This window comes from Ictidomys tridecemlineatus, chromosome 11, assembly GCF_052094955.1.
Source record: "Ictidomys tridecemlineatus isolate mIctTri1 chromosome 11, mIctTri1.hap1, whole genome shotgun sequence".
NCBI lineage: Eukaryota > Metazoa > Chordata > Mammalia > Rodentia > Sciuridae > Ictidomys > Ictidomys tridecemlineatus.
Genome location: NC_135487.1, coordinates 94,682,842 through 94,754,930, shown reverse-complemented (window position 1 = coordinate 94,754,930; position 72,089 = coordinate 94,682,842). Strand labels below are relative to the sequence as shown.

The 72,089-nt window shown below is 39.5% G+C and overlaps 1 long non-coding RNA gene and 1 pseudogene across 1 annotated transcript; one reads left to right on the top strand and one right to left on the bottom strand.

The window, feature by feature from the left end:
* The first annotated feature begins 28,182 nt into the window (after positions 1 to 28,182).
* Positions 28,183 to 32,634, top strand: LOC144368611 (protein arginine N-methyltransferase 6-like; annotated as a pseudogene).
* A 17,455-nt stretch (positions 32,635 to 50,089) lies between these two features.
* Positions 50,090 to 53,035, bottom strand: LOC144368194 (uncharacterized). The gene is made up of 2 exons (XR_013427969.1): positions 52,852 to 53,035; positions 50,090 to 52,044 (listed from the first exon to the last, which is right to left on the bottom strand). It is a non-coding gene; the product is annotated as an uncharacterized LOC144368194 (long non-coding RNA).
* Positions 53,036 to 72,089: the final 19,054 nt, after the last annotated feature.

The window sequence follows — 72,089 nt, the reverse complement described above, 5'->3', positions numbered from 1 at the left end:
CAGCAGCCGTTTTTTTGCAAGCGGCGGTCACCCGGAGCGGCTTGGCCCGCCCCGCCCGAACCGGAATTCGGCTGCCGCCATTCAGGCTCCACCTGGGAGGCCCAGGGCTCGCTCTGGGAGCAGTCCCATCACCCACCTGGTTCCTAACCACGCGGCGACAGCTACTCGAATAGACAGGTGGCCCCGCGGCGGGTGCAGAAATCATCTTATGTAAACAGCAGCCATTTTTTGCAAGCGGTGATCACCCGGTGCGGCTTGGTCCGCCCCGCCCGAACCGGAATTCGGCCGCCGCCATTCGGGCTCCCCCTGGGAGGCCCAGGGCTTGCTCTGGGAGCAGTCCCATCACCCACCCGGTTCCTAACCACGCGGTCGAAGCTTCCTGGCGCTACAGGTGGCCCCTCCGGCGGGCCCAGAGGTCCAATCCCGCAACCACCAGCAGCTTCTGAAAGCGGCGGCGGCCCGGAGCGGAGTGGCAGCCCAAACCGGCAGACGCCTCCGCCATATCGGCTCTCCTGGGAGGCCCTGCTCTCGCTCGGCGAACAGCCAAACCACCTGCCCGGATCTTAACAACGCAGACACAGATACCCCGCTCTTCACGTGGCTCCCGGTGGCCCGACTCAGCTAGAAGGATCCCCGCATGGCCCCGTACATGGCCATGCCCTCCGGGCTCTGCTAATAGCCCCACACACCTGGCGAACAACCGGGAAACTTCAAAATCTTTCTGTGGGCGTGACCACAAGGACCAAAGGACTCTCGACACCCAGCTCCCCTTACTGCCAGAGTCAGGCAGACCTGAGACCCACCAACGGAACAGGCCTAGAGGCCTGTCAGCATGGTAGATACGCCACTCCATTTGGAGTAGGGGGGCAGAGCAGAGCAGCCGCCCGCATCCGGATCAGGCCCAACGACGCGAGGGGGTGATAGTCATATCGCCACAATTGGAGGGGGGACAGAGCAGAGCCGCCACCCGCTCCCGCAGGGTGGGCAGACCTGCGAACAAACGGCAGAGCAGGCCTAGCGACCTGCCAGCGCGGCATTGAGATCACCCCAACTAGAGAAGGAGCACAGCTACTACCCGCCCTACAAGGGAGATTTTTCAACTATACAGGAGCAATATAAATAATCAGGGGGAAAAACTCATAATCACAACAGCTTCACCAAGCAGAAAGAAACGTGAGCAGCATGAAAAGACAAGGAAAGAAAGGACCACAAGCAATGCAGGTCAACTCAACTTTCGAAGAGGTAATAGCTGCAACAGATGGAATGTCTGATAAAGAGCTCAGGATATATATGCTTCAGATGATCTGGAGTCTCAAGGAAGACATGAGACAGCAAAATCAGACAATGAAAGATCACATTGACAAACAAATCCAGGAAGTAAAGGATCAATTTCACAGGGAGATAGAGGTAATAAAAAACAAACAAATTGAAATCCTAGAAATGCAGGAATCATTAAACCAACTTAAAAACTCAATTGAGAATACTACCAGCAGATTAGATCACTTAGAAGAGAGAACATCAGACAATGAAGACAAAGTATTTCAACTGGAAAAGAACATAGACAGCTCAGCAAGACTGCTAAGAAACCATGAGCAGAACATCCAAGAATTATGGGACAATATCAAAAGACCAAATTTAAGAGTCATTGGGATACAGGAAGGCACAGAGCTCCAAACTAAAGGAATAAACAGACTATTCAGTGAGATTATACAAGAAAACTTCCCAGACTTGAAGAATGAGACAGAATCACAAATCCTAGAGGCCTACAGGACGCCGAATGTGCAAAATCATAAGAGATCCACACCTAGACACATTATAATAAAGATGCCCAATGTACAGAATAAGGAGAGAATTTTAAAAGCTGCAAGAGAAAGAAAGCAGATTACATTTAGGGGCAAACCAATCAGGATAACAGCTGATCTCTCAACACAGACCCTGAAAGCTAGAAGATCCTGGAATAACATATTTCAAACACTGAAAGAAAATGGGTTCCAACCAAGAATCGTGTATCCGGCGAAATTAAGCTTCAGGATAGAAGATGAAATTAAAACCTTCCATGATAAACAAAAGCTAAAAGAATTCGCAGCTAGAAAACCATCTCTTCAAAAAATCCTTGGCAAAACATTTCAGGAAGAGGAAATGGAAAATAACATTGAAAACCAACAATGGGAGATAGGACAGTAAAGGGGGGAAAATAGTCAAAGAGGACAACAAATCAGGTTTAGAAACATCAATAAACAAATATGGCTAGAAGAACAAATCATATCTCAATAATAACCCTAAATGTTAATGGCTTAAATTCACCAATTAAGAGACACAGGCTAGTAGAATGGATCACAAAAGAAGACCCAACAATATGCTGCCTACAGGAGACACATCTGATAGAAAAAGATATTCATAGACTGAAGGTGAAAGGTTGGGAAAAATCATACCACTCATATGGAATGCGGAAACAAGCAGGAGTGTCCATACTCATATCTAATAAAATAGATTTCAAGCCAAAGTTAATCAAAAGGGATAAAGAAGGACACTTCATACTGCTCAAGGGAACCATACACCAACAAGACATAACAATCATAAATATATATGCACCAAATAATGGTGCGGCTGTGTTCATCAAGCAAACTCTCCTCAAGTTCAAGAGTCTAATAGACCACCATACAATAATCATGGGAGACTTCAACACACCTCTCTCACCACTAGACAGATCTTACAAACAAAAGTTAAATAAAGAAAATATAGAACTCAATAACACAATTAACAACCTAGACTTAATTGACATATATAGACTATACCACCCAAAATCAAGTAGTTACACTTTTTTCTCAGCAGCACATGGAACCTTCTCAAAAATAGACCATATATTATGTCACAGGGCAACTCTTAGACAATATAAAGGGGTAGAGATAATACCATGCATCTTATCTGATCATAATGGAATAAAACTGAAAATCAATGACAAAAGAAGGAAGGAAAAATCAAGCATCACTTGGAGAATGAACAATAGGTTGCTGAATGATCAATGGGTTTTAGAAGACATCAAGGAGGAAATTAAAAAATTCCTAGAGTTAAATGAAAACACAGACACAACATATCGGAATCTATGGGACACATTGAAAGCAGTTCTAAGAGGAAAATTCATTGCTTGGAGTTCATTCCTCAAAAAAAGAAAAAACCAACAAATAAATGATCTCATACTTCATCTCAAAATCCTAGAAAAAGAAGAGCAAAACAACAGCAAAAGAAGTAGAAGGCAAGAAATAATTAAAATCAGAGCTGAAATAAATGAAATTGAAACTAAAGAAACAATTGAAAAAATTGACAAGACTAAAAGTTGGTTCTTTGAAAAAATAAATAAAATTGACAGACCCTTAGCCATGCTAACGAAGAGAAGAAGAGAGAGAACTCAAATTACTAACATACCGGATGAAAAAGGTAATATCACAACAGACACTTCAGAAATACAGAAGATAATCAGAAATTATTTTGAATCCTTATACTCCAATAAAATAGAAGATAGTGAAGGCATAGATAAATTCCTTAAGTCTTATGACCTGCCCAGATTGAGTCAGGAGGATATAGACAACCTAAACAGACCAATAACAATAGAGGAAATAGAAGAAACCATCAAAAGATTACCAACTAAGAAAAGCCCAGGACCGGATGGGTATACAGCAGAGTTTTACAAAACTTTTAAAGAGGAACTAATACCAATACTTTTCAAGCTATTTCAGGAAATAGAAAAAGAGGGAGAACTTCCAAATTCATTCTACGAGGCCAACATCACCCTGATTCCGAAACCAGACAAAGACACTTCAAAGAAAGAAAACTACAGACCAATATCTCTAATGAACCTTGACGCAAAAATCCTCAATAAAATTCTGGCGAATCGGATTCAAATACATATCAAAAAAATTATACATCATGATCAAGTAGGATTCATCCCTGGGATGCAAGGCTGGTTCAATATACGGAAATCAATAAATGTTATTCACCACATCAATAGACTTAAAAATAAGAACCATATGATCATCTCGATAGATGCAGAAAAAGCATTCGACAAAGTACAGCATCCCTTTATGTTCAAAACTCTAGAAAAATTAGGGATAACTGGAACATACCTCAACATTGTAAAAGCAATCTACGATAAGCCACAGGCCAGCATCATTCTGAATGGAGAAAAATTGAAGGCATTCCCTCTAAGATCTGGTACAAGACAGGGATGCCCTCTCTCACCACTTCTGTTCAACATAGTCCTCGAAACACTGGCCAGAGCAATTAGACAGACGAAAGAAATTAAAGGCATAAAAATAGGAAAAGAAGAACTTAAATTATCACTATTTGCAGACGATATGATCCTATACCTAGCAGACCCAAAAGGGTCTACAAAGAAGCTATTAGAACTAATAAATGAATTCAGCAAAGTGGCAGGATATAAGATCAACACGCATAAATCAAAGGCATTCCTGTATATCAGTGACAAATCCTCTGAAACAGAAATGAGGACAACTACTCCATTCACAATATCCACCCAAAAAATAAAATACTTGGGAATCAACCTAACAAAAGAGGTGAAAGATTTATATAATGAAAATTATAGAACCCTAAAGAAAGATATAGAAGAAGACCTTAGAAGATGGAAAAATATACCCTGCTCATGGATAGGTAGAACTAACATCATCAAAATGGCGATATTACCAAAAGTTCTCTATAAGTTCAATGCAATGCCAATCAAAATCCCAATGGAATTTCTTGTAGAAATAGATAAAAGAATCATGAAATTCATATGGAATAATAAAAGACCCAGAATAGCAAAAACAATGCTAAGCAGGAAGTGTGAATCAGGTGGTATAGCGATACCAGACTTCAAACTATACTACAGAGCAATAGTAACAAAAACAGCATGGTACTGGTACCAAAACAGGCGGGTGGACCAATGGTACAGAATAGAGGACACAGAAACCAATCCACAAAACTACAACTATCTTATATTTGATAAAGGGGCTAAAAGCATGCAATGGAGGAAGGATAGCATCTTCAACAAATGGTGCTGGGAAAACTGGAAATCCATTTGCATCAAAATGAATCTGAATCCCTATCTCTCGCCATGCACAAAAGTTAACTCAAAATGGATCAAGGAGCTTGATATTAAATCAGAGACTCTACATCTGATAGAAGAAAAAGTTGGTTATGATCTACATACTGTGGGATCGGGCCCCAAATTCCTCAATAGGACACCCATAGCGCAAGAGTTAACAACTAGAATCAACAAATGGGACTTACTCAAACTAAAAAGTTTTTTCTCAGCAAAAGAAACAATAAGAGAGATAAACAGGGAGCCTACATCCTGGGAACAAATCTTTAATCCACACACTTCAGATAGAGCCCTAATAACCAGAATATACAGAGAACTCAAAAAATTAGACAATAAGATAACAAATAACCCAATCAATAAATGGGCCAAGGACCTGAACAGACAGTTCTCAGAGGAGGACATACAATCAATCAATAAGTACATGAAAAAATGCTCACCATCGCTAGCAGTTAGAGAAATGCAAATCAAAACTACCCTAAGATACCACCTCACTCCAGTAAGATTGGCAGCCATTAGGAAGTCAAACAACAATAAGTGCTGGAGAGGATGCGGGGAAAAGGGCACTCTTGTTCATTGCTGGTGGGACTGCAAATTGGTGCAGCCAATTTGGAAAGCAGTATGGAGATTTCTTGGAAAGCTGGGAATGGAACCACCATTCGACCCAGCTATTCCCCTTCTGGGTCTATTCCCTAAAGACCTAATAAGAGCATGTTACAGAGACACTGCTACATCGATGTTCATAGCAGCACAATTCACTATAGCAAGATTATGGAATCAACCTAGATGCCCTTCAATAGATGAATGGATAAAAAAAATGTGGCATTTATACACAATGGAGTATTACTCTGCATTAAGGAACGACAAAATCATAGAATTTGGAGGGAAATGGATGGCATTAGAGCAGATTATGCTAAGTGAAGCTAGTCAATCGTTAAAAAACAAATACCAAATGACCCCTTTGATATAAGGGGAGTTAATAAAGACAGGGTAAGGACGAAGAGCTTGAGAAGAAGATTTACATTAAACAGGGATGAGAAAAGGGAAGGGGAGGGGAGGGGAGGGGAGGGGAGGGGGGATAGTAGAGAATAGGACAGACAGCAGAATACATCAGACACTAGAAAGGCAATATGTCAATCAATGGAAGGGTAACTGATGTGATACAGCAATTTGTATACGGGGTAAAGTTGGGAGTTCATAACCCACTTGAATCAAACTGTGAAAGATGATGTATTAAGAACTGTGTAATGTTTTGAATGACCAACAATAAAGTAAAAAAAAAAAAAAAAAAGTGACTGGGCTGGGGATGTGGCTCAAGTGGTAGCGTGCTCACCTGGCATGCGCATGCAATGCTGGGTTCCATCCTCGCACCACATACAAATAAAGATGTTGTGTCTGCAGAAAACTAAAAAATAAATATTTCAAAACTCTCTCTCTCTCTCTCTCTCTCTCTCTCTCTCTCTCTCTCTGTCTCTCTGTCTCTCTCTAAAAAATGACTGAAAGGAAATTAGTATAAGAATATAAAGTTGTTGTTTTTTTTTTAATATCAGTGGCTCTCTGGCTAAGTGGTTTTGGCTTGCTAGAATTATAGTGGAAGGAGTAATGGTGTTAAATCGGTAAAGGGGAAGATAGCGGATCTGAGAAGAAAGTTAGTGAGAAAATTAGATCTTTGTTTGCTGTTTGATTTAATGTAAGGAGCACCATTAAGCTGATTATGGATCGAGGGGTTGATTCAAATTATTGAGGGGTTTGAGAATCATATAAGGGGGAGAGTAGAATTGTAGGTATAATAATTTTTAACATTGAAGGATATTTAGGTTCTGAACATAGTCTACTCCATATCTGATAGACACTATTACAAGGAGAGCTAGCCCTAAGGACACTTCACAGGCTGCCAACACTAGTAAGACAATAGGGATTAAAAATGATAAGGAAAAGTTAAAGTTAAGAATTAGGAGGCAGCATAAAACAAATATAGATAATATTATTCCTTCTAAGCATAGGAATGATGATATTAAATGAGACAAGTAAAGATGTTGTGTAAGCTAGAAGGATGTTAAGTATGATAATAGGCATTTTGATAATTATGGTAACCCATAATCTAGTGAGTTGAAAACACTTGTTTTATCTTGAACTAATTATCATATTCAATTCATTCTAAGCCTTTTTGTACTCATTCATAGGCTAACCAAAGGATGAGGATTAGAACTAGAAAAAAGTTATAGTTAGTATAAGATTGAGATTGTTTGAGAGGCTCAGGGAAGGGGGAGAAGTATAGAAATTTCTAAGTCAAATAAAAAGAATGTAATTGCAACAAGAAAAATTTTATTGAGAATGGTAAGTGGGTAGATCCTTTGGGATCAAAACACATTTATAGGTACTTACTTTTTAGGTGTATACATTTATCTGGGATAATCAAAATGTCACTGAGATTAGTAATTGTGCAATAGAAGAATTGATAAGTAGGGAGATTATAAGGTTTATTACCCTCTCCTGGGTTTTACCAAGGATTATTGATTGGACGTCAACTGTACTGATTAATACTAAGGGAGTATGAGCCTCATCAATAAATAGTTACATGAAGGAATAGTCATACAGCATCTATAAAATGTCAGTATCATGAGGCTGCTTCAAATCAAAAATGGTAATTAGATGTAAAGTGGAAATATAATTGACGAATAAGGCATACTAAGAGCAAGGTTGACCCAATAATAAGGTGGAGACCATGAAAGCCTGTAGCCATAAAAAATGTTGAGCCATATACACCATCTGAGATTGTGAAAGATGTTTCTAAATATTCTAAGGCTTGAAGTAAGGTTAAATATAATCCTAGTGCAATCATGATGGATAATGCTTAAACTATGTGTTTTCGGTCCCCTTCAGTTAGACTGTGATGGGCCCAGTAATTGAGACCTCTGAAGCTAAAAACATGGAGGTGTTGAGTAGTGGAACTTCTAGGGGATTAAGTGGGTTAATTCTCATTGGAGGTCATCAGCTTCCTAATTCTGGATTGGGATCTAGGCTGGAGTGATAAAATGCTCAGAAAAATTCAGCGAAGAAGAATACTTTTGAAATGATGAGTAGGACTATCCTATATCATAAACCTTTTTGAACAATTGTTATATAGTGGCCTTGGAATGTACCTTCATGTACAATATCTCATCATCATTAGTATATTGTAAGGATGATGGCTATTAGGCCTAACATGAGGAGAAAAGAGGAATTAAAGTGGAATCATTTTACTAGACCGGAAGTTAAGAGTAGGGGAGAAAGGGCTCATGTTAAAGATCGGGGGCTAATATTAACTATATGATAGGCATGGGTTTGGTGAGTCATTAAGTATTATCATGTAAATATAAACTTACTAGGAGGGTAAAGACATAGGCTTGAATTAGTGCTACAGCAAATTCAAGTATTGTTAATATACTAGAATGATAAAAGTTAGGATAGCTGTGGGATGGCTAATCGATGTTAATACTAGGGTGAATTCTCCAATTAAGTGTATAATAAAGTGGCCAGCTGTAATATTAGCTGTTAGTCGTTTGGCTAGTGCTATGAGTTGAATAAAAAGGCTGTTTTTTTTTAAGAGAGAATGAGAGAGAGAGGGAGAGAGAGAGAGAATTTTTTAATATTTATATTTTAGTTTTCGGCGGACACAACATCTTTGTATGTGGTGCTGAGGATCGAACCCGGGCCGCACGCATGCCAAGTGATCACGCTACTGCTTGAGCCACATCCCCAGCCCCAGGCTAATTGTTTTGATAATAATTAATATTGGGATAAGCGGAATAGGAGTTCCTTGAAAAAGAAGATGGGCGAGGTATTCTTTAGTCTTGTGGTGGAAACCAGTAATTACTGCACCTGCTCATAGGGGAATGGCCATTCCTAAGTTCATTGACAGCTGGGTTGTTGGTATAAAGTAGTGAGAGAGTAGACATAGTAGATTTGTAGAGCCCATGAATATAATCAGTGAAATTAGTATTAGGGATCAGGTTGATCATTTTGGGTTATGTATGGCCATTAATTGTTTTAGTACAAGTTGGATTAATCACTGTTGGAATGACACTAGGTGGTTGTTGATAAGTTGGTTTGGTGAGGGAAAGATGATGTTGGGGAACATAATAATAAAGATAACAATAGGAGTCCTATCATTGTAGGGATAATGAAAGAGGCAAGTAAATTTCTGTTCATCTTTCTTCTCATATGGTTTTCTGTTCAGTTAAACTAATGTCTTTGGGGGAACGGTTAGACAGGTACAGATGGTTTAAAATTTTAAGTTGAAATATGAAAAATAGGGCTAGGATCATTGACAAAATTGTAAAAAATCATGCTGATGTGTCTAATTAGGGCATCTCATTATGAGGAGATTTTGGCTCCTAATCTTCAACTTAAAAGGTTGATGCTGCTGTAGCTTCAGATGAAATTAGTATTCACACAGGTAACTCTATTGAAAGTACTACTCAGTTATCTAATTCCAGAAATTGAGGATCTCCTGCAGCCAGATCGGAGTTGGAGTCATATAGGAGTCAAAACTAAGATCTTCATAGTCTGTATATTCATAACGTCAATATCACTGATGGCCTATAGTTTTTACCATTAGAGATGGGTCGTTAATTTTGTCTATTATTTATAGAATACAGAGTGAGGGAAGGGCAATTAAGATGAGAATAATAGCAGGAAAAATATTTCAGATAGTTTCTACTTTTTGGGCATCTATGATACTTGTATGGGTTAGTTTTGTAGTTAATATCAATAAGATAATGTAGAGGACAAAAGAGCTAATTAAGAAGACAATTATAAGAGTGTGGTCATGGAAGTGTAGAAACTCTTTTATAATAGGTGATGTGGCATCTTGAAATCCTAATTCAAGGGAGTATCCCATAGAGATATAAAGGAGTTAAACCTATAAGTTAACTTTTACAAAGTTATGTAATTATTTTATTAATATCTCATGAAGAAAGTCACAATGGTAATGGGGCTGGCTTAAAACTAGTTTTAGGAAGTTCAATTCTTCTCTTTCTTGGTCCAGGCTTTAATAAAAGTCGGTTCTTCAAATGTGTGATAAGGTGGAGGGAACCCGTGTAGTCATTCTTAGTTACTGGGTGTTAACTCTATGGTAAGAACTTCTAGTTTTGATGCGAATACCTCTCAAATTATATAAATTATAATTATGATAGCTGTGAGAGAAATAAATGAGCCCATTAAAGATACAGTGTTTCATGCCGTGTATGCATCTGGGTAGTGGGAGTATCGACATGGTATTCCTGATAATCCCAAGAAGTGTTAGGGAAGAAAGTTAAATTTACCCCTACAAACATTACACTAAAGTAGATTTTAGCTCATATATTATTTAGCATATACCAGGGAAAAAAGGGGAAATCAGTGAATGAACCTCCTATTATGGCAAATATGGCTCGTATACATATGACATAGTGAAAGTGAGCTACAATATAATATGTAACATGTAAAACAATATCTAATGAAGAGTTAGCCAGAATGATTTCTGTTATCAGGAATCTGCTAACCTCCAATGGTGAATAAGAAAATGAAGCCGAGGGCTCATTGTAATGCTGGTGACCATTTAATATTACCTCCATGTAAGGTTGCTTAGTCAATTGAAAACTTTACCCCTCTTGGAATAGCAATAATTATCCTTGAAGATTTGAAGTAAGCTCGGGTATCATCAACATCTATCCCAACAGTGAACATGTGGTGCACTCATACAATGAATCCGAGAAAATCAATAGATATTATAGCTCATACTATTCCTATATAACCGAATGGTTTCTTTTACCTGACTATATTTTACAATATGAGAGATAATACCAACCGTTGGTAGAATAAGAATATAGATCTCAGGGTGCCCAAAGAATCAGAATAATTGTTGATAGAGAGTAGGATCTCCACCTCCCACAGGGTCAAAAATATAGTATTTAGATTTTGATATGTTAGAAGTGTTGTAATCCCTGCTGCAAAGACTGGAAGAGATAAAATAAGTAATACTGCTGTGATTAGTATGGATCATAGGAACAGAGGGGTTTGATATTGGAATATAGCAGTGGGTTTTATGTTAATAATTGTAGTAATAAAATTAATTGCTTTTAGAATTGATGATAATTCTGCTAAGTGAAGGCAGAAGATGGTTAATTCTACTGAGGCTCCTGCATGGGCAAGATTTCCAGCTAGTGGGGGATATACTGTTCAACCTTTTCCCGCACCTGCTTTGACTATAGAAGAAGCAAGCAAGAGGAGGAAGAAGGTGGAAAGGAGCCAGAAGCTCATGTTATTTATATGGGGAAATGGTATATCAGGGGCTCTGATTATAAGGGGTACTATTCAGTTCCCAAATCCATCAATCATAATTTCCATGACTATAAAGAAATTTATAACAAATGCGTGTGTATTTACAATAACATTATAGATCTGATCATCATCTAACAGGGCTCCAGGGGTTGGCCTAATTCAGCCCAAATTAATAGACTAAGTGCTGTTCCTTCAAGTGCCAAAAAGGAGGTAAAGTGTTCTGATATCTTTGTGATTAGTTGAGAAGAATCAATGGTTGATGAACATAGGTAGATGGTAAAATGGCCAAGTAAGTATTAGACTATTAATCTAAAGGTAGAGGTTGAGCTCTCTTTTTACCAAGCCCAGAGGTGAATAATCACATTGAATTGCAAATTCAAAGGAGCAGCTTCAACTCTGCCATGGCTTCTCTGGCCTTTTTACTTACCACAGGAGAAGTAGATTTAAGCCAGTTGAATTAGGCATTTAGCTGTTAACTTAAGTTTTATGGGTTTAAATCCCATGGAAAGGGCTTAGCTTAATTAATTGATTTGCATTCAGTTGATGTAGGGTAGAGTCTTGCATTTCTTAACTCAGGAATTAAGTGTTGGACACTTACTTAGGGCTTCAAAGGCCCTTGGTCTGGGTTAACCTAAACTCCTAGCTCAGAGATGATAGGAGAGGTGTGAGTGGTAGGGAGAGGGTAGAGATAATAATAAAATTTGGTAGAAGGGGAGTTAGTTTTGTATTTTTAAATTGTCACTTTATTTTAGTGTTGTTAAATGATAGAAATAGAGTTAGGGATGTAGAATAAATAAGTCATGTGTAGAAATATAAATTTAGGAGGGCTAGTATTGCTATTAGTATAGAGAAGATAATATTGTTGTTTGAAATAAGTTCTTTAATAATAATTAATTTGGGGGCAAATCCGGTTAGAGAAAACAATCCTCCTAGTGATATTAGTATGATTAGAATTGATGAAGTTAGTAGGAGGAATTTATTTTATAAATTTGATAAGGAGAAGGTAGAAGTTTTTTGTTGTATTGGAGAAGTATAAATATATTAATGGTAAGTGTAATATAAATGATTAAGTTAAATATTGTCAAAGTTGGATTATATGTAATAATTGCTATTATTCATCCTATATTCGTGATTGATAAATATGCTAAGATTTTTCATAGTTTAGTTTTGTTGAGTCCTTCTCATCCTCTTAACATAATAGACAGGATTCTCATAAGTAATATAAGGGTGTAGTTTATGGAAGATGCAATTTGATATGCATGGAGATTGGGGCAATTTTTTGTCATGTTAGTAAAATTAGTCCTGATTTAAGTGCAATTCCTTGAGTGACCTCTGGTACACAAAGGTGAAATGGAGCAAGTCTCATTTTTATTGAGTGTGCTATTGTGAATATAAATGATGAGGTGTGATTTTATGAATTGGATAGGGTCCATTGGCCTAAGTTTGTAAAATTCATAATTGTTCGTATTATTAAGATTATTGATGCAGTGGCTTGAATTAGGAAATATTTGCATGCAGCTTCTCTGGAATTATTCCATTAGCATGAGAATAATTGCCAGCATACTTATTTCTAAGCCTAATCAAATAAGTAGTCAGCAGAAGCTGAATAGTGTAATTATTGTTCCAGAAAATAAAGTAAAGTAGATTGTGAAGGAGTTTATGAAATTAGTTAATACAGGAAGGATATAAACCAACATTTTTGGGGTATGGGCCTGATAGCTTATTTAGCTGACCTTACTTTTTAGGACACAGTGTAAAGGTAGCATGAAGAATTTTGAATTATTAGGATTAGGTTCAAGTTTTATGGTTCTAAAAATAAAAGGATTTAAACCTCTATTATTTACTCAATCAAAGTAACTCTTTTACCAGAGATATTTTTTAGATTAGGGGTGGTATACATGCAGTGATAATGGGAAGGGAGATATGTCATATGCATAGGACCAGAGTGAGACGTAGGAAGCTTTTTCATAAAAGATGCATACGTTGATCATAACGAAATCGTGTATAGGATGCTAAAATTCATAGAAGTTAAAATGATGGTTTTTAGGGTGAAACTGAGTGTAAAAGTTTTGGGAAGGGAAGGGTTGAGTAATGTCCCTATAAAGAAGGTTGCTGTTGGGGCATTTATTATAATAATATTTGTGTATTCAGCTATAAAAAATAAGGTAAAAGTGCATATTCGACGTTGAAGCCTGATGCAAGTTCTGATTCTCCTTCTGTTAAGTCAAATGGAGTTTGGTTGGTCTCTGCTATTGTTGAGATGAATCACTTTATTGCTAGGGGTCATGTCAGTAGTAGTAGTCATGTGAACTGTTGAGTAGTAATAAGGGTAGATATAGTAAAGGAGCCATTTATTAGTAATACAGAGAGGAGAATAATGTCTAGGGTTACTTCATATGAGATTGTTTGTGTTATGACTCATAATGCTCCAATTAAAGCGTATTTAGAGTTGGAGGCTCAGCCTGACACAGGATTGCATATAGAGCTAGGCTTGAGGTAGGGAGAATGAATAGTACGTCTATATTTATGTTGGTCAGGGGTTGGGGTATGGGTAGGGGGATTCACATGGTAAATGCCAGGGTTAGGGCTAGGGTAGGAGCAACAATATATAGTATAATTGATGATGTCAAAGATTAACTATCAGTGTTAACTATCAGTGAATTATTCGGTCTGATATAAACTTATGCAGGTAGAACTATCTTCTTGTTACTCATTTTAACCTAATTTCTTCTATAAGAAAAATAGATTACTCCAGTGTTGGTTTAGGAGGTTATTGAGAGTTAGTTATTAAGTTTTTATGATAAGGTTAAGCTTTAATGCTTTTTCAATTGAAGACTGCTTTTAGGCCAACTATGGAAATTAGCAGATTTACTCCATAATTAAGGTTTTTCCTTGATTCTAAACAGCTGTCCCTCTTTAGATTGACATTTAAAATTACATTTGGCTTGCTTGTGCTTCAGGTAAGTTTAAAGTAGATCTAAATTTCTAATCTGGACATCCAATTATTACCAAGCTGCCTAGGCTTTTCACCTCTACTTATAAGTCATTTCCCTGTTTTGCAACATAGACAGATGAGCTCTTATTAGCTGCTCATAAGAGCTCATCTGGTTTTGGGGTGCTTGGCTTAAATTCTTCTTGTCAATGGTTTTCTGGTTAAATCATTATGCAAAAGGTAGAAGTTTTAGTCTTTGCTTTTTTACACTATAAATTTTTTTTTCATCTTTCCTTATGGTGCTTTCTCTATAGCTCCTGGTAATAATTTCTATCTCCTCTACTTTTATTTAAGATAAATGTTTTATTTATTAAAATTAATCACATTTTAGTGGTAAGTGATTGTGGGCTAGCATTAGTTCAAAATGTTCATAGAGGATGAAATCTCCCGGGTGCAGGCCAGGTGATTTAGTGAATAAGCTACATTTTGATTATTCCAAACACACTTTCCAGTATGTCTACCTTGTTATGATTTATCTCTTCTCATACAGTCTAATCAAGTGGATTATGTATCAGGTTTTGTGTAATTATATTTGAAGAGGGTGATGGGTGGTGTGTGCATACTTTATTGCCAAATTCAGCTAAGCTCTCTATTCTTAACTTACTACTAAATCTGACTTGGGCTTTTAAGTTTCATAAAAGCTGTCATGAAGATTTGTTCTAAGAAGTAGAAAATGTAGTTCATTACTTTCCACCTTATGGGCTACACCTTTACCTAACATATTAATGTAAAATTCTCTTGCTTACTATAAGAACTTGTTAGGATTTGCTGAAGATGTCAGTATATAGGCTGATAAATGCTAAATGTGGTGAGGTATATCAGGGTTTATTAATTATAGAACAGGCTCCTCTAGAGGGATGTAAAGCTCTGCCAAGTCCTTTGAGATTTAGGCCATTTCTAGTAGTACTCTGGAAGACATTCTTGTTTGTTGAATGTTTATATTTAGGGCTAAGCAGAGTGGGCTATCTAATCCCAGTTTGGATCTTAGCTATCATGAATTATGAGAAAGCAGGTTTGGTGATAACCTTGAACTCTATGCTATAGTCCATCCATTTGGTCACTAAATCACCATTTCATCCTTTATTTTTAGCAAACAAATAATATGCTCATTCCCTCACCAAGTAAGATAACGTAAAATCCCACCAAGCCACTGCATTAAATTCAAAATACAGGATTCCCAGGTAACGCACAGGATGATCCATCTGACCGTGATATCTCTTCATATTATCCTGTGGACCAATAATTCTAAACCAAAGGTGGTTTTTGTGGAATGTCTGGAAACGTTTTGACTGACACAATTGGGGGAGTGAGGTGGATACTATTAGCAACTAGTGTGCAGAGGCCAGGAAGGCTGCTGAACATTATAAAATACACAAGACAGCCCCCAAAAAATAACTTTCCTGTCTAACATATCAGTAGTGCTGAGGTGAGAAACTCTACTGCAACCCATGAACTGATATCTGTTGCAACCTGCACCCAGTATGAAACAATGCAGAAAATTTTCTGCAATCAACATGTCCAGGCAGGAAAGCAGGGAATGGAAGACACTGGCCTATGCAAGGATTAGATTCTGCTAGGAGGCACTGTGATGGACCTGAACGGGAAGTTCCTTCACTAGACCCTGGCACCACTCTCAGTAGGAAACCCTTTTGTGCTTGGTCCTCTGTAGTCACTGGGTCTGTGTTCTGGAAGTTCTTCCTCTAAGCCTGCATTTGAAATTGGTATTGAGAAGCATGACTTCTGTAGAAAGAGTACAGCTTTTAAAATAAGCTCTTAAGTGATTTTCTTAGCAGTACAATTTCTCAAACATTGAAAAGACTTTTGATCCATTTTCTTCTCTGTCAGTTCCATAAGCCAGTAAACATGAAAGTTTCCTAGAGATAATTCTTGATCCTTCTTCTTTACTTCTTCATTCCTATGCCTCTTTTCCTCTGAATTTGAGGGAGCTACCTAGAGACCTTCAATGTGAGGCCACACCCTAAATCTAATTTTTGCTGCATAACTGAAATTTGTTGCTCAAATGCCTTTTCAGATTTATGTCCTGATCTTTGAAGTATAGAATAGTCAGCTTTTTCAACCTCTCAAGGCTCCAAAGTTCTGAACTCTCTGTATTCCTTTATCATCATGTTTGAAAACCTTTTAATTATTCTAGGAGCTCATCTTATTTTTCCAATATCGTGTTAAGTACAGCCAGTGAATATAGCCTACCAGCAATTCATTTTCCAACCTCTTCTACAGCTATGGGATTTAGAGGCATCTAATTGTCCTTTTAATTTACTGCAGTCAATTCTTACCAAATGTCTTGTATTATTGTTTCAATACCCAAAACTTTTACTGAAACTAAATCCATATTGGACAGTAAGAGAAAGAACATTTAGCAGGTGTTTAGAGCTCTTCTCCCATGAATGGATTACCTCATTTATGTGATTGATAGATTAACACATTAATAGAATAATGGATTGAGAGTGGGTTTGCTACAAAAGGCAGTTCTCATGGTCCTTATCACCTGCCTTGTGATGCCTTGCACCACTTTAGGACTCTGCCAGCAAGAAGGCCATCACCAGATGCAGCTCTTTGACCATGAAGCATAAATATCAGCCAAAATAAACCACTCTTCATTGTAACCTATCCAAATTGTGGTGTTATGTTTTTAATAGGAGAAAAAATACAAGACATTTTGCCATGGATTTCCATTTTGCAGTCTCTGGTAAGTTTTCTTGCTGTCTACAGCCTGATAATTTTGAGATTTTTAAAATAGCATCTTGCTTCTTTAAAAATTTTTGTATGAAGTCAATGATAGTTGTTGTGGCAAATATACCTCAAAGGGTCACAATACATTTTTGTTTCTTGCTCACTTAACAGTTCAGTGTAAGCATTTCCTGGCCAAGGGGGGGGCGTGAGGGGAGTAACACTTTGATTCATAATCACCTAGGGATCCAGGTTAGTAGAGGCTCTGTCATCCAATATGTGATATACAATGTTTCCCTTGATGGCAAAAATCTGACCAGAAGATGCCAGAAATGAAGAGGATCACATAAGGGCAGTCTCTATGGACCAGGCCTCAATTGGTATCATCACTTCTGTTCACAGTCCACATTCATTTATATGAGATTTAAATAAAAGAGGAGTGTGCATCTACTAGGAAGTGTTCTTGAATTGAGGGAGCATACTTTTCTTCCTACCATCTCCTTGCTGACTGAAACTGAGAAATGGTGGCTGGAGCACAAGCAGCTATCATCAACCTTCTGGTAAGAACCACACATTATAGAGGATGGCATAACAGTGCATGAGTTCCTTAGGGTCAAGGAGCTCCCATGGCAGAGCTTCAGGTGGTTTACCCACTGTCTTTAAGGAAACAATGAGCTCCTATGACATTTAAGTCAATGCAGTTTTAAGTTTTATTTGCAGTTGAATCTAATGTAACTTACAAGGTATTATCTAATTGTTTGGTATTGCTATTTTCCCTTCTGCCCACCTCCACTCCTTTGTATTGATGACTTCTGCTATTTCCTTCTTATAGTCTAGGAGTACTTTCAGAACTCTCAAATCTTTAGCAGGGAGTAGTTTTAGCACTTATTTTACATCTCTATTATTTCACCTGAAAGATAAAAACTTAGTATTGGTCTATAAACTTAGATTATTTCAAGAAATATTTTTTGACAACCACTAATGTCATGTCCCAGACTGGATACAAAATATACAAAGATAATTAGCAAAACCACCCCTGCCTTTGAAAAACTTGCATTATGGGTACATTACTGGTACCCTTTCAAACTTCCACTCCACCCTCCTGTTTGAAGAAGTTGAAAAGCTAAAAATGACATTTCTCAGAATCCCTTCCCACTTGAGTTCTAGGTACAAATAAGGTCTGCCAAAGAGATATACTTAAAAAAAAATGTACAAGTAAATGAAGGTTACCTTCCTGCATTTGCAGGTCACTTGTGAGGTGTTATGACATGTATGTGACATTCACACTCCCCTTGTTGTCTTCATGGTGTGAGAGTCAGTGCTGACAGCAGCAATAGCAGTTTCTAATCCTAGGTACATTCTAGTCAGAATAAGCCAGGCTTATTTGTAACAAATGATTGGGGGGGGGCGGTTATGGCTCAGTGGTAGAGCACTCCTCTAGTACTTGCAAGGCCCTGGGTTCAATTCTCTGCACAACATAAAAATAAATAAATAAATATATAAAATAAAAGGTACTGTGTTTAATTATAATTAAATATTTAAAATAAATTAAAAAATGAAAAAAAAACCCAAATGATTCCCCAAATCTCAGTGGCCTAATGCAGTAAAAGTTTCTTTCTTACACCAAAATGTTTACTGCAGATGTGGACAGTTTCTCTCCATGTTCTTAGAATCTAGAATGCTTCAACTTTGTACCTACTATGTTACTCCAGGGTCACTTCAATGACTTTAGTGGCATGGAAGAGACAGTCTAGAGAGTGCTCACAAGTTTGTGATAGTGTCATTCTGGAAGTGACACATTACTTCCTCTCAGATATAATTGGCTAGAATTAGTCAATTGTCCTATCTACATGTGGACCTAGAAATGTAAGCTTCCATATTTGGAAGTACAGGAGTCACACAAAAGGAAGCAATAATGTGAAGAGAGAGCCTACAGAATGGGGGGAAAATCCTTATTACCTGGACCTCAGATAGAGCAGTAGTCTCCAGGATATGTAAAGAACTAAAAAAACTTAACACCAGCTGGATATGGTGCTGCATACCTATAATCCCATTAGTTTGGGAGGCTGAGACAGGAGAATTGTGAGTTCAAAGCCAGCCTCAGCAACTTTGAGGCACATAGCAACTCAGTGAGACCCTGCCTCAAAATAAAAAAACAAAATAGGGGTGGGGATGAGGCTAAGTGGTCAAGTTTTCTGAGTTCAATCACAGGACCCCCCCCCAAAAAAAATACTTAACACCCAAAACCAAATAAATAACCCAATCAATAAATGGGCAAAGAAATTGAATGTACACATTGCAGAAGAAATACAATTGGTTAATAAATATACAAAAAATGTTCAACATCTCTATCAATTAGAAAAATGCAAATTAAAAGTATATTGAGATTTCATCTCACTCTAGTCAGAATGCCAATTATCAAGAATACAAATAACAGTAAATGTGGTGTAAATGTGGTGAAAATATGGGAGAAAAGGTACACTCATACATTGCTGATGGGACTGCAAATTGGTGCAAGTACTAAGAAAAGCAATAAGGGATTCCTCAGAAAACTTGGAATGAAACCACCATTTTACCCAGTTATCCCATTCCTGGGCACATTCCCAAGAGACTTAAAATCAGCATATTATAGTGACAACAGCCACATCAATGTTTATAACAGCTCAATTCACAATAGCTAAACTATGGAACCAAACTATGTGCCTTTCAAAAGATGAATGGATAAAGAAAATGTGGTATACATAATAATGGACTCAGCCATAAAGAAGAATGAAATTATGGCATTTGCCAGTAAATGCATGGGAGTGTAGACAATCATGCTAAGTGAAACAAGTCAATCCCTCAAAATCAAAGTTCTGATATCCAGACGCTAACACACTATAAGGAGGGGGGTGAAGGGAAAAAAAGAGAAGTTCATTAGATTAGACAAAAGGGAATGAAGGGAGGGGAGGGAAAATGAGAATAGGAAAGACAATAGAATGAATCGGATATCATTTTCCTATGTTCATATATGAATATACAACCAGTGTAATACCACATCATATACAACCACAAGAATGGGAAGTTATACTCCATGCATGTATAATACCTCAAAATACACTCTACTGTCATGTATAGCTTAAAAGAATAAATATTTTTTTAAAAAGGAAGTGAAATAGGACTAGACTAGTAATGTTCATCTTAACTGATGTAACTTTGGACTCACTGGTCTGGGAATTTCTACTCCTCCATCTCTTCCAAGGACCTCAGAAGCACTAAAATGCCAGATAAAATTCCTTTGTGTTTTGAAATATCTAGAGTGGTTGTGGATTCCTACAGTAAATCCTGGATGAATCGGATTTGTACTGGTAGCTTTATATCATTTTACTACTACCTGTCATTATCATCTCTGCCTCCTAAGGCTGTCCTGTATGAACTGCATATTCCAGGCTCCTTTACCTTCTGGCTTTGGTTGGGGCAGATCATGGGAGACTCCAGTAGGAGATGAAAAAACAGGAGTTGAGACAGATCAGATATTTATCTCTGCCTCCTTTCAACTCCCCGCAAAACTGTGAGTTCTTAATCATGCCCCCAACTCTGTAGGATCCTTTCATTAAATTTCCCCCATCTAAACGTTTTGAGTATGATGTCTGTTTCGACCCTGACCCATAGTAGGTGTTTAATAAGCAAAGTTTTTTGACTATAAGTCTAAAAATGAGTAACAGACCATCTCTCATCTTCCAGTTTTACTACACCTAGAGATCTTTCTAAGATGCACTTCTTCTGCCTTAAAACATTAGTGGCTCCCATCTCTACCCATCACCACAGCCCCACTGTAAACTGCAGCCAGGCAGAATTAATTTCAGTTTCCTCTGAAATGTGTTCTCTTTCTCTGAGCCACTACACATGCAGAGTAGGCTAGAAACTGCTCCTCACCCCGACTCTCATCAAAAAGTCACTTACCCTCAGAAGCTTCCCTGAGATGGTACAAACTCTCCCTCTGCAGTCTTTATATACCATTATACAGAGAGAGTATTCACTATTACTTTGTACTAGGACTGCCTACTTACTTGTGTCCTCCAAGACTGTAAGATCTTGAACAATGTAGAGTCCTAGGACAAGAAATGAGTCTTTCCCGCTTTCTGCGTGTCTCTGTCTCTTTCTGTCTCTCATTGATCTGTTGATTTTCTGTTTTCTTCCATTCATTTGTAAGCCCCTGTGTGTCTTATTCCTTTGTATCTAGATCCCAGCATAATAGCCTGGCACACAGTAGGTCTTAGTAACTACAAATGTTGAATGGTTAAAACTCTCTCTTGGCTTCCAGATCATCTCTCTTTCTTGATTTTCCTCTTTCTCTGGCTCCTTGTTTGTGAAAGACTTCACAATTGACTCCTCCTCTGTCTACCCATTAATTATTCTTCAGAACAACTCATTTTTATCTGCCTTTTGAACTTCAGCCATCAGTAAATACCACAATCCTCAAAAGCATATGTTAAGTCTTAACCTTTCACATGATCTAAGGCTGGCCCTCTCTTCCTGCAAGCATTTCAGATAAAGTCTCATTATTTCTCCATTCCCAACCTGTCCTCCTCCTGCTTCCAGTACTCAGTTCACCCAGTTGTCCAAGTGAAAAACTTCAAAGTCCTCCAACTCTTCCCACTGATTTTTTTCCCCCTCTGTCCTGCTGGGCAACAAGTTTTACCCATTCTCACATTTTACACTCTGTTTCTGGGTCTTTATTTTTCCTATTTCTTTTACCAAGAACACTTTCCCCTCACTTTATCTCAAATCTTTTGCATTATTTGAAATTCAGAAAACTGGTCAATTTCAATTCATTGCTTCTTCCTTCAACTTCTACCTAAATCAATTCTATGTTTTTCTGCTTGTGGAATTTGTTTGTTTGTTTGTTTTTGCAGTTCAGGCGTTTGTACTCAGGACCTTGCACAAATGCTATTTATTCACTCTACCACTGAGCTATAAATCCCACACACTTGTTAAAATTTTGAGCCAGGGTTTTGGTTTCTCAGGCTGGGCTGCCACTAGTGATCCTCCTGCCTTAGCCTCAGAGCCGCTGGGCTTGATGGGTAGCTGAGCCAAGTAGACTCCTAGGCACCTAGCTTGATGCCATGTCTTTTAATGTTGGATCTAAACAGCTTTGCATCAGTAAAGGGTAAAATTCTTAGTTTTTTTCTTTTTTATTAAAATCATTGGGACTAGCTTGTGATTGACATTTTATGCAATTAAAATATTTTATATAAATGAATGAATAAATGAATTAACTGGAAAAGAGAATCTTTTCAATTACACCCTTTCAGAGGTTACTGAGAGAGAGTCCTTGAGATTAAAGGATAAAAATCTCAAGTTAAAAGACCTGAACTTTATGTAACCAAGAGAACATACACTTTAACAAGATATTGCATGTGCTTATACAAGACAGGTAATTGCTATGCATGTAGCAAGTTTTTCTTTTTTATTTTAAGCTTACCCTGCAGACTTTGATCTTAAGCATTTTCAGTTCCGAGTATGGGCAAATTTTAAAAGGGAAGGTGTGATTTTAACTCCTTCTATGCTCTTTTTTACCCTGGGTGACAGGCATTAGATAAAAGGGGGAAAAAATGCCTGTATCAGTACACGGCTGGGCACTTGGTAGACCCTCAACACATTTTAATCCCTTTCCTTTTTCCTCTTTTTTATTTCATATTTGGAGGTTCGCGAATATTGAGTATTTAAAAGAAGTTTTAGTTTTTGGATTTCGATTTGACTAAAACAACGTCATATTCTGACAGTCCCTATTAACTCTGAAACCCAAGGGAAAGAAATAGCTAGAAGGGGAGAGGGAGAAAAGAGGCGGTGCGAAAACTGAAACCAAAGGCGCCCAGACAGTTGTAGAAAGAAACTTTTTTTGCTGCTGCTGCTGTTGTTGTTGTTGTTGTTGATGTTGTTATTGTTGTTTTTAACCCCAGAGAGGCGTGATGGCGCTAACTGCCATTGAGGTTTAGTTTCCCCCGCGAGGCGTCAGCCCGCCATGAATCTCCCCGTCCTCCCCGTGCCTCCCGCTTCCGCCCAGTAGTGCGCTGCAGATCGCGGCCACTGGGGGCGCCCCAGCCCCAGTCCCACTGGGGGCGCCCCAGCCCCAGTCCCTGAGGTGGAGACAGCGACCATACTCTGAGCTCCCCTTCTCACAGATCTCTGAAGGATGGCGACAAGGGCGAGGTGCTCACCTAAAGGTGCCCTTCCCTGGGCCAGCTGCAGCACAACCGCTAGAGGAGGTCAGCCGAGGTTGGTGCCACAACCGCGCTGGGCCTGGGCTACCGCGAGAGAGAGCGGAGGCATTGCCGCCACAGCTCCTGGAGCCCCTGCCTCACCCCTGCGCTCAGCTGGAGGCCCCAGCCCTGGATCTGGGCGGATCTGGGGCTTAGCGGAGCTAAGGAGGCGCACCCGCCTGTACTGCCCGCTTGCTGGCGCCTGGCTCTCACAATGTTAAAGAACTGTAAGTTTAAGGTGGACTTTGAGCTGGAGAAGCTCTCTTCTGTACCCTACGTCAATGGGGTCCTCTTCTGCAAGATGGGGCTGCTGGACAGCAGCAGCTTCACCCCATAGTCCTCCAGGTAAGGCGCCCTCCGGGCTTCCTGCTCCTCCTGAGCTGTCACACCCCCTGTGCAGCCTTGGCTGGTTCCTGGACAGCATCCCTTCCCTTGGCCCCTTCATTCCAGCCAGGCAGCCAACCTCCTGAGCTCGCTGTCCTCCAGGGAATGGTCTGAAACCAGTCAGGAATGTATCCATCAGCACAAAGTGCTTCACAAATGGGTTTATCTAGGCTGGCCTTGGCTTCTGCATTCCTGGCTCAAAATGGTTCCTAGTGACAGCTCCTCCCAATTCTCTAGGAATGAGAGAGATGACCAAAGGGAGAGAGGATGCTTCTTGTTTTCCTTAAGAAGCATTAAGTGCTTCTTACAAAGTGGAATTGAAGCTGTTTTTTTTTTTTTTTAATTACTCCAGCTGCTGGAGTCCTAAAAATGTGCTCTGAACAGCCTGTGTTTGGTGTCACTCTTCTTTCTGGTGGGCTAGGCGGGATTTTGCATGCCCAGATTGAGGCTGAGGTAGGCAAGGTCAGCCTTAATTTAAGGCAAGTGTTCCTAGCAGATGAGGCAAGAGTCCATGAGACTGTAGATTGCACCTCCAGCTCCAAGCTAATGCTCATCGAATTACCTCTCTTGAAGTGACCCACTGTGAGTCTCAGTGTGGCAGGAGGGAAGCCCAAACTCTGTGCTCATTTTGAAATGAGCCTCTCCCTGTGTGCCCTGTGCACTCTCTAGGAGAGACATTAGTAGGTCCCAGAATGCAGCCAGGTGTGGCAATGTTCTTTGAGTAATTTCAGGGTTATTCACAGATTGATAGATTTGCCCTAGGGTGTTTTTTCTTTTCAATAAAATAGAAAAAAAAACAAACAAAATAGTTTATAACTGAGTTTTTGAGTTCTTGAGGTCAAGGAGAAAGGTTAATAATCTTGTTTTAACCCACATTTAGTTGTCACAAACTTTATTTTTACACTAAAACTATTGTACTTTCTTTTTTTATCTGTCAGCTCATTAAAATTGTAAAGGAAATAATGTCAATGGATTGTGGAATTGGAGCCAGAAAATTGTCCATTGTGTCAATGTTGAAGTCTATGGGAAACCGATAATGTCTGGTTTGATAAACCAAAGGATGTGTAAAGCACTATTGATTCTCAAAATTAATAAATAGTCCACTGAGGATAATTTTAAAAATTAAATTTTGGTAACAAATCTGAGGATATTTAGCTAATTAATTTTAGTACATAATGTTTAGCACACGTATAAGAGAATACTGAAATATTATAATACTTCAAATAATATGTGTGTGTGTGTGTGTGTGTGTGTGTGTGTGTGTGTGTTTGTGTAATACCAGCTTCCAAGGTAGGGAAAAGCCTATATCAATTCTGAATGTACTGTATGTAAAAGTGACAGTCTTGTTTTGTTGCTAGGTTCTACCCCCTGCTTGGAGCAGTTGGGTGAATACTCCTGCCCCAATGGTGACACCTGGTGGTTAGGACACTTTTGGGCTGCCTTCTCAAGTCAGTTATTTAGTCATTGCAGGCAAACTAGTCCACTAGGCATTTTGAATATAATTTTTTTTGTACCAGGGCTTGAACTCAAAAGTACTGGACCAGTGAGCCACATCCCCAGCCCTATTTTGTATTTTATATTTATAGACAGGGTCTGGCTGTATTGCTTAGCACCTCATCATTTCTGAGACTGGCTTTTAACTCACGATCCTTCTGAAATATACTATCCTATTTAATTCTCACAGAAAGCCTAGGGATCCACATTTTGTGAAAAAAATTATTCAAAGTCCCCACAGATGATATATGTAATGCCGAGATCCTGATACAGGTGTAACTTCAAACAGGGTGATGCCAGATAAAGGGGAAAGTGTGTTATGTGCTGAGGAGTTTCTAAATAGGCAGCTTCCTAATGGTATTAAGGTGCAGTGGGTATCATTTGATTTGTCCTCTGCAAGACTTGGAAATGAAAAACTATCCTGTGATGAGCTTCACCCTTTCTCTTGCAACTAACATCTGGCTTTAATCATGGTAAACACAGGTAAGCATATTGCTTGCTTTTTTTTTCTTTTTTTTCCTTTTAGGCTGAGCAGAGAATGAGAAAAGTCTGATTTTTTATTTATTCCCCCATTCTTCCTCAATTCTTTTAAAAATTTTTAATTTTTTTTCAGAATATTATGTAGTTGGAATTGAACAGTTTGGAGCCCTTTCAGACTGGTATCTTCTGCTTAGTAATGTGCATCTAAGCTTCCTCCATGTCTTTTCATGGCTTCCTAACTTTTTCTTAATGCTTAATAATATTCTGTTATTTAGAATTCAATTCATTTGTTTTCATCAGAACATCTTGATTGCTTCCAAGTTTGGGCAGTTATTAATAAAGAAGCTATAAACATGCATAGTTAGGGTTTTATATGGATATGTTTTCAATTCACTGGATTAAATACCAGAGAACATGACTGCTGGACCACATGGTGAAAATGCCATGCTGTATAAAGGTGAATGGTTCACTGGAGGCCAATAATTAACATTCTGCTTTGTAAACATGTAACTTAAGGTCAAAAAAAGTTAAATGACTTACTCAAGTATTACACTAGCAATAAATGATAGAGCAAGTCTAAACTTTGGGTTTTCCCCCTACTGGTCCAAGAGTTTTTACTGTCTTATGTGACTTACTCATTACATGACAGAGAAAAAGTTTAGATTTCTTATCCAGAGGTCTAAGTCTAAAATTACCACAAAGCTCAAAAAAGACTGCAGTAATGTCATACCTAGAACTGGGTGGGGAAAAGGTACAAGCTAGAAAAGTATAATATTTTAAGACCTTCAAGAGTGATATTGAAGTTTCAAATAAACCCAAGAGTTTTATTTATATTTAAAACTTGTTAAGTCGATAGTGAAATAGCAACTTATACGAGGGATGAAAATACTTACAAATCTCATATCCCATAGGGTTTAATATCCAGAGTCTGGCTGGATTTGTGGCTCAGTGGTAGGGCACTTGCCTAGCATGTGTGAGGCACTGGGTTCCATTTTCAGAACCACATAGAAAAATAAATAAAATAAAGTTATTATGTCCAATTATAACTAAAAATATTTTTGAAAAAATACCCAAAGTAAAGGGCTGGAATTGTAGCTTGGCAGTAGAGTGCTTGCCTAGCATGTGTGACCTTAAGTTACATGTTTACAAAGCAGAATGTTAATTATTGGCCTCCAGTGAACCATTCACCTTCATCATATAAAAATAAATAAGTAAAATTAAGGTATGTGTCAAACTACAACTAAAAAAATATTTTTTTAAAAAAAATCCAAAGTAAATAAAGAACTCCTTCAACTCAACAACAATAAAATTTGATTAAAAAATGGGCAAAGGATTTCTCCAAATAAGTTGCCCAAATGACCAATAAGCACAAGATGTACAGAATCATTTATCATTAGGGAAATGAAAATCAAAACTACAATTAGGAACTGCCTCACACCCATTATGATTGGCTACTATTCAAAAATAATAATAATAATAACAAGTGTTGACAAGGGAATGGAAAAATAGGAACCCTCTTGTGTTGTTGGTTGGGTAATCAAAAATAGTGCAGCTACTATGGAAAACAGTATGGCAGTTGCTGAAGAACTTAATAAGCAATTCCACTTTGGGATATAAGTCCCCAAAAGAATTGATAACAAAAACCAAACGGATATTTTGACACCCATGCTCATAGCATTATTTGCAGTAGCCAAAGGAGTAAGCATTTTAAATGTTCATCAAAGGTTAAATGGATAAACTAAATTTGGCATAGACATATAGAGTAGAATAGTATTCATCCTTAAAAAGGAAGGGAATTTTGATACATCATTAATGATATTTAAGGATATGATGCTATGTGAACTAAAAACAAATACTGTATAATTCTACTTAAAATTAGTTAATCTGACCCAGAGTAGTAAGATTCATAGAGAAAGAAAGTTAGATTGGTGATTTCCTGGGAACGAATAGTGGAATATGGAGTTGCTAAATGGAAATGGAGTTTTGGTTTTGTAAGATAAAGAGTTCTGAAGTTTGGGCACACAACCGTGTGAATGTAATTAAGCCACTGATCTGAAATGTACATTTAAAAATGGTTGTGATGGTAAGTGGTATGTGTAGTCTACCATTAATTTAATAAATATGTAAATATTTTGACCAAGCTCCATATTTTTATAAGGCTAAGCTAATTACTTATGTGTTATTATATTCAAGTAAAATAAACGAGTGTTAAAAATAATTTTCTTTAATACTCAATTTTTGATGAGTCCAGTCAGTCACTCTACTAACTAATATGATTTAGTAGACATGTAGCTTAGGATTATACAGTGATTAATTTTTATTTGACACTTTTGGAAATTTCCTCCATCATAGTATAACTGTTGAACTCTGAGGCATTGCCAAGTTGTTTTTCAAGAGGATGCACTAGGAAATGCTTTCTTGACAGAAAGCATCAGTGCAAGCAAGTGTGCTTCAGGTTAGCTGTGTTCTGGGGACTCAGGGTTCTACAACATTTAGATTTCAAGGTCATGGTAAAACATGTAAAGTTCAATGCCAGGACTGTGATGGTACAAGAGGGGAACATTGAAGTGCCTATAGGACCCTCAGCAGAATCCTCACCATGGATGGACCCTGAGGACATGAAGGTATAGTGGGGCTGTGATGTGCCTAGCCTCCTGTGAAGGCAGGGAAATTGGGAAAGTGTGAAACTGCTGGTGAATCTGCAAAGTGAAAATGGCTTCAAAAATCCGGGGACTGGAAACCAGGAGCATTCTACCTCTGAACTGCATCCCCTGCGCATTTTACAAACTTTATTTTGAGACAGGGTCTTGCTAAGCTTCCCAGGTTGCCCTCAAATTTGCAATCCTCATGCCTCAGCTTCCTGAGTAGTTGGGATTATAGGAAGGTCAAAGCAAAGGTCAATTTCTTTTTTTTTTCTTTTTATGTTTTTTGTTTTGTTTTGTTTTGTTTTTTTTAGTACTCGGGATTGAACTCAGGTATACTCAACCACAAAGTCTCATCCCCAGCCTTCTTTTTTTGTATCTTATTTAGAGAGAGTGTCTCACTGAGTTGCTTAGCCCCTTGCTTTTGCTAAGGCTGGATTTGAATTTGCAATCCTCCTGCCTCAGCCTCCCAGGCTGGTGGGATTACAGGTATGCACCACAGCACCAGATGGAAGGTCAATTTCTTGATGTAAAATAATCAGGCAGATCTGTGGCAGGGCTGCTTAAGCCTGTGGATAGAGATCCATATGTTTAGTTTTTGTCTCCACCTTTTTTTTTTCCTATTTTCTGTTACTTGTCCTTACAATACACTCAATCATGTTTGTGCAGCAAGGCCTGTAAATATAGTCAGTGGTGGACCTCTCTTACTAAGTGAAAAAGAAACAGTCCAAAAGTACTCTAGGAGTAAAGTGGAGGTTGCCAGGGACTGGGAGTTATCTTTATTAAGGGTGAAAATTTGCAATTTGCCAAGATGGAAATGTTTTGAAGATGGATGTTGGTGATGGTTGTACAAATGTGAATGTACTCAATGCCATGAAACTGTAGAGTTCTAGTTAAATATTAAATTTTGTGAGTATTATACTAATATATATATATATATATATATATATATATATATATATATATTAAATAAGTCTGATTCAGAAAGTCAAGGTTGAATGTTTTCTCTCATAGAAAAAAGCTTGACCAAAGAAAGGGGAAAAAGTGGGGGAGGAATCCTGTGAAAATAGAAGGGAGATCAGTGGAGCAATGGATGGAGAGGGAGGAGGAATGGGAAAGGAGAGGAATAATGGATTAAAATTGACCAAATTATGCTATGTACATGTGAATGCACCACAGTGAATTTGACCTTTATTTTTATATATAAAGAACTAAATTTTAAAATTATAAATAAATAGAAGGAAGACCATTAGAGTAGAAATGAAATAGGAGAAGGGGGAAGGAGATGAAAAGAGGAAGTACTGGGGACTGAAGTGGAGAAAATTTTATTCCATGATATATAATTATGTCAAAATGAGCCCCACTATTATGTGTAGCTATAATATACTAATAAAACATTCAGAAGTAAAAACATATGCTTTGTTGATGAAGATTTACTGCTGATATACCACTCCTTAAAATGCCATTTTTTAATTGATTTTTTTATATGACAGCGGAATACATTACAATTCATATTACACTTACAAAGCACAGCTTTCATATCTCTTGTTGTATATAAAATATATTTACACCAATTTGTGTTTTCATACATGTACTGTGGATAATGATATGCAAACATAAGTCAAATGTTATTCAAGTCAAAATGTCTGACTTTCTGTCATCGCATTTTCCCTTTTCTGGTTGAATCCTATCACTCCTATTTCAATACTTAGCTCACATACCACTTTTACTAAGTAGTCTTTTCTAATTTCTCAGCCAGAATTAACAGTTCCATTTTTTTTGAACTTACACTTAACCAGTAATGGAAAAGAGCATATGCCCCAGTAAGTCCCAAAGGTATGTATGCTAGAGAATTGAAAATAAAATGTTCACATAGAAACTTGCACATGAATTTCATATGGCATTATTCATAAGAGCCAAAAATATGTAAATGACGCCATGATCTGTCAACTGAATAAAATGTGGTGCATCCATAAAAGGGAATATTTGGCAATAAAAATAAATGAAGTACTGATACATGCTGCACTGTAGGTGAAACCTGAAAACATCATGTTAAGAAGCCAATCACAAAAGACAAAATATTGTATGATTCCATTTGTATGAAATATCTGGAGAGTCGTAGGGGGGCGGCAGCAAAGGAGGGGAGAGAACTGAAGAAGAAGAGGACGGGGAGCAGGAGGTGGACTTGCCATGATCCAGACCCCAGAGGACTAAGAGCAAGCAAGCAGGACCACCTGTACTAGGAGTGCTACAGGGACATGTCGGGAAGGAGAGAATCTCCAACTTCGTCCTCACCAATGCCTACCGCCTTGGCATCCTGCGGAACTGGGCAGGTCTGCAAGGCAAGACCTTGTTGGAGGTGGGCGCAGGCACTGGCATTTTGAGCATATTCTGTGCCTAGGCTGATAGTGCCATTTGGCAAGAGGCCCGAGAGGTAGGGCGGCTCAACAGGCTTGAGGACCAAGTGCATGTCCTGCAGGGTCCGGTGGAGATGGTGGAGTTGCCAGAGCAAGTGGATGCCATCTTGAGCGAGTGAATGGGCTATGGATTTTTGCATGAGTCTATGCTGAGCTCTCTGCTGCACCTGCACACCCAGTGGCTGAGAGAGGTCAGTATTCTCCTACTAGTTTTCACTGAGTTCTTTGTAGCCCCCATCAGCAACCAGATGCTGGAGTGGCGCCTAGGCTCTTGGAGCAAGGTGAAGCAGCACTAAGGCATGGACATGAGTTGCCTAGAGTTTCACCACAAGCTGCCTTATGAGCCACTCAGAGATCTTGGTTCAGGGTCTGTCCAGCCAGGATGTGTTGGCCTGGCTGCAACACTTTGCTCAGCTCCAGCTGGCCTGCGCTGTCCTGGAGCTGGAGCTGGAGGCAAGGTGAGTGGGCGATTTCTCTACAGCTGTTATGAATGGGCGCCCATGCATGGTTTGGCCTTTTGGTTCCAGGGGACCTTCCCTGGGGAAGATTCGGAGAAACCGCTGGTGCTGTCTATCTCGCCTTTTCACCAGGCCACACGCTTGAAGCAGGCACTCCTCTACCTAAAGGAGACGGTACAAGTGGAGCAAGGCAGGAACATTTCAGCAGAGATCATGCTGCTTCGCTCCCAGGACAACCCTCTTCACCTGCTCTTTCTGCTGCGCTACAAAATGGGGGACCAGGAGGAAAAGACCAAAGACTTTGCCATGGGGGACTGAGCGTTTCTTTTTCTCCCAGCCACCTCCCAAGGCAGCTTGGCCTGTTTGGGAGAGGAATAGGGAGGTCGGAGGAGAAAGGGAGATTTCATGTGCAAGTAGGGGACTCTCTCTCTTTTCTCTCATGGCTCTTGGGGAGAGAGAGTGACTTCAGTCTCCATTAGAGGAGATTCTTCTGGCAATTTATAAAGTGATCTCCTCAATCACAGATACAACATGCTTACTGATAGGCTTTTAAGCCTTAAAAGCATGTGGTAACAAGCACTTGTATTTCCATTTCTTTTCTTTCATGGAGAAAAAAAATGGATAAAATGTCAGTTTATGGTGGGTCCCATGCAAAAACTAAACACCTCACACATTTATCTAAGTCTGCAGCTGGGAAAAGGGTATAAGAATTCAGCTCCACTCCAGAAGTTTCCACTATGACTTAACCTTTCCAGAGCCTTAATTTCTGTGTCTGAATTCCCTCCATTGCTAGATGCCTGTAGGTTATGGTACTTGTTCCTCATTGTTCCCTAAATGAAACTCATTACTGGTAATTAAGGGGTGGAGATGAGGAAGTAGTTTATATAGCCCAATTCCTAATACTTTTATTGGGTGCTAAAGTTTATGAACACATGGAAATGGACTTTATATAATTATATAGCATACCTAAGAATTTCAAAATCCACATTTAGGAGAAAAAACTCTGAAAAACTGCGAAGTAGCATGGATTTTAAAAATTCTTATTACTATTAAAACTGAACCAAGAAAACGTCTTATTGTGTTCCATAATATTGGAGTAATTATGAAACAGACGGATAGAGAAGGTTTCTGGACCTAAAGCCAGGCCTTATTCATTACCATGGGTACATTATTTAAGCTCACTAAAATAAGGAAAATACATTCCCAGCTAGAAAAGTGTAGTCAATTTAAACATGTGGAGACATTAAATGACTTGGCCTATTTACATCAAGTGAAAGTTTCTTTCCTTTCTTTTTTAACTGCTTTTTTTAAGATTACCAAATGTGAAAGTTGTGAATTTGGGAAAAGGGCTTGTAATGAAGAGTGAATCACGTTGTCCAATTCATTTCACTGATGTTTCCCTTTTTATCTCTATGGCGAATAAAACATTTGCATTTCTATTATTTTTAGAGATTAAGTAAGATTTTTGTGCTGTTTATGAGTTATAATGCTTTTTGCCTTTTTAATGCCAGTTCTTAAGTGTTACAAACCCTTCAGAACATAGCTTCAGGGCAATTCAAAGGACTAAAGTATGGTTTTTGCATATTAATAGCTTTTATATGCTAATAGAAAATGTGAGGGAAGTTGTGTTCTTAAGTACTCTAGCATTTTATTTATTGTAACTTGCATTCTCTTTTCTTCATTGCATATTAAAGTATTTAAGTCTAAAAATAAAAAAAGCAAAATTTTAGAAGCAAATGGTAGATAAATTGTTGTCACTTGAGTCTGAGGGGTGGGAGAGAGGGAGGTACAGAATGACTACTAATGAGTGCAAGCTTTCTTTTGGAGGTAACAAAAATGTTCTAAAATTGATTATGGTGATTTCACATACTGAGTATACTAAAAACCATTAAAAACATCTTTTAAATAGATAAATTGAATATTATGTGAATTATATTTAAAAACTTGTTTTAAAAAACAAGTGTTTACTGATTAATTCCCATCAGGCACAATCTAATTCCTTGGACAAGTACATTTTTTTATTTAACAAATACCTGTTCAATATCTACTAGATACTATTTCAGGAATTAAACTACTTGTTATTTTTTTGCTTTTTTTAATACTATGAAATTATTTTTCTTGGTGTTTATTCTCTTATCTGTACAATGTATAAATATTTTAGTATTCTGATTTATCTTGATTTCCATAATCTGTATAGTGGCTGTTATTTTTATTAAGTTTAGTTTTTTTAGGATTAGATTATGTATCTAAATTCTATTAGAAATTTTTAACTTGTATGGCAGTTTATACTGAAGAGCAAATTTTATCATGTGTCATGTTAGAATGTGAGTTTTATGTTTATTATTCCTACCAATATATCCATTATGAATTGAATAAAATAATTTCTTTTTTCTTAGGTGATTCTAAATATTTTCCTCCAGCCTCTGTCTTAGAGTTTAGGAAACAAAGTTCTTCAAGTTTGACATTTCCCACTTTTGGCAGATTTGCTAAGACATGGACAGAACCATGAAAGAATGTTGAAAACATAGTGTCCAGCAAGAGAGCAGAGAATGTTTTAGGATATAGTGAGGGACAAGAATGCAAAGTGTATTGAGTATTAGATTTTGTGTGGATGCCAACATAAAAATTGGGCTTACTTCTGTTAGGTGCAGGACAGGCTGAGTAAGCTGTCTGCAGGGCATGTCAAACAAAGTTAGCTGCAGGATGACCTGGCCTCTCAAACCCTCTGTCTGGTTCTTTATCACCTGTTTGCTTTAAGCCCAAATGCCCAAGCCCCAGCTCAAGGCTGAGCACTTTGCCCCCCTTCTCAAGGCTGAACACTCAGCCCACCACTCAAGGCCGAACACTTAACCCCCTTGTGCCAACAAGGCAGCTTGCAGACCCAGAGACCCCATTAGATTTGGGCTATAAAAACTCCCTCCTGCTGGGCCCCTCTCTGTCTCTTGCTATCTCTCTGTCTCTCTCTCTCTCTCTCTCTCTCTCTTCTCTCTCTCTCTCTCTCTCTCTCTCTCTCTCTCTCTCTCTCTCTCTCTCTCTTTCTTTTCTCCTCTGTTGTACTGCTGTAATAAAGAACTTTTGGTTGATCTGAGTGTTGTGGTCACTTTCCTTTCATTGGTGTTAAATCCCAGGAGAGAGTTAAAACCCACTTTTGGGTCCCTCTTCCTTCTGAAGTGCCACTCACTGGACAGCCTGAACCCATTTTCTCCAACACCAGAACTACATCCACCACCGGCCTTCGGAGCTCCTTCCCTTACATGCTGGGTGCAAAATTCTGAAACTACCTAAACTTGGAGTTTAGGGGATTACTTGATTACAGTAGAAGCTGTGCCCTCTGAATCTGGCTGCAACCAAATAAACCTGTTTTCCTATCTTTACTGCTATCTTAGGTGCCTTGCCTTGTTCATCCCTTGAACAATATAATTATATACATTTAAACATTGTTTATGTTTTCATGAAATGTTAAACAGATTTGATTAATTGTGTACTACAAATAACAAAATATCTCTTATTAAATTGGAATAATTTCCCCAAATTCAGAAATTTACAAGGATTATTTCAAAGTGTGAATAAAGAAATAGTTAACAGATGGGAAAGAGAAATTAAAAGGTTCTACGTATAAATTTAATAGAAGAAAAATGTGTTTCTGGATAAGAGAGTCTATTAGGTAAATAAGAGGGTTTAGGCAAATGATAAAGAAGGTCTGTGTACATTGGATATATAAGTTTAAGCAAGTGATAAAGAAGGTCTATGTACATTGGTTATGTATGTAAGTTTTTTGAGCAAGTAATCTTGAAGGAATTCAGGGTTATACAACTATGGTTAAACAACAACTGTTATTTTGCAATATTGTAATACATTATTGCTTTAAGAGCTAAACTTGATTAATATGAAAACATCAATGTAATTGTGGTAATATTACTCTTCTTTGTATATTAAATGTTTTCATATTTTCCAGGTATAAAAGTCTTTCAGATAGGAGCTTTAAAAAAATTATATCAAGCTGATGTTCTACAAAAGATTGAATGGTAATATTAGGCTTATAAAAATAACATATTGGAGATGTATTATAACTGGACCTATTATGAATAAGATTAATATAAAGTTCTATACACTGGGTGCAATTTAAATGTAATATCATATTGTGTTAGCTAATATTCATGTGACATCAAGCAACAATATATATAAACTTTATAAAATAGTATATTTAAAAAAAGATCAACTTCAATACTAGAACACTTTACCTAAGATTTTTAAAAAGCCCTGAATTACCTGAGTTAAGGCTATGCCTTCCATCTTACTACATGTCAGAATGACTCCCAAGTAGGCCAAACTTCAGCTAAAGCCCAATACTCTTAATTTAAGGTGAAACTAACATTGCTGGATGTTTATGATCAAGACTCAAACTTAAATTAAAATGGCCAAAAAAAACAATATTTGGCTCTTGCCCTCTGAGTCAGTCTGAAATCTAGGGAACAGGGAATTTTTCTAAAGTGCTTTGCAACTCTAGGTCACATAACCTCCTGATCAGAGAGACTATTGAGACCACTGGAGAATGAAAAGCCAATCAGTGCATTTGCTATGAAGAGGAGGTTCATTAGAGACAAGAGACATCCTTGATGCTTGCAAGGGAAGCCACATGGTCAAGCAAGACCTGGACCCATCCTCTCACAAATGGCACTAGCAGAACTAAAAAGCTGTTCTCAAGTTCCCCCATGAGTCACCCCTATGAGAACTCAGCTGACTCTTCACGATAAATAGAAATAAAGTCAATTTTGTCCAGCTTGCTTTTAAACACCTACCAAACAGTTAAGCCAAAACCCAGACATTCCTAGGAGTAAAGAAAGACAAGAACAGCTAGAAAAGAGGAGGCAGGAACCAGGTCAACAGTCTCCATGGGGAATGTTCAGTCAAATATTGCATTAGCTCCTCCCCCTCGCAGGACCCTATTAGTTCTCTTTATGTTTCTCCTAATAGCACCATGACTATTGAATTGTCTACAAAAGTTCCTGCAAGATCAGATACATAAATTCACCAACCAGTCAGTCAATCAACTACCAGCCCCTGATGCCCAAGACAGAGACCTGGGACTCATGACCAACTCCTCTAACTCCAGAGACTCTGTGCCTATCTAAAACTTTCTCTAACCCCTTTTTTCAGTTTTCACAACCCCTCTTTCACGTCCTAGGAATGAGAACTACTGTCCAGCAGGTCCACTCTGCTTGTTCAGTCTGCTCTACAGTATCCCCACAAGGAAGCAACAAAACTAAACTCCCCACACGTCAGTGAGGAGCCACTAGCCATGAAAAGACTGGTAGATCAACTTCACTCACATGCCTAGGCACAAATAGCTTCACTACCTACTTACTTTGGTTGATACTTTTTCAGGTTGGATAGATGCCTTCTCTACCTACATCCAGGGAAATTGCTGACACTTGCCTCCATTCTCATTAAGGAAATCATTTCCAGGTTAAGACTTCCCACCTCCATCCAGTCAGACAACAGTCCCGCCATCATTTCTTAGGTTTTTCAACTAGTCTCCAAAGGCCTCAACATTACTTAGAGGCTCCACATCCCCCACCAACCCCAGTCCTTGGGTAAGGTTGAGAGGCCTAACAGCATTCTCAAGGATCATCTCACTAAACTTGCTTGAACTCAGGCTCTTCTGGCCCAATTTCCTACTGTTAACCCTCACCTGAATTCAGATAGCCCCAAGAGCCCCCTCAGGCCTTAGCCCCTTTGAGCAACTATATGGGTGCCCTTTCTTAACCACTCAAAGCTTTCCAATCACTCCTCCTCCATTTGTGTCCTACATGTCCTATCTCACACTTCTATGAAAACTCCTAAGGGAAGATGCAGACCAGTGCCTTTCTGTGTCATTCATTGCCTCAATCCCAACACAACCACAAACTGAATTGGACCCTCTTCAACTGGGTGACTCAGTCTTACTTCAGGAACTGCATTCTCAATCATTGGAGCCTTAATGGATGGGACCCTATACAGTCACACTTACTACCCCAATGGTGACCAAGCTTTTGGGCCACTCCCCCTGGTACCATGTCTCCCACCTTAAAAGGCACCTGTTAAAAATGTCCAGTCCTGGACTTCCACCATACCCACCAAACTCAAAATTTCTCACCAACCCTCTTCTTCTTTTACTAATCATTATTCTCTCTCAAGTTTTTATCTCAAACCACAGATGCTGCTTCTACAACCAAGCCACCAGGATGACACAACCCACTCTCACTTTATGGGTCAAGGCAATTACTTTTCCACTAGCTGCAATCAGGCTGTCACCATTAACATTACTGAATTCAATCAAGCCACTTCAATACTTCCTAGAAACTCTACAACAAGACCAATGACTGATACCAAAGATCTCCTCCCATCAGAAATGGTTTGATGCCATTGACAACCTATGGCTTCAAAGAACTTTTATGGACTTTACCCCTACAAAGTAGTTGACTATAGCCACTGTTATTTTTTGTTGAGAGCCACAGCCAGTCAGAATGGCTCCTGGCATTTTGCCAGAATTATTGGTTGAGAGGCAAGCCATTAAGATGATGCTGGATTGAAACAGGTTGTGTATTCAATTGTATATAGACCCCTGCTGTCTGCCTGGGAAGCCTGCTACTTTGAAGTTCTCCAGAGGATTTCTGGGGAGTTCACCTTGGTTGGTAAAGTTCTGGTGGTGGGAATTCTGGTTGGTGTGTGATGTGCCTAGAATGGCCGCGTGGGTGGCATTCTGTTCTCAGGAGTTCGGAAAATAAATAAAGTTTGTTCCTGCTTGAGTACCTTGTGATTTGTGCCCAGCCAGACTCCAGCAATTTTTGGTTGTCCTGGTGTTCTCAGACCTGTCCCTGCCCCCAACATTCCTCCACTTTGCCTTCTAGGCCCAACTCCACCCACCATTAAACAGAAAATAGCCAGAGGACTTTACACCATTCCCCATGTAAGTTAGAAAAGCAAAAAGGGAGGAATTTTAAGTGCAGGACAGGCTGAGTAAGCTGTCTGCAGGGCATGCCAAACAAAGTTAGCTGCAGAATGACCTTGTCTCTCAAACCCTCTCTCTGGTTATTTTTCACCTGTTTGCTTCAAGCCCAAATGCCCAAGCCCCAGCTCAAGGCTGAGCACTTCGCCCCCCTGCACTTCGCCCCCTTGCGCAAGGATGAACACTCAGCCTGTCACTCAAGGCCAAACACTTAACCCCCTTGTGCCAACAAGGCAGATTGCAGACCCAGACACCTTATTAGATTCTGGCTATAAAAACTCCCTACTGCCGCCCCCCCCTCTCATGCTCTCTCTTTCTTTCTCTGTCTCTCTCTTGTGTTCTCTCTCTCTCTCTCTCTCTCTCTCTCTCTCTCTCTCTCTCTCTCTCTCTCACACACACACACACACACTCTCTCTCTCTCTCTTTCTCTCTCTCTCTTCTTCTTCTCTCTTTCCTCCTCTGTTGCACTGCTGTAATAAAGATCTCTTGGTTGCTCTGAGTGTTGTGGTCACTTTCCTTTCAACTTCTGTTGCCAGTATGAACTTTTAAATTTTTTTTAGATGTAGATGGACACAATACCTTAATTTAATTTATTTATTTATATGTTGTGCTGAGGATCCTAACCCAGTGCCTTACACATGCTAGGCAAGCACTCTAACCATTGAGCCATAATCCCATCCCAGCAATAAGATGTTGAACTCACTTTTTTACTGAGTCTAAAAGTATAACAAGATCAGTATAGAAAATTTGGAAAATGGATAAAATTACCAAGAAGGAAAAATGTTACCCATCAGTGGTTATCACTATTAACATTTCGGAGCATAGCTTTCTAGTTTCTTCTGATTCATTTCTTTACATAGTTGAAACTAAATTGCATACACATATTTTAACTTGTTTGGTTTAAAACTGACATTATAAAATAAGCATTTTCCATATTGTTAAGAACTTTAGCATATGTTATTTTAATAGTGCCATACATAATATTCTTTCAGGATTGCAGTGTAATTAAGGATTGTTCGTTTTAGATATCCCTATTGCCTACAATTTACTGCCTTTATTTTTATACATATTTCTTTTGGATCTCTGAATGTAAGGTGCAAGTAAGGTGTATGAAGGTATGTAGATGGTTGAGGGATAGCAAATAAAACAATACCCAAGGACCAGAGGATAGAATTTTGGTAGAAAGAGACCTGTTTAAGGAAAACGAGGGGCATGATACACGAATAAATATATGAAAAATAAAATGGCTCTGGCACTGTGTGGATACATGTGGTGGGGTTAGAGCTGCTGCCTTTATTTGACAATATATTATAGAGCTCTGAAGGAGACCTTTCACTGAGTCCTAGGAGCAAAAACCAGGTTTTCAGGACTAAGTGAGTGAGCAAGTGGTGAAGCTCAGAAGCATGGAGTGTAACTGTATTTTTGGGAGGTTTGTTGATAAAGAGAAGGAAAAAAATGGAATGAAGTAAAAGGGGGAAAAAAAGAACAAGTAGCATTTTTATTTAATGTTTTTATTTTTGAAGATAGAGACCGGAATATTTTTTGGGCCAAGGTATAGCATAAGAGAAAATAGGGGGTTGGGATTGTGTCTCAGTGGTAGCACACTTGCCTGGAATGTGTGAGGCACTGGGTTTGATTCTCAGTATCGCATATAAATAAATAAATAAAAGACTATTAATAACTAAAATAAAAGAGAGAGAAAATATGGATGCAAGTATTAAAAACAAACTAAAGTTTGGAAGTCCATCTGTTGTTTTACATTTTTTTTCTTTTTTGTCTTAATCCTGGTAGTTATTTTCAGAAGAAACTTTCAGACTCCTCATAATCATTTGGTATTTCCATGCATTGTGGCTTAGAATCTGACCAACACTCAAGACCTATTTTAGCCTAATGAAATGAGGAACTACACATAATGTTGATTTTAGACTTTGCATGTTTGTTTTTGTTTCATATGTGTCATAGTAGCATAGCATTAGAATAACCTCATTTAGTAACATCCTCTCTGAAATTTTATATATTTTTATATATTTAAATATATAAAAATATACAGAATTATATAAAATTTTATGTATTTCCTTGTCCACCGACTGCAACCACATTTCAATAGCAGTTTCTGGGAATTCTCTAGTGCTGATGTCTAAACAAATTATTAACATTTTATCTTCTATTGTTAATCTTTTTTGACCTGTTATGGTTCCCAGTATGTTTTCTATTTTTAAAATATCACCTTTATGTCTCCTCTGTGCATTTTGGTCATTCCTTATTGTTAATAAATGACTTCTAGCAAGTTCACCTGACTATCTTTCTTGGACTGTTCTTCTCAAATAAAGACAGCAGCTCTAACACCACCCAATGTATCCACAAAGTGCCAGAGCCATTTTATTTTCCATACAAAAGATTGTTCATAGAGCTTGAAAAAGAAGGTAATTGGTCCTGAAATTTTGCTTTAGACTAAATTAATATAGAATCTTTTATAAGCAACTGTAAATGAGCCACTATAAATGACACTTACAATTTCTACTAATTGAAAAATAATCATCAGGCTAATAATACAGATAATATGTATTTGCAATTAAATAAGTTAAGAATTGTAAATTCATTATAATAATAAAGTGCCAGGCTTCCTTCAGCAACCGGGAACTCATTAATAACTGCAACATTAGCACTTAGCATTTCCTCATTTGAGGAAACTAATATATCAGCTGATTACAAGTCAAAATGAATTTTTAAACTCTTTTTGGTACTCTAACTTGTATAAAACCTAGCTGCTATATAACTCTCTGCTGTATTATATTACCTTCAAAGAAACATATGTTTAGCATTCAAAATAATTAAGATGTTTTAATTTTTTTTTTTGCAGTTTCTCTAACTCAGCTACCTGTTCATTCTAGGTTTTCTAGATGTGAGAGGCGGTATCAGACAGGTAAAGTAATGCAATGTCATGCATAAATATGGAGCTTATCTGTACCAATTGTGATCATTATCAGCAGAAAATTCCACAGTAAAACTGTGCCATCATTGCACCAGAAACAATACAACACGAAGAAGAAAATATAGGATCAACATTCCAGCATACAAGTATAGAAAATGACTTTCTCAATAGGACCCCAAAAGCTCAAGAAATAATGCTAAAAGTTAATAAATGAAATGGCACCAAATTAAAAGGCTTCTGCACAGCAAAGGCAATAATTAAAAATGGAAAGAGAGAACCTAAAGAATGGGAGAAAATCTTTGCCTAGCTACTGTATTGAGAGAGGATTCATATCTATAATATATAAAGAACTCAAAAAAATCAAATGACCCAATTAATAAATATAAACATACTAATGTATTAAACAGACACTTCTTAAAAGAAAAAATACAAATGGCCACCAATATATGAAAAAATGTTCAACATCATTAGCAATTAGGGAAATGCAAATCTCACAACAGTCAAAATGGCAGTCATTAAGAATACTACTAATAATAAATGCTGAAGAGGATGTGGAGAGAAAGGGACACTTTTACACTGTTGGTTGGATTGTACATTAGTATAAGCACTACAGAAATCAGTATGGAGGTTCCTTAAATGGAACCACCATATGACTCAGCTATACCAATCCTCAGTGTTTATCCTAAAGAATTAAAGTCATCATATTATAAGGTTACATATATATACATGTTCATAGCAAAACAATTCACAATAACCAATCTATGAAAGTAGCCTCTGTGTCCATTGACAGATAAATGGATTTAAAAAATGTGGTCTACATACATGATGAAACTTTATTGAGCCATAAATAGAAATAAAATTATGTCATTTGAAAGAAAATGAATGGAAACAGAGACTATTATGTTAAGCAAAATAAACCAAAGTAAGAAGATCAAGTGTTGTTATGTTTTTCTCTGATATGTAGAGGCTAGAGAAAAAAAGGGAAACAAAAGTTGGGGTGGATCTCCTAAAGATCAGTGGGAGGTCAAAAAGAGGAAAGGGACAAGGGAGTGGGAGAAAGGGAATGAAGGAACAGTGCTAAAGAATGGTATTGGCCAAATTATATTCTTATAATGTGTGCATGTATTAATATGTAACAAAAATCCCATCAATGTGTATAACTATGATACACCAATAATAATATTGAAAATAAAATTCATGAAACAAAAAAGAAAAGAAAAACTATTTCACTAAAGAAATACCCCAGCATGTATGCTCAGTACAGGCCTTTTATATACAGCCTCCATGGAATCTCATCCTTTTACAGATGTGTAGATACAGCCCTTCCAGGTTCCTCCCCAGACCTTCCTTCAAAGTAAAGCTAGCTAGTAGTGTTGCTGTTTCTTTGATGGTAATTTACTTCAGCTGCAGGAGTTTGTATGTTTGTGATATCATTATTGTAAGGATAACCCAGACAGCCAGAATGGAGCTTCATACTAAAGTTTGCAGCATTTTTTGTTCTGTTTTTTCATGCTCCAACTGTTTCATATTTACTGTTTCATTTTAATCTCAATAATATAAACATTTTTCATTCTTCTTCTTAACTGTCTCTCCAAGAATGTCCTGGTTGCCTATACAGGCTTTTCTCACTCCACTGCTTAATATTCCTGTTACAGAAAACCCCCATACATTTTACCCCTCTAGAATTATGTATTTCTCTTTTGTAAGAACTTTTGTGGTAATACCAGCAAAATACTTTCATAATACATTTCAAAATTACATTAAACTCTTATCCCTTGCTCCTGTATCTTTTCTTTACACTGCAACTACTACAGAACTACATGTAGTAGACTCCAGGAGTTTAGCAGAACAAAAGAAATATGTTAAGAAGGGACATAAGAAAAGCTTTGGAGTGAAGTCTAAAATCATGACATTTTACATTTTGTGGTTTATGTAATGCTTTATGTGTATCTATAAAAACAGTAAATATTCCTTCTTATAGTTTTATTTTTAATAAGAAACTTCTCACATAGGTTTATGGGGTACCATGTGATCTTTCAGATAAATTAGCATATGCATCACCTCAGTATTTGTCATTTCTTTGTGATGAGAGCATTTAAAAATTCTTTCTTAGCTATTTTGAAAAACACATTATTGCCAATTATAGCCCTCCTTTTATGTAACTTAAACTCATGCCTGTTCACCAAACTCTCCCGTTTTCCCCAATTATCCTCCTGGCTGCCTCCTGTTTCACTGCCACACAAATGAGACTTGGTAAACACCATTGTACGCTCCACTTCTATGATTTTGACTCTTAGATTCCACGTGTTAAGTGAGAGCATAGGTTTTTTTCTCCCACTACTTGGCTTACTTCACTTAACATAATCTCCTCACTTAACATACTCTCATCCATATTGTTATAAATGGAGAATTTCCTGTTTCCATAGGGTGAATTGTATTTCATTGTGGATGTATACCACCATATCACTTTTTAAAGAATCCCTTCATCTGTGTGAGGACACAGGTTATTTCTGTATCATGGCTATTGCAAGCAATGCCTCAGTTAACACAGTGGTATATACACTAAGAGCCAAAAGTTTCTTGAGGAAACTGCCCATAAAATTATAAAATATGTGCCTATAGAAAGTGTTCACAGCTGTTATTTTCACCTTTGTTTTTAGAATTTTCACGAAGGGCAAAAAGACTTTTTGTTCAAATATACAGCACTTTTTAAATAAAAGATAACCTCAGTTTTTCTTAATTTTTAAGACATTTTTATTTGTTTTTTTCATCTTATTGTACATTTCTTTGTCTTATTCAGAAAGATGTTAGTTTTATGCATCTCAAAGAAACATTTTTACCTTCTTCTGAAAGGCATAGTTTGGACTAGGTATAGACACCACAGTTCACATCAACTTCTGCTTTCCTATTCCCTTGTTGCTTTCTCTATTTTTTTATAATTGCAAGACTGGGATTGAATCTCATGCTTAGATGTCCTTTATTCACAAAGCTGCATTCCCAACTCTTTTAACAAGTGTGATGAGATGTATCCATCTTACAGTACCATGCAGAATGTATTCACCATCCAGTACGACTATGTAGTGCCAGGTAGAATAGTTCCATTGCCCTAAAAATCCACTATGTACCATCTTGTCTTCCTTTCTCTACTCCAACCCCAGTTTCTTTCACTTTTTTTTTAGTTTTACCTTTTTCACTAGGTCACAGTTCATAAACTGATTTTAACTTCCTATGTCCTTGAAGGTGCTGAAGTCTGGCTGGGCACAAAATAACCGAGCCGCCACAAATAGCAACTCTTTATTTTGGAACTCTCACCAGCACTCTACACACACTTCCTAGGAACACACTCCCTCCACTGGGTTCCTTGTGCAAATTCTTCTGGAACCAAGAAAACTCCAGGGGAATTCCAAAGTAGAGGGCGCCAGAGGCAGCAGGATCTGCCCTTATCCCAGAGCCTTAGAGCAGCCCTATTTTCGGGGCAGGGTCACCTTTCAATCATTTCCTCTGGCAAAATACCAGAAGTCATTTGACTAAACTGTGGCTCTGGACACGCAGGATTTTTGATCTTATTGAAATTGGGGTGTTTTGTTTGGTTTTCTAGATTGGGTGTGTTTTCTCAAAATTTCATTATGAGGTCTTTCCTTGGATTAATCCTGCAATTTTTCTTTCATTTTTTTTATTGTGTCTTCTGCGTCTTTATTGTTCTTTCTAGAAAGTGTGGAATTGATGAATTTACTTTCTTCAATGAGTTTGACTTTTAGACCCTATATAAGTGAGACCAAGCAGTATGTGTCTGTATCTGGGTTATTTCACTTGGCATAATATCCTCCAGGTTTATCTACATTGTTGCAAATAGAAAAAAATTCTCCCCCTCAACCCAGTTCATGGGGCCTCCGCCTTCCTGCGGAGCCCTGGTGCCAGGGCTTCAGTAGCTTCTGGTAAAGTGGGGGTATGAGTGGAGGTGAGGGTGGGGTGTGACACTCTGCTAGCAAGGTCCTCGCTGGCCACTCCGACACCATCCAGTCTGCCTCCAGGCACCACATGACCCTGGGAATGTCCAGCAAATGTGAATCCACCACACCTAGCCACATTGCCTTGGCCCGCCATACCCAGGCCCCGAAGCCCCAGACAGGCCCCTCTCAGCACCTTGCCACGGAGCGTTATGCCAGCCCAAAGTGCTGGCATCCAAGGCACCCTTCCAGTCCTGGATTTGATGCTCCTGCAGCCGTGTGTTGTGCTCTGCCCAGTCTCATCCCCCTCTGGAGATGGGGGAAGGCCCCATCTTTCGGTTATCCTCTTGTCAGAGCTTTAGCACCCCAGCCTTAATGGGAGTTCCAGCTGTGACACTCTGGAGGTCCTCCATGGCCAAGGAGGTCATCTGAATAGTGCTGACTTTCCCGCTCTCCCCTGGCTCTTGCTGCATAAAAGTTCCCCCCCACACCCAGGTTATGGGGGTCTCCCACCTGGAGGGGTGAGTCCCCTCTACATGGCTGGGGGGGTATACAAGCTCCCCCTGACACTCAGGTGAGAGGGGTCTCCCGCCAGAAGGGGAAAGTACCCTCTACCTTGGCTGTGGTAGTGTAACAGCTCGCCCTGACACCAAGGTGGGAGTGGTCTAATGCCTGGAGGGGCGAGTCCCCACTACCTTGGCTTCAGGGGTTTTAGGAGCTCCACCCACCACACCCAGGTGGGAGGGATCTCCCGCCTGGAGGAGCAAATCCCCTCCCTGGCTGTGGTGGTATAGGATATCCAACACACACACTGGTAGGAGGGGTCTCCTGCCTGGAAGGAACAGTCCTCTTTACCCTGGCTGTGGTGATATATGAGATCCCACTGACACATAGGTAAGAAGTGTCTCCCGCATGAAGGGGCGAGTCCCCTCTAGACTGACTGTGGCTGTATATGAGCTCCCACTGACACCCTGGTAGGAGGGGTCTCTGGCCTAAAAGAGTTGATTTTTCCCTTCCCTTGCTGCAGGGGTTTACAAGCTTTCCCAAGACAAAGGTTCGAGGCGTCTTCTGCTTGGAGGGGCGAGTCCCCTCTATTCTTGGTGCTGTGGTTTAGGAGCTCTCCCCCATACCAATATGGGAGATATCTCCCACTGGAATGGGGGCGTCCCCTCCACCCTGGCTCTGGAGATACATGAGCTCCTTCTCAAATCCAGGGGAACGTGGTCTCTTGCCTTGAGGGGCAAGTTCCCTCTACAATGGCTGCAGCAGTATAAGAGCTCCCCCGACAACTATTGGAAAGGGGGTCTCCCACCTGAAGGGGCGAGTCCCCTCTACTCTTGTCAAGGAGGAATACAACCTTGCCCTGGCACCAAGATGGGAGGTGTCTTTTGCCTGAAGGAGCATGTTCACTTTACCCTGGGTGCAACAGTATATGAGTTTCCCCTAACACCCAGCTGGGAGCAGTCTTTCAACTGGAGGTGCGTGTCCACTCTACTCTGACTCTGGTGGTATAGGAGCTCCCCCTGATACCCAGGTTATGGTGTCTCCTGACTAGAGAGTCGAGTCCCCTCTACACTGGCTGAGAGGGTATAGGAGGCCCCCCCATAGCCAGGTGAGAGGGGTCTCCCTCCTGGAGCAATGAGTCCTTTCTACCCTGGCTGTGGATGTATAAAAGCTCTTCAAGACACACAGGTGGGAGTGGTCTTTTGTATGGACAGGAGAGTCCCCTCTACCCTGGCTTTTAAGGTATACAAGCTTCCCTGACACCCAGGTTGGAGAGGTATCTCAACTGGAAGTGCGAGTTCTCTCTACTTTACCTTTTGCCATATAAGAGCTCCTAGAACACACAGGTGGGAGGGGTCTTCTGCCTGCAGGGGCATGTTCCCTCTACCCTGCTGTCACAGTATTGGAGCTCCCACTGACAGCCAGCTGGGTGGGGATCCGGCCTGTAGGAGCGAGTCCCCTCTTCCCTGGATGCTGAAGTAATCAAGCTCCCCTGAACACCCAGGTGGGAGGGGTCTACCGATTGGAGGGGCCTGTCCTCTCTACCCTGGCTGCAGAGGTATAGGAGCTCACCCAGACACCCAGGTGGGAGAGGTCTCCCGTCTGGAAGGGCATGTCCTCTCTACCCTGCCTGCAGCAGCACAAGAACTCTCCCTGACACCCTGGTGGAACGGTCTTCCTCCTGGAGCTGCGAGTCCCCTCTACCCAGGACACCCAGATAGAAGGGGTCTCCCATCTGGAGGGGAGAGTTCCCTCTACCCCGCCAGCAGTGGTATATGAACTCCCCAGCCATCCAGGTGGAAGGGGTCACACACCTGAAGGAGAAAGTACCCTCTACCATGGCTACAGTGGTATAAGATCTCCCTCTGACACCCATGTGCGAGGGGCCTCCTTCCTGGAGGAGCAATTCCCCACTACTCTGTATTTACTGAATTAAAAAAAAATGCTAGAACTCTTGCTCAGTGGTTTAGTGTCCTTGAGTTCTACTCCTGGTACCAAAGGGGGGAAAAAGGAGGAGAAGAAGAAAAAGTGACTTGGGTACCTTGTTCTGTTGCTGAATAAAATTTTAGGGTGTGGAGTTTTAAAGGCTGTTATTCTGCCTATAAGAGGAATAGGTTGTTATATTTTTACTTGATTTTTTTTAAAGAGAGTACTGGTATCAGAACATACAGAGGTTCTGTTCAGCTTAAAACGCTCTTTGGAAACTGTAAAAATTTTCTAAATCCCAAAGGAAGCCCAGACAAAAAACAAAAATGACACCATGTTCACAAATGACAAAGAAGGAAATCCAAATTTATCCCAGAAGAAAACACCAACCCACAGAAACAGACTAGAGAGTAAGAGAGGAAAACAGAGAAAAAGATCTAAAGAGAAATCTGAAAAAGAAACTAAAAACAAATAAGACCAGTCTGAAATAATTATGCATCTTTCAATCAAAAACCTTGAATGTAAAGGAAATAAACTTCCCTCTTTTAAGATGTAAAGTGACTTAATAGATTTTCTTCTTTTAATGGACTCAGTCGCCTGCTATCTACAAGAAAGTCATTTCACCTCAGGACACACGCAGAGTACCAGAGAAGGAATGTAAAAGATATTCCACACGAAGAAAACCAACCTAAAGCAGGAATGGCTAGACTCCTGTCAGATAAAATACACTACAGATTAAAACACAATAAAAAGAGACAAGGTGATCACACTATGATAAAGGGGTCAATTCAGCAACATGAGACAGAAATTGTACACACACATGTGCCCGACACCCAAGCACCCACATGTGCAAAACAGATATTACTGGAATGTAAAAGAAGTTGACTACAACACACTAAGAACAGTGGGGGCTTCAAATCCCCCCCTTTTTTTGAGAGAGAGAGAGAGAGAGAGAGAGAGAGAGAGAGAGAGAGAGAGAGAGATTTATTATTTAGTTTTTTCTGTGGACACAATCTTTGTTTTTATGTGGTGCTGAGGATGGAATCCGGACCCCACACATGCCAGGCAAGCACACTACTGCTTGAGCCACATGCCCAGCCCAGTCAACTCCCCTTTTCAGCACTGGACAAATCATGTCTGCACAGGGTAGACATTTAAAGACCATCCCACCCAACTACTGCAGAGCAAACATCCTTCTCAACAGCACACAACATATTCTCCATGTATTCTCAATAAATCTCCATAAATTTAATAAGAATGGAATCCATAGCAGGGGAACACCTGGACAGTTACAAAGCATGGGAATTCTTCAGCATGTTCCCCAACAACCAATGGGTCATTGAAGAAATCAAAACATTGTCATCTATGTAATAAATAAGAAAAATAAATAAAAAAAAGAAAGTGTAAAATGCCTGCAGACCAATGAAAAGGGCCACACAAGATATTCAAACCTGGGGATACAGCAAAAGCAATTCTAACTGGGAAGTCCTCAGCAAGAAATAGCTTCATGAGGAAAATAGATCTCGAATAAATGGCCGAATATTGCATCTCAAGGTACTGAAAAAAAATAAGGATGTGTCATGCCCCAGTTAGTAAATTTGGGAGAAGGAATAAAATCATAAAGCTTCTAGAGTACCTGGGATGCCAGGCATGTGCCACTGCAACTGGCTTTTCATACTTAATTGTTATTGTTTTGGGGATCAGACAGTGAACCCAAGGATGCCACACCAGTGAGCCCCATCCCAAGGTAGGTTTTTAACACAGGGTCTCACAAACTTGCTTACATCCTCTCTAAGATGCTTAGGCTCCCTTTGAACTCACCATCCTCCTGCCTCACATTCTGAGCTGCTGGAACTGCAGCTGAGAACCACCAAGCCAGCTTTTCCAATTGTTTGTGGAAGAGAATCTTTAAGGACATCAATTTGACCCACCTATCCAGACCAATTAAAGAATGCATTCCATTGTTTTCATGTGGGTTGTGGTTTTTTCCTTTTGAATGTTTCTAACAGATAGACAGCTCTATTTCAATTAAACCTTCCCAATGTGGTCACATCATTTTTGGATTTATTTATTTGTTTACTTATCTCTGTGATGCCTTGGATGGAACCCAGGCCCTTCCACATGCTAGCAAGTGCTCCACCACAGAGAAATGTCCCCAGCTCTCTGAGTTAGCTTTGATGAAGTTAACTCATTTCTCTAGAATAGCATGTTTTCTGGGTTTTCTAAATTGTGGAGGTAAAATTGGCAAGTGTTCCAGAAGGGGCTGTAGAGTTTTTGGATACAGGTGTAGAAAGGACTGTGCATCTTTCAGTGGCCAAGGAGTGAAACCCAGTCCCCACTTCTTGACCCGGCCACCCTTACAAACCAGGTCGTGTTTGTTATGACATCCAACAGTTGTGTGCTTGCTCACAGCACAAATTAACCTAGAGTCAAAAGATGAGAAACTCAAAGAGAGGTGAGTGTTTTATCCCCAGACATCTGAGAAAACAAAGTGCCCTCACAATCCTTCCAGAGTTCAAGGGGTCTGGAGGAACCAGAGTATCTTCAAGTCCCTTTTTAGCCGTGATAACTCTTAAAAGAACACATGATGACAGATCTCATTATGCAGATATTCCTTGACTTTATTTGATCCTTGAATCCAACAAAATGAATGCCATTCAAAACCTTCCACCTGCCTCACATGTGCAAGCTAGACTTAGAGCTGGAGTAAAGTAAGTGCCACAAAGAGGGAGCAAGGCACAAAGATCCCTCTGTGGGTGACAGAGAGGCTGGCTGTGCTTCGCCCAGACTCTGCTACCAGTTCCAAGAGTGAGCTGCAGTCTGCTTACACATCAAAGTGTGTTCCAGTTCACTATGTGTGGAGAATTATTGAAGCCATAATTAAAACATGTCCACAGGCAGCTTTAGAATACCTCAAATGAAGACTGGGTGGACATTGTTCTCATTCTTGGATTAGAAACAAAGGCTAAGGTCACTGCACAACCCCATCAGCCCAGTTCTCAGTGGAGGGAATTGTTAGAGTAAGATCTCTCAGTTATGTGCTAAACGCGCCCCCCCACCAGAGCTTTTAATTGATTCAGTTTCATTTTGAAATATTTTCAAGTGTTATCTACATATATGATTCTACTATTTTGCTGAAAGCGAATTTGGGTACCTTCAACGGGCACCAAAGGTTTAACTGTGGACAGACTACCTAGGTGGATGACAGGTAAGGTTTAGTTAGGCACAGAGGCTCTGGTCAATGTGCAACATGGACACCTCCTGCAGCAGTGGGAGTGAGACAATGTGGCCTTTCTTATGCACAGATGCCCTTGCCCAGCACACCCAGAGAACAAGACCTGAGTTTTCCGGGTCTAAATGGAGACCCATGAGGAAGAACCAGCATTGAATGTCTGGGTGGCACTGAGGTCCACTGAGAAGAGGTTTTCTTTCAATGGCTCATGTTCAATGCCTACATAGAATGTTCCAATCCACCTGTGTGAACATGCATGTGTTAAGCCACAGAGTAGCCACACATCATAACCAGATTTCAGTTTGATACCTTTACTTCCTGGGGATGAACCTCATTGTTCACCAAGTACCCCATGCCTTCTTTCTCCATCAGCACCTGGAGAATCCAAAGGTTTCATTAGAAAGCCACGTAAATCCAGTGCAGAGGATGACAGAAGACTAACCTTGAGATTCTGTTCCTTTTATGATGATTTATGGACCAGCCATGAAAGAAAGTAGCATCTTTCTGTGCCCATCATGCCTGAATCCCATTCTAGAAATCCAGGTCCCTATGTATGTCTCTATAGAGAAAAATGTCCTGAAGGTCCTATCCTAGGGGGGCTTTTCTCCAATGGAGCCCCCTGCTGTACTTTCTTTTTCCCATCCACTCTTTAGGCAATGCCTGAAATGGCTTCTGTGTTCCCTCTAAGGTGACCTTACATCCTGGTTATATCTACAATTGCCTAGAAGTACACTTTTGAAACACACTCAACTTGGCAGCTGTTGGACAGGAGCAGTGAATGAGGCCCTTGTTATACAGGAACTTGGAGCAACAATGACGACAGAAGACAGTACAGAACACAAGGATGTTTGGCTGCCTAAAATCCCTCACTATTGCTGTCAGCTCAGCACAGAGTTGGGAACATCTCCCGGGGTGGATGGTACCCCAGGCATCATAGCTCTCCAGAGGGGCAGGGTAGAGCTCTATGCTCAACTGGCTCAGCCTGGCAGTGTGAAGCAGCAGGTCCCCCAGGGTTGACATAGAAAGGCGTATCCCATGGATGCTCAAGATCACAAGCTGGGAGCAGCGGCTCAGGGCAGGCAAGAGGGCTTGGAGCTGAGAATCAGTGATCCCACAAGCTGCCAAGTCCAGGATGTTCAGGGTGGTTGCAGTGCTGTCCAGCAGGATTTGGAGGGGCTCCAGACTGAAATCGGTCAGTTTGATGCCCCTCAGTTCCAGGTGTCTGAGCTGTCTGGCTTTGGATATCGAGAAAGGTAATTCCAGTCAGAATCTAACTGTGGGCAGTTGGTTATTGAGAGGGTCTCCTGGGGGGTCTTCAGGTGCCTAATGAAAAACCAGACAGTTAGTTGTGAGGAGCAATGTCAAGGAGGGAGAAGACAAATTGGCCCAAAACCAAAGTCACCCTGGTGATCCGACAATGGTCCACAATTATGATGCTGCCTTTTGCAAAATCTGGTCATTCACTTCACCCCATGTAAGGGTGAGCCTTTCAATACATCTCCTGTGAACAGATGAGTCCACATATCTGTGTCTTCTCCTAACTTACAGGTCTGACCACAGGAGGTCATGGGGAGTCATGTATGAAGGACAAATTTGGGCAGGATATATCAAAATCCACTGGGGTTAACCCTCTGAGAGGCACACACCCTATACCCTCAGCAAGATTTCTACCCCTGCTCCTGACCCTTACACCCAGGATCACTACCTGGAGTTCAGAACAGCCTTCCCCAGGTGGGTATAAAGGCAGGTCCTCTGCTCCCAGCTGGGGAGCACAGACCTACCCTGTTGACAGGTGTCAGGGTTGGGGCTTCCCTTCTTCCAAGCACTCTTCTCTACCTGCTTTCCACCACCTTTGCTGGACAGGCCTCCCATGGAGGGAACATCAATCCCATTTCTAGCTTTTGTCCCTCCCAACTGGATTCCCAGCAAGGTGGCACGTCCTAGACTCTGGACCCTCATTTAGAAGTCTGCTCCAACTCATGTTATGCAAACTAGCTTCAGGATCCAATAGGAACTAAAGGATGAGTTATTTACCTTCCAGTGCCTTATTAACCATGAGAGTGTCAGTGGCTAGTAGGTGCCAATTTCCTGTAACTGGTCTTCAGAGGATATTCACCCCCTCTTACTCACCTAAGCACCTGTTTCAGGTGGTCCTCAAGGAGGAAGACAGCATTGGCACAGAACTTCTGCAGGAAGTCCATCCTGAGTAACGGCGAGGTGAGCTGGGCAAGCAGCTGCTCCTGCTCCTCTTGGGAGGTGTAGGCAAGCACATAGACCTGGGAGACAAGCAGCTTACTCAGGTTCCTCATCTGGCTGAAAAATAGAGCACAAGCAGCCAAGGTGGAGGGCGCCCAGGCACAATGCACTTCCACCTTCTGGACAGAGTCCAGCTGCAGCAGTCTCAGGACCTTCCTGGTGTAGCTGGTGGGTTTCCCAAAGATCTTCAGCCTATTGCAACACAGTCAGCCTGTCCCTTCTCTGTCTTACCCACAGGAACAAGTGGGTCAGAAATTTATCCAGGGGTCTTTTTCTGAGGCTCAAGTCTATGACTACCTTGAAGGGTGGCTTAGCTGCCATTGCTGGACCAAGTTTCAATATTAAATTCTTCTTAATGTCAACTGGTGAGCAGGCATCAACCAGGACTCCAGACCACATCCTCCAGAAGTTCTGGGGAACATTCCACAAATCTAGCACCTGCAGTTTCCACCTCCTGCTGGAACAACAGTAGAGTCTCACAACTAAGGCCCCTTGTTCACCTCTTAGCTGCTGCTCCGACCTCCCCCTCTTGGTTCTGTCTCCCTTTTCTTTATCCACTTCCCTCCCATCCAGCCTGGTGCCCCTACTTGTACAGACTGAGGCAGGGTCAGGTACAGCCTCCTTCATGGGTCACTACAGCTGCCACAAGCACCTCAACATCTGGAAGCCTTTCCCAGATAGGCCTCAACATGGCCAAGGCCTCTTCTTTTTTTTTTTTTTTTTTTTTTTAGTTTTTTTTTTTTTTATTGATTGTTCAAAACATTACAGAGCTCAAGACATATCATCTTTCATACATTCGACTCAATTGAGATTTGAACTCCCCAAATACATAATACAGACTCACTTCTGTTACATACTCACGTTTTTACATAATGGCATATTAGTGACTGTTGTATTCTGCTACCTTTCCTATCCCCTACTATCCCCCCTCCCCTCCCCTCCCCTCCCATCTTCCCTCTCTACCTCCTCTGCTGTTGTTCAGTTCTCTCCCCTTTTTCCCCCCACCCCCTTTCCCCTCATAACCTCTTATAATTTTGTGTATCACTGAAGGTCTCCTACCATTTCCATATGTTTTCCCTTCTCTCTTCCTTTCTCTCCCCCCATTCGTCTTAGTTTACTGGTAGTCTTTTCCTCATGCTCTTCCTTCCTGTTCTATTCTTAGTGGCTCTCTTTATATCAAAGAAGACATTTGACATTTGTTTTTTAGGGCTTGGCTAGCTTCACTTAGCATAATCTGCTCTAATGCCATCCATTTCCCTGCAAATTCTATGATTTTGTCGTTTCTTAGTGCTGCATAATACTCCATTGTGTATAGCTGCCACAATTTTTTTATCCACTCGTCTATTGAAGGGCATCTAGGTTGGTTCCACAGTCTAGCTATTGTGAATTGTGCTGCTATAATCATTGATGTGGCCAAGGCCTCTTCTTGCTGGCAGCACAGGAAGCCTGTGGTGCACAATTCAGCACCCACTCCTCTCTGCCTATACCCATCCCTTCCCTTGCACCCAGGGTGCTCCCTTCCAGGCCACCTAGGTCCCCCTCACCTGGGGTGATCCTGCTGGGCAAACAGCATTTCCAGGCCATCTAGGGCCACTTAGATCATCTCAAACTGTGGCTTCCTATTCAGTGCCCCCAGGGAAAGGCGGGTGAAGGGCCAGGCCTGCACCATTTTTTTCAGGACATCAGTGTGTCCCCTGCTGAATGCCTCCACAAAGAGTGGTGGGAAAAGCTCTATGGGCAAGTCCTCCAGATCCAGCACAGCCCTGGACTTGTGGCTCAGGAGGCTGTGCCCTGCCAGCTCCAGCAGCGTGGGTGGGGAATGGATGTTCATCCTGGGGAGTCTGAATGAAGAAAAATCCTGGAAAATGGCCCAGGGAAAAGGTCACTATCCCATCCATTTCCAGCCTCTTGGAAGGGGGTACTGGGAAGTATAAAAGCACATCTCACCCTTATGGGGGAAAGCTCTGGATTATTAATTTGTTATTTTAAAAGGGGGAATTGGAGTGTCATGTGACCTAAACAGTAGGCTCCTAGATTAAACAACTATATAGGTAGAAATAGACTAGCCTTCATATGGATGACATTCCTTTTAATTTTTTTTTAAATGAGCATTTATAAACCATGTGCCTATATTATAAAACACTTGGAAATTACAACCGAGTCTCATGGATATCTGTTACATATGTGAGATTCTGCCATCTTAGGGGGATGTTGAAAAGAACAAACAGATCAGAACAGAGTCTGTGAACTGTTCCATTAGATTATTTGAAGCTTTTGTTTTAATTTTTTTTAAACAAATTATAAAAGTACAAAACCACCCAGGCCATACAGTATACTCTTTTAGGGGCCGATATTGGAGACTGAATTTAGGACACTCAACCATTGAGCCACTTCCCTAACTCTATTTTGTATTTGAGATGGAGACAAGGACTTATTGTTTTGTGTAGCATTTCGTGTTCTGAGGCTGGCATTGTACTCTAATAATCCTGCCTGCTCAACCTCTTGAGTCGGTGGGATTATTGGTGTGTGCCACCACACCCAGCAAAAGAGTATAATTTATAGGCACACAATATAAATATTTCCATCATCAGAAAATAGAATTGCAATCAATTAGAATTAAATAGGAATCCAATGTCCTTGGTGAAGGAAGTGGCTGGGGCCCGAACTGGGCTTGATCCTCAGCAGCACATAAAAATTAATAAATAGTGACCTGGGGATATACCTTTATTATTAGAGTGCTTGCCTCACAAGTACAAGGCCCTGGGTTCAATCACCATACCACAAAATAAATAAATGAATAAATAATTAAATTATATTGCTCATATATACCTTAAAAAACAAAAATTAAACAAATCAATAAAAGTTGGGCATGTGAGCCTAGACCTATAATCCCAGGGGCTCTGGAGACTGACACAGGAGGATCAAGGGATCAAATTCAGCCTCAGCAAGAGCAGGTGCTAAGCAACTCAGTGAGACCCTGTCTCTAAATAAAATACAAAACAGGGCTGGGGATGTGGCTCAGTGGTAGAGTGCTCCTGAGTTCAATACCCGGTACTTCTGAGTTCAATACCTGGTACAAAAAAAAAAATAAATTTGAAAGTGACATAAAACAAAATGGAAATCCTAATATTAAGCATAAAGGCAAAACCAAACTGAGAGGCAAAATCGAAGGCCTAAGTTGGTTCATGAGAAAAGACAGAAACAAAATTGTTCCGAAATCCACACAGGTGAGAAGGGAAGGCACCGTTTCTTAGGACAGTGAGGGACTTACAGGATCTGGCCAGGTTTACAGGTGCTCTGAACTTCAGCAGGTCAGGATGTGTCTCCTTAGGCTGCAAGACTCTTGTGCTTCACTTCTGGCTCTGCAGAAGCTTTTATGGACCTCTCTGGCCATGCCCCCACCTCCATCTGATTGATTAGCATCCAATCAGAAAGCAGTATGTGATCACCTTCCAAAATCTCCACCCACTTAATAATGCTGGGATTTTCTTCCTTGCATTAGTTCGTTGAATCTGATGGTCATGCAAGAGTGCAGAATCGAAAGATGTGAGAGTTAGAGATGACTTTGTTTATGCACTCCCCACCATGGACTCAATTTTGTCCATATGTGACTCTCCTGTTTCTACTGTGAGACTTAAAAGTATTTAATCCCTGATGTAAGAAAAACATTACTGAAAAATACCTTTCTACAGGGATCTTTGCCATATCAAAATTATTTGAAAAAAAAATAATTTTCAAAAATAGTTTGAAAATTCCAGAGAGAAAACATCTTTTTGAAGACAGTAGTGTCATCCACAATGATTATAGAATGGAAACCGTGTTTCCCACAGTCACACAAGTATCAGGTTAACTTGCAACAAATATGAGCACAATAAGTTAGGTAGAGCACAAAGGAAGATAGAATCAGTCTTCTAGACTTAGGGCAATATTTCTTCTGTCTCTTTGTACTTCGGATGAAACCCATTGGCTCTCTTCCAGTGAGCCACAGCCCCATCCCTTTTTATTTTTTTAATTCTATTTGGATGCAGAGTCTCACTAAATTGCTTAGGTCCTCCCTCAGTTGCTGAGGCTGGCCTCAAACTTGCCATGCCCCTTCCTCAAGTCTCCTGATTGCTTTGATTACAGGCACAGGCCACTATGCCCAATCAGACTTGGGAACCTCTTAAAGCCACTGAGGGTGGAAGTGGCAGGCAACTTGGGATATCTGAGAGAAAGACACAGGGTTGGACAACAGGTGTCCTTGACTTCAGGAAAGTCACCAATTACAGAGACTTCCTTCAGAATCAGGGACTGCCCCAGGGCACATCTCCCAGAAAACCTTTGCCCCAGGCACTTTCCAAGGCTTTTAGCCTGGGAGTAGAACAGAAGCAAAAGAAAATTTCAAGAGACTGAGTAAAATAAAATTCTAAAATTGAGGAAGGAGATACAGAAAGAGATGGAATGCTTGGATGAGCCATGTGAGGTGAGCACTACCAGGAAACATGTAGAAGGGATGGTTTGATGGGTGGTGGTCAGACAATTGAATTTCTGTTTTTTCATTCTGTCTTTGTTTTAGTTAGCTTTATGGTGTTGTAACAAAAAGACCCAAGGACAACAACTACAGAGGAGGAAATGTTTATTTAGGTGGCTTGGTTTTAGTGGCCTCAATCCAGAGACAGCACCTCCAAGTTGAGACTGAATCTCATGGCAGAAGTGTGTGGCAGAGGGAAGAAGCTCACATTACCAGAAAGCAGAGAGAGAGAGAGAGAGAGAGAGAGAGAGAGAGAGAGAGAGAGAAATGGACACTTGCAGATACAAACTCTACACCCATATTCACACCCCAGAGATCAGCTTTCTCAAGCCACAGCCCACCTGCCCCAATTATCACCCAGTTAATCCCACTAGGGATTAATTCACTGGCTAGTTTAAGACTGTAAACCAATCATTTCTCCTTCAAAAACATTGTCACATGTGAGCTGTTGGGAGACACAGCATCTAAACTCTGATGGTCTTTTGGGGTATCTTGTTGGAAAATATCCCTGCTCACATCACATAATCATATGTTAGTTGGATAATTACAATTGGCTAAGGTTATATTTGGTTCCTGTTTCACATAATACCTTGCCACAAATGAAACACATTTAATTTCATGTGTGTGTGCAGCTATATAGGATTAAGGCTACAACAAACACTGTCTCTGGTTTTTATGCTCTACAATATTTGAAATCTACTCTCTGATTTAATTTTAAGTTTCTTTGAAATTTGTCTGTGTGTCACCAGCTAAAAGGGTGACTTCATGCCACAGCCCTGACTTCTCTTATTACCCCTGACTTGGTGCACAATGCAGGTCAAAATGACAATCAACCTAAGTCGCAACAGACAGTGGCTCTCCAAAAGACAAATGTGGTCAAACATAATAGGGCAGGAATGCAGCACCCTCAAAGAAATATGAGTCAGATCCCCATCCTGGGGACAAAGAGAGACAGGGTGTCAAAAGCAGCTTTGAATCAATTATCAATGGCTCCACAGATTCAGTACCAAGGGTGACCTGAGTTCAAGGACGTTAGGTGGTGTCTGGCCAGGTGTCCTCTTAGAAGTCATGAGGGTTGAGGGTTTGGGTGGATTTTATGCACAGCTGAGGTTGGGGCTGACTGGTTTGTGATAGTTCCTGCCATCAGGTAGGGCGGCCCAGGAACCTTCCCTTCGCAGCACCCTGCTTGCCCTTCATCAGGATTTGACACTGTGACTTCCTTTTGATTTGAGCACCATTTATGTTTCCCCCATGGGATGAAGATTTTTTCTCTGGATGTATCACATAATGGTTAGGGTTTGATTCTATCTCAGTGCCAGGATACACTTTTTCTGGTTGGTCCAGTCCCCCATTGGTGGGAGTTAATAGATGACTAGGAATCAATGTTGAAACTCATTAAGCCACATTTGAACAACAAGGTGGGATTGGAGAAAGTGGTTCTCAGAGTCCCTCCACCAGGAAATCACTTTTAAATTCAATTTTGCCTATTCATTAGGCCTTGGGTATGTCATCTCCAAGCTCTGGCCTTTACAGTTCTATGAAGAGTTAGACTTTTGCAGAAATTTTATGAGTACAGGTGATCATTTTTAAAAAATATTTATGCCCTGAATTTATGTATTTTTATTTTTTATTTTTTGACACTGGGCATTAAACCCAGGAGAGCTTTACCACTGAGCTGCATCCTCAGATTTTTTTTAAATTTTTATTCATTAATTATTTAGTTAATTAAATTTTTCATAAATTCATTTTCAGTACCAAGGTTTGAACCCAGGGGATCTACACCACTGAGCCACATCCAGAGTCCATTTTTTAAAGTCTTTTTCTTTCTTTCTTTTTTTTTTTTTTTTTGAGACAGGTTCTCACAAAATTACTGAGACAGGCCTTGAATTTGAGATCCTTCTGTCTTAGCCTGCTGAATATATGGTGTTATGGGGGGGCCCTCCAGAAAGAACTCTAAGTCTGAATTTCAAATCAAAAGATAGCTTTACTTACCTGACTAGGGACTGTCACCCACCACAGAGTTTCAAGCTCTGTGAGAGGACAGCAGCTTCCTGATCTATCTAAAGACACTATAAGCCCAATATCCATAACTCAGTGACTTCCTTATCCTTATGTAAAGCTAGCTAATCATAGAAATTAAAATATTAATAAGTGGGGCCTCTGGGCTCTATGTGGGATCAAAATTTTCCAGTCAGTGAGCCAGCACATTAGCTTTGCATTTCAGTTGAGCAAGGTCCTGGTTTCAAGCAGGTGCTCGACAGTCACATTCTGAATTTGGGTGGGGGTCATAGGGATGAGAATCTACTTCAGTCATTTAGACCCACAATAGCATCAAATCCAGAATATAGCTCTCCATGTCCACCAGTACATCCTGAGTAGGGTACAATTTGTGGAGTACAAAGTACAGAAGTTTAATTTTTTAAAATAAGAAAACAGCTGCCATTTGAGTTTCTCAGAAACATTCTTATAACAGTCTTTCATAGGAGGTAGTAAAATGGAATCTCAGGCCTGCCTATGAGAGTTCTTGCTTTATAATTGTCTTATCTCACTCATCAAGTTTTTATATCTATCATCTGTATTTTTTACTAATCTGGAACACATAACTGACAAAGGTATGGATTTTATTTATCACTTCATAAAACAGCAGATGGGATTAAAAGTGTTCACCACTACACCCTGTTTTGAATTCCAATTAAGAAAAGATAGAGCATTTGCCTAGCATGCATGAGGCCCTGAGTTTGAACCCTAGTAACAATAAATAAAGAAATTAATAAATAAATACATAGATTGATAGATAGATGATAGATCTGTGTTCAAGTAAACTTGTTAGTGGTTTTTGTCTTCTTATTCAATTAATCTGATTTTAGTTATGTTCAGGGCAATAATCCCAAATGATAACTCCTTTTGTTGAGAGAGAGAGAGAGAGAGAGAGAGAGAGAGAGAGAGAGAGAGAGAGATTTAATATTTATTTATTTTTATTTTTTGGCGGACACAACATCTTTATATGTATGTGATGTTGAGGATTGAACCCAGGGCTGCGTGCATGCCAGGTGAGCATGCTACCACATGAGCCACATCCCCACCCAAATGATAACTCTTGATGCTAAACATTTAGAATTGTCATGGTTAAAAATCTGTTGGGAATTTATGATAGCAAGTTATTAACAAGGTGATTTGATTGGCATACATTTTAATATAGTGTCCAGAATTATGTCTAAAAACATGAGATTCTTTATGAATTTTTGCCATTTTAAATCCAATATTAATAAAATATATAAATAAATATAACGTGAATAAATTATGTTATATTTGTCAGGACTTCCCCTCATATCAAATTAGGCTAATTGCCTTAATGTCTCTCTTCTAGAAATCCCTTGAGCAAATAAGGAGTTCTCTAGAACATCCCAATGTTAGCTCAAGGTCAAATGACAATGTAGACTTTGATCATAGAAAGTTAGTCAATAATCTCAAAAGGTTTAAAGCACTTAATGAAACCTGGGGTCCCAAATCATTATAAAAGATAAGTCATTTAACCAAAGTGATGAAAGATATTTAAAGTCAATACAGAAAGTTACGTCCTATGAAATAATACTTCAACTTTTAACAGACATGATTTAGTTGTTACTTTTCCCATGTAATCAGAGAACTTGATAAAACCAACTTGAAGCCTAAAATCTTACTCTCCCCTCCTCCAGTGCTGAGCATTGTACCAGAAGCCAACTGCCCAGTTCTTTTTGGTTTATTTTGAAACAGGCTTGCCAAACGACCAAGTCTGGCCTGAATTTTGCCATCCTCCTTCCTCAGGCTCCTCAGAATCTGGAATTACAGGCATGGCCCACCTCACCTTGCTTAAAAGAGCAGCTTTTTGAGAGATGTTCAACTGGAACATTCCACGTGAAAGCCATTACTGTTTTTAATTTTCTTCGGAATCATTGCCCACCAGTTTCAAAATGTGCTTGAGAAGAAACCATAATAGAATCCTCTGAAGTGCAGAGGAAAGGCTCTCCTGGAGCTTCTTGAAAGTTGCAGGTCCCATTCTGTGTTTTATTAATCTCTTGAGAGCCAATGATAAAAATCCTGTGATCTTCTTTGGAAAGTTAGGAGTTTAGAAGCCATTTTTTGGTGACATGTTGTGGTTTTGGCAGAGTCCTCCTGAAAGTCTATTATCAAACTATCAAGCTCAAGGACCTTCTCCTGCATGGTCCCCTGCCATCCACTTTTGTGAGGATTTAGTACATAAATTTCATTTTCATTCTGCAATCTTTCACAGTAGCATCATCAGCTGGAACACTGTGACCACAGAATATTCTAAGCCACTACATGGTGAGTCTTGGCTCCCTTGAGTTGTCTGAATCTGATGGCAATCACTTGGCATGCATGAAGCTGCTGGGCATTTGTGTGTGTGTGTGTGTGTGTGTGTGTGTGTAGTACCGGGGACTATATACCTGGGGCAGTTTACTACTGAGCTACACCCCCAAACACTTTCTATATTTTTATTTGAGACAGGGTCTGACTATGTTTACCAGGCTGGCTTGGAATTTCTGATTCTCCTGCCGCAGCCTCCCAAGTTATTGGGACTGTAAGTGTGCACCTCAGTATCTGGCCATAGAGCATTTAAAACCCTCAAGAGATTACATTGCACCTGAGAGCAAGTGCCATAACTAAAAGGAGAATTATATCCTCAGACTGCAAAATTCCTCTAGATGAATGTTATATGGATACCGAGACCCTGAAATAACTCTCAGACCACACATTGCCATTTCAATTAAGCCTTTATTGCTGGCCAGCAGCAGACACTCTACTCTCTAAATACAAGATGTTCAGAGTAACATACCACCTTCAGTTATGCGTCATATTTAAGCCAAAAAACCCACAAAAGCGCGATTTGGGGGTAAAGCCAGGGTAAGCAAGCACACTTAATATGTAAAGAAGAGTAGTGTACTATAATTTTATTGATTTTTTTATTTCAAGCAAGTTTTAGACTCTGTAATGTGGAACAATACTCTAAAATAACATTTGCTATTTCACCAGAGGTATACAAACCTTCATTTGTCCAGTTAGTAGCTGTAGAGAATAAAACTTAACAGACACAATGTAACTAATATTTTAAGAAGTGTTTGTCATTTTAATAAGTAAATGAAACTTTGGTTTATATCAGTACATTAATATTTGCTCTTAGGGAATAACCTTGAATACTTTTATCTAGTTGTATTCCATTTATAAACAACATAGTTATAAAAAAAACATTTTAATATTTCTCCTTTATTTATAAATGTTTACATTACTTACTTAGAAACTCTTGTTTACTTAGATGTATTATAGTTATGTTTTACCACAAAAGACTTTTTTACCTGGAAACATGTTTTTTACTAAATATATTTTTATATTTAGAAGCTTTTAATAATTGTTGATCCAGGGATTCCTCTTTTGTTTATACCTTAAAATGAACATTATCAATTTCTGAATTTAGATAAATAATCCATTTTAATAAGAGGAAATATATTTATAGTACTCTAATTGAAATGCAGTTGAAACCACTCAAAAATTTGCATATAATGTAAAGTAAATTGAATTTTTTTAAATCTACCAAAATATGAAAACACCAAAAATGTTTAAATATTTAACCTTATGGAATTTAAAAAGTTTGATTATTTGGTATTACATTTAATAGTTAACATTTAAACTTTGTAAACAAATCAGATGTCTCCAACAAACACATCCATGATTAATTTTATATTGGTCAGATCAAATTTACATTTTTTTAAAAAGGTGTAAGACTAGTGCATTGAATAGCATTTATATTTTTTCCCATTGAAGACAAATCCTAGAGACAATGGATGTTAGACACTTTATAGACATTACAATTTTATTAAATGTTTGATCACCTAGAAACAAAACTCTGCATTAGTAACTTTAAAGACATTTTGACTTTTATGTATTAACCCAATTTCAATTGAACTTTTTACATCATATGAAGCAAAAGTGTTTGTGTCCATTTTTTGAATTTTAATTTCTGAGCTCATATATCAATTTTTAATACTAAATATATATAGACATGACAGTACATGTAGACAGAGAGTACCTTAGTGCCCCTACACAAAACAGCCAAACAAAAGCCTTTTAGGTTATTTGTTAAAAACCTATGTGTATCAGAACAAAATTATGAATTTAACAAATATAGACTTTCAAAACCCATCCTGTTCTTCTTCCTGAGGTGGTCCTGCTCATCAAAGGTGAAAATAATTAAGGGAACATAGACAAATGACAGGGCCTTATTCCTACCTGAAGGAACTTCCCAAAGAGGAACTCAATAGGTCTCCTCAGGAGAGTCACCCAGGTTGGGGTCCAGTTGTATGTTAAATATGAGAGTTCAGTATCCATAATCCACTGAGGTGGGAACTGTGAGTTCTTTGGGAAGTTGGGGAGCAGAAGATATGTGTCAAAGGCAAGTGTCTCTGATATGGTTTGGATATAAGTTGTCCTCCAAAAGCCTCTGTGTTAATGCAAAAGGTGAAATGATCAGATCATAAGAACTATAATACAATCAGTGGATTAATCCATCAAATGGATATATTTCTCTCTGTGTGTGTGTGTGTGTGTGTGTGTGTGTGTGTGTGTGTGTGTGTATATATATATATATATATATATATATATATATATTCTGTTAATTAGCATGTTTTGAAATCTTGATAGCTATTGCCAAAATGCATTTTCAGAGGCCCTCTCTGGTTGCTAAGGTCCTCTGACAATGACTGGTTTTAGCTGGGTTTCCAGGTAGGTGCCATTCCAACCAGAACACACTTCAACTTTCTTCCTCAGGGGTTTTCCTGAATCTTCTCCAAAGCTTTTGTTTGTCCAAGGCTTTTTCCAAATCCAAAGAGTCCTGTCCTTTCTGTCCTAAAGTCTTTCATTCTGGTACCTTGTCAGGACTCTCGAGATAATCCTATAACTCAAGCCACTGGAGTGAACAAAGGTGTGGGGGGATGAACAGAATGTTTGGCTGGGAGGTGCCCACAGAAGGCACATAGGAGACTACTCATAATGTGGATCTAGGGGAGAGCAAAAAGCTGGGGCTGGAGAGGTGGACCCAGGCAAGGCTTGCTTAGTGGCAATTGGCAGGCTTGGGCAGTGTTGGAACATGGCCTGAGGTCTGTTTCCATTTCCAGAAAGCTGTTGAGAGGATCATACTCCCTAGAGGGAATTAACAAGAAACAGAGAAATTATCAGAAGTTTCATTGCCACAAAGGTGAAAAAGACTTGCGTACACTTCAGTGACCATGAGCAGTTTGGCAGACCGTTGAGGTGGCCCTGGGCAACTTGACCTGAGGTTGCTTTTTTGCACCACAAAGAGGAGTAAAGCTTCTCCTAGGCAGGAAAGAAACCTACAGTGGCAACGGTAGTAAGACTTGCCTTTGGGGGAGTTGGGGAGTTGAGTCCCTCGGTTTCCAGAGGCCACATGCAGCCAGGCTCTGCTTGCACCAGGGGTCACAGGAGCTCTAGTCCAGGAAGAAAAAACACCCACCAGGAAAGCTAGATTCACCAACAAATAGGGTCTAGATTTCTAGTTTTGTCTCCCCATTGCCCTCCAAGTTGCCTCTACCCAGGTACACCACCAGCCCCTACACACCTTCCAATAACAAAAACAAACAGAAAATCACTTTTGGGAGTGGGGGTGATTGGTTTTGAATTAATTTTCATGGCTACTCTCCACAGTCAGTGCCAATCACAGAAAAGTGTAATCTGAAGCAAGAACCACCAAAACATCAGTGTCAAAAGAGCAAGTAGGGGGCAGGCTTGTCCCAGTGTGTCCTCTTTCTTATCAAGTGACTTTCTACTGCTGGGTTCTAGAGCCAGATGTCATTGTGCCCAGTAGAGGGAATGGGCAGCTTGTACATGGAGTCTGCCTTAGGTCAGGGTTGTCCATTTGCCTTTAGCTGTTGTTGTTTTCTTTCTCTTCTCCTCCTCCTTCTCCTTATTCTCTTTCTACCCCTCTTTCTCATCCCCATTCTTCATCTTCTTTTTTTTTTTTTTGGTACTGGTATTTGAACTCAGGGTACTTAAACACTGAGCCACATCCCAAGTTCTTTTCAATTTTTATTGAGGCAAGGTCTCACTAAGCTGATAATGGCCTTGTTAAGTTGCTAAGACTGGCTTTGAACTTGTGATCCTTTCTGCCTCAACCTCCTAAACAACTGGGATTACAATCATGGCCCACCACATCTGGTTCCCAGCCATGTCTTTGCTGAGACAGGATCTCACTTTGTTCTCCATACTAGTCTCAAACTCATCATCATCCTGCTCCAGCCTCTTGTATAGCTGGATTACAGACAGGTACCAACATGCTCAGTTTAAATGTAAGCAATGCTAAAAGCCACATAGAGTATTTGAGAACATTTGCAAGTAAGAGATATAAAATGCTAACTATGAGTTGAGGCTGGATTGTCATATGTACCTTGTACGTGTGACCGCGTGCCACTTTGGAGTGGAGTCCTGGGGAAGAAATAGATCTGAATAGAGTCCAGCGTATAAAAAATATTGTGTTGGCCACAGCAGAGAGGTGTGCACCTAAAGGGCACCTTTTCCCTGGGTCAGCTGCAGCACGACCACTTGCCAAATGCGGCCAGGGTCCAGACCACAGCCGCCGCTTCACTCCTGCCCTGGCTGCCAGGAGAAGGGGAGGCGGTGGTCCCAGAGAGGCAGAAGCAGTGGTCCCAGTCCCGACCTTGTCGGCTAGCACTGCCCCTACCCCAGCTCAGATAGAGGCCCTGGCCATAGGTCTGGGCGGATCTGGGGCTCAACAGAGCTAAGGGGGCCCTTGTCCTCGCAGCCCGTGCAGGCCGCTTGCCAGCGCCTGGCTTTCACAATGATGAAAATGTTTAAGGTGGACTTTGAGCTCCAGGAGCTCTCCTCAGTACCCTTCATCAATGGTGTCCTCTTCTGCAAGATGTGGCTGCTGTATGGCGGCAGCTTCACTGCAGAGTCCTCTAGGTAAGATGCCCTCCCTGCATCCGGGTCCGCCCGAGCCCCTGAACCCCACCTGCGCAACATCGGCTGGTTGGTGAAAAGCATCCCTTTCCTTAGCCCCTTCGTTCCAGCCAGGCAGTCAGCCTCCTGAGCTCCTTGTCCTTCACAGACCTGTCTGAAACCAGTCAGCAATGTATCCATCAGCACAAAGTGCTCCACAAATGGGTTTAACTAGGTTGGCCTTGACTTCTCCATTCCTGGCTCCAAATGGTTCCTGATGACAGCTCTTTCCTCCCAATTCACTAAGAATGGGAGCCATGGCCAAAGGGGGAGAGAAGATGCTTCTTGTTTCCCTTAAGACATTTCCATATTTGTAAAATACAAAGTGGAATTGGAGCTGTCGTTAAAAACAAAAAAGTTCCCACATGTTCTGAGTTCCAAGAACTACCACTATGAACAGCCTGTGCTTGATGTCACTCTTCTTTCTGGTGGGCTAGGAGGCGTTTTGCACAACCAGATTGAGGCTGAGGAAGGCCAGGTCGGCCTTAACTTAAGGCAAGTGCTCCTAGCACATGAGGCAACAGTTGATGAGACTGTAGATTGCACCTCCAACTCCAAGCTAATGCTCATCGAATTACTTGTCTTGAAGTGACCACTGTGAGTCTCAATGTGGGGAACTTAGAACCAGGAGGGAAGTCCAAACTCTGTGCTTATTTTGGAATGAGCCTCTCTCTGTGCACCCTGTGCACTCTCTGGGAGAGACATTAGTAGGTTACAGAATGCAGCCAGGTGTGGCAATGTTTCTTGAGTAATTTCAGGATTATTCAGACTGACAGATTTGCCCTAGGGTGTTTTTATTCTTTTCAAAAAAAATAGGAAAAAAAAGTTTATAACTGAATTTTGGAGTTCTTGAGGTCAAGGAGAAGGGTTAATAATCTTTGTTTAATCCACATATAGTGGTCACAAACTTTATTTTTACACTAAAATACTGTACTTTCATTTTATCTATCATCCCTTTAAAATTGTAAAGGAAATAATGTCATTGGATTGTGGAATTGGAGTCCAAAAATTGTCCACTGTGGCAATATTGAAGTCTATGGGATCCCAATAATGTCTGGTTGGCTAAACCAAAGGATATGTAAAGCACTATTGATTCTCAAAATTAATAAATAGTCCACTGAGGATGATTTTAAAAATTAACCTGCAAGAGAATAATGAATGTGCAAATTATATATATATATATATATATATATATATATATATATATGTGTGTGTGTGTGTGTGTGTGTGTGTGTCTGTGTGTGTGTGTGTGTCTGTGCGAGTATGTGAGTGTGTGTGTATAATACCAGCTTCCAAGGTGCAGAAAAGTGTATATCAATTTTGAATGTACTGTAGGTGAAAGTGGTAGTCTTGTTTTGCTCCTAGGTTCTACCCCTCTACCTGGAGCAGTTAGGTTAGTACTCCTGGCCCAATGGTGATACCTGGTGGTAAGGACATTTGCTGGCTACCATCTTAAGGCAGTTATTTAATCATTGCATGCAAACATGTCCACTAAGCCTTTTGAATATAATTTTTCTTTTTTGTTACCAGGGCTTGAACTCAGGAGTAGTGGACCACTGAGCCACATCCCCAGCCCTATTTTGTATTTTATATTTATAGCAGGGTCTGGCTGAGTTGCTTAGCACCTCATCATTGCTGAGGCTGGTTTTGAACACACGATCTTCACAAAATATACAATTCTATTTAATTCTCACAGAAAGCCTAGGGATCCACATTTTGTGAATAAATGATTTAAAATCCCCACAGATGATATGTGTAATGCCAAGATTCTGGTACAGGTATAACTTCAAACAGGGTGATGCCAAATAAAGGGGGAAAGTGTGTTCTGTGCTGAAGAGTTTCTAAATAGGCAGTTTCCTAATGACTTTTTTTGTGCAGTGGGTATCATTTGATTTGTCCTCTGCAAGACTTGGAAATGAAAAACTATCCTGTGATAACCTTCACTCTTTCCCTTCCAATTAAAATGTGGCTTTATTCAATGTAAACACAGTTAAGCATATTGCTTTTTTTTTCCTTTTTTTATCTTTTAGGCTGAGCAGAGAATGGGAAAACTCTGATTCTTGATTTATCCCCCCTCTTCATCATCAATTCTTTATTTTTTTTTATTTTTGTAGTTGTAGATGGACAGAATGCCTTTGTTTATTTTTATGCAGTGCTAAGGATTGAACTCAGTGCCTCACACAGGCTAGGTAAGTGCTCTGCCACTGAGCTACAGCCCCACCCCTCTTCCTCAGATCTTTTCATTACAAATTTGTTTTTATGGAAAAAAAGAATAGTGCTTGATACCGGCAAACAAACAAACAAAGGAACAAAGGTTTAGGAAAATGATTCAAAATAACATTTATGTGCCTTTGAAGTTAGGTAGAGAGAGTTAGCATAAAGCTAAGAACAAGAGTTTGAAATGAGATAGGTTTAAGTGTAATTCCAGTTTCACCATGGTAGACCTGGATGTGGTTACTTAGGCTCTCGAAGTTAAAAATCTGTAAAATTAAATCTGTTACTAACACTTGAGGCAATTTTGAGGATTTAGTAAGCTGATGTGCCTAAGATGTGCCCAACAGTTATTTGGCATTTGGTTGGCACTTAAAGAGTAGATGACAAACTTTTTCAAAAAGGTCTGCTTGCTTTAGATGTTATAGTTAATTCCTTTTTCCTGACAAGTACAAAAATGTTGATTTAAGAAATATTCCTCATTTTACAAGGGAAAAAAGAAATCCTGAAATACCAGTGTAAGTAAATTATTTCAAAATTTCATAACTCTTACCCAGTGGATGCCAGTCTAGGAATGCAACTACAATTAAATGCTAGGTTTTAATTTTTAAAAATCCATTTGTCTGACTCTTTTAAATCAGAAACATTAAGCACTGTAACATTTCTCCCATAAAAAATGTGTAATCAATAATATGTAAAAGATATAATAAAACACACTCAAGACTGCTCTCTTTAGAAAGGTTTACCAGGTTGTTCTTGGCTAGTGTCTGGGAATCTGAGATCTAAATATTTTGATACCTGATATAAAACTTCATCTAAATGATACAAGCTGCTTAATGTGCCTAGATTGCACAAAGTGTGATTCTTGATAAACACCTTCTGATAGTCATGCATTTGGGTCCAAATTAAGCAAAGAGTGCTAAAGTAACCAACCTAATAAAAACCTTCAGCACTGAGTCTCTAATAAGTTTTCCTAGTAGACAACACATGTGACAATTTGATGCTAAAAAAAATTGTGCCTGAGTCTGCTTTGTATCCTGTTGCTGTAATAAATCGTAGCTATAATACAACTATATGCTGAGTCCTATGAGTTTTCCTGAGGAATCACCAAACCTAGGGATGGTCTTGAAAACCCCCCTGCATGAACTAGTGTGAAATAGTATTTTTTTGTTGTTGTTAGAGAAAAGTCTTGGAGATACATAGAAAATTCTCTGTCTCTTACACACACATACACACACACCACACACTTGGCTTTGTATAAAACCTAAACATGAAGATACTTCATTTTTCACCAAATATTAATTGTGCATTTACAAGTTTCTAGCCATTAGAAACTGTGAGAAGTACAACAAATAAAGGGTCAACAAAAAATTACCTCGAGTTAAAAAAAATAATTATACTTATTTGTCAGTAGGAGACACTATGACTTGCTGCCATGTTCATGAGTCAGACAATATGTGAGCATGAAATTATAAAGGAAAAGAGTTCATTTACAGCTGTACTAGTTACTGAAAATTGTATTTGCATTTAAGCTGAGCATGCTGGGAGGATTAATTTGCATTGACAAGAAAGTGAGGTGGGAGGACAGCTTTAGCAAGACACTCATAGAATTGGTTCTAGATCATCCTGATTCCACAGAGTTCATATGGAGCAAAAGCAGAAGATTAGAAAAAGCCTTTGAATGCCATTATAGTTTGCTTTCCACTGCTCATAGGATAAAATTCAAGTTAGGATTCTTGAACTGAGTTGTAGTATGATTAAAGTGATATTTGAGCTTCCTGGGAGGCTGATGATTTTGAGTTCAAGTGATAGTAGATGAGATGAGGAGACAAATTAGGAGCCTATTAAAATAATGCAAGCAGGAGCTAATGAGATCCTGAACTCAAGTTTCTCATATGAGTGACTGATAAATGAAAATGCTGTGATAGATCCCTTGATGCCAGGAGAGAAATAACGAAGTCCAGAGAATTCTTTGTTTTGTTTAAGGAGAATATTGTATATGGTTATAGAAGATATGAAGACTTAAGTTTATAAAATGATAACATGATACATTTGGAGGTGACAGTGAGTCCGATAAACAGTTGAAGTCACATTTATCGTGATATATGTGTTTCTTAAATACTAGTCTATGAGAGCCATACAAACCTGCTTATTTCTCATTTAGGTCTTCCTTATACTGTTTTGGCCTTTTAGTGATTGTTAGTGAAAATTAATTTTAGAAGGATCCAGTTTCTCCAGGGAATGTTTGCTCAGTGAAGACTCTAAAAAGAAATAAGACTAAAAGGTATTTATTTGTAATGAATAATGTTGTTATTATGATTTTGGTACTGGGAATTAAACCCAGGGGTGATTAACCACTGAGCCTCATCCCCAGGCATTTTTATGTTTTATTTTGAAACAGGGTCTTTTTAAGTTTCTTAGAGCCTCACTAAATGCTGTGTCTGACTTTGGACTTGGGAACCTCCTGCCATTACCCGCAATGCCCCCAATCATTGGGATTACAGGGGAGAACCGCCATATCCAACTACAATTGTTATTAAAATGGTCAGGGTAAATGGTTAATTTTTTCATAACCATAATTATTATATCATTTGGAAAATACCTTGTACAATTATATTGGTCTATTCAGCTGAAGCCAAATTCTTGCATAACAAAATATTTTCAAATATCTCTTAGATAAAATATTATATTTTTTGAATCTTTTTAGAGTTCTTCTTTTGTAAACATTTAAATCACTTTTGAAGTTTTATTAAGCCTGTCATTAATTAAATTTAATTTTGTTCTGTTTAAATAAAGGAAGAAATTTTTTCTACATATTTTAGGCCAATTTTTTTCCTATTTTTTCACCTGTGTGAGTGGGTGGGTGCTAATAGGAAAAGTAATTTTTCAGATTTCACATGAGTTTCTGGCAAAAACTCATGTGTATTCAGGGAATGTCCAGGAAGCTATTGAGCACTTCTGTTTATTACATCTTTTAATTTGTAAATAAGCAAAAAATATTTCTCTCTTTTTTTTCAAAGACTGTCTTTATGTTTTCAAGATTTTATTTGTTTAACTTGTATAACAAATATTTGTCTATTATTTTAACAAAATTATTTATTATAATTTGGTATACATGATAGCAGAATGCAGTTTATTTCATATGACACATATAGAGCACAATTTTTCAAGTCATTGATTTTACACAAAGTATTTCACACTGTTAGTGTCTATGTACATGTATTTAGGGTAATCATGTTTAACTCATTCAACCATCATTCCTACCCACCGTGCCTTCTCGCTGTTTTCAAGGTTTTAATTCACTGAATTGTTTATTTCTTTTTACTAATTTTTCCATACTTCAAAAGTAATATAGACTCATGTGGAG